Source organism: Propithecus coquereli, unplaced genomic scaffold, assembly GCF_000956105.1.
Source record: "Propithecus coquereli isolate 6110/MARCELLA unplaced genomic scaffold, Pcoq_1.0 Scaffold482, whole genome shotgun sequence".
NCBI classification, from domain to species: Eukaryota; Metazoa; Chordata; class Mammalia; order Primates; family Indriidae; genus Propithecus; species Propithecus coquereli.
This window is the reverse complement of record NW_012150641.1, coordinates 1,511,162-1,577,058: the sequence shown is the minus strand read 5'-3', so window position 1 is coordinate 1,577,058 and position 65,897 is coordinate 1,511,162. Positions and strand designations below refer to the sequence as shown.

The following is a 65,897-nucleotide window of genomic DNA, read 5'->3' as shown; positions in this document are numbered from 1 at the left end:
TCCAATAAAAAAAAAAATGAGCAAATGATATGAAGAGATAATTCACACACACACAAAAAGAAATATAAAAAGCCTTCAAATACATGAAAAGAAGTTCAATATTCCTCATAAGAGAAATGCAAGCTAAAACTGTAGTGAGACACCATTTTTTTCTACTTAATATATTGGTAAAATCCTCAAATCCCAAAGTTGGGCAGCACGCTCTGTTGGTGCAGTTCTGGGGAAACAGACACGCTTTGCATTTCCCCTTTGATGCAGCCTGAGGGACACACATCTAAGACATGCACACGAGATATCGATCCACTCATAAAAATGAAATGACATGGCACAAGGACATTCATTGAGACTCTGTCACAGCAAAAGAGTGGAAACAAACCAAGTGTCTAGTAATGGGAGACTGGTTGGATAAATTATGGTCCTGCCACATGATGGACTAAATATAAGCTGTAAGAAAGAAGGAGGAAGATTTGTATGTACTGAATAGAGAGTTTCTGATTTATTATTGCTAAGTGAAGAAAGCACTTTCAGAACAGTGTAAAGTATACGCTCCCTCGTAGGGAAGAAAGGAGGATCAGAACACCTGTTTGCACATGTTACCTCTGGTGAACAGAGGGAGGGAAAGATGAAGGAGGCGAGGGCGGGAGTGAGGTTTTCTGGGTTTCTCTGTGATGTCTTGTTCTACAGTTGTGACTCTTAATCCTGTAAATTTATTATATCCATTTTTTAAAAATTCCCAGGTGTCCCGACCCGCGGGGTAGTCAACGCGGACCCTGGAGGAGGGAGTGGGAATTGGGAGAGGCAGGAGACACAAGAAATGGAGACAAGACAGGAGTCTGATCAAGTCTCATTTATTGGCAGGAAGGCAGAGGCTTAAATAAGGCAGAAAGAGTAACAGTAAAGGGGCGGTGCTTTCCGAGGCTCTGGCTTTCCAGCCAGAGGATTTCCATATAAGGAAACCCTCAGGGGCTTTCAAGGGCTACATAGTTATAATGGGTAAATAGAAACTTATAAGCTCTTTCGCGGGCTTTTGCAAATGCGTGGGCTTGGTAAGCAGCTGCCGGGCCTCATGGCTCCGGACACCCAGGACTTAAAGATGCTCTGCAGAGCAGGGTGGCATGGAGCTCGTCATCCGTCCTTTGGGCAGAAATGCACAAGGACTTAGGGGTCCATGGCTGGAACAGTAGAACTCGGCAATATTAGGGAAGGAAGTGACTTTGAAAATCATCTAGTTCTGTATTTTTAATTTTTTCATAGGTAAGGGAGACTAAAACCAGAGTGGAGAATTAATTCTCTTGCTCAAGGATTCACAGTGAATAATGTGAAAATAATCCCTGGAGCCCAGACCCCTTGATTTCTGAGGAAAGCAGCTCTTCAACAGTAAGTCTTCATCACTGAAAGGTGAAACAAATCACCTGACGAAAATGGATTGCCTTTCGTGATTATAACCATTCAGAACCCGTGTACTCTCCTGACAATTCATCATCCCATAGCTGTGTGGGTTACAGCTGAGGTCCCTAACGTCCCCCCTAGCCCTCGCCCACCACAAGCCGCAGTCTGGTACCAGTCCATGGCCTGTTAGGAGCTGGCAGCACAGCAGGAGGTGAGTGGCCAGGAAGCAAAGCTACATCCGTATTTACAGTCACTGTCTCCTATCACTCCCAGATGGGACCATCTAGTTGCAGGGAAACAAGCTCAGGGCTCCCACTGATTCTGCGTTATGGTGAGTTGTATGATTATTTCATTATATATTACAATGTAATAATAATAATAATAGAAATAAAGTGCACAATAAATGTAGTGCATTTGAATCATCCCAAAACCATCCCCCCTCCCCCATCTGCGGACAAATTGTCTTCCATGAAACCGGTCCCTGGTGCCAAAAAGGTTGCGGACCAGACCGCTGGGTTACAGCATCTGCATGGGATTTAGCTCCAGCACCTTGGTTATTTAGGACTGGTGGGGCCAGAGGGTGGCTGTTACTGAATGGCCATTCACTGAGGTGACAGAACACGGAACTGCTTCTTCCAGTCACAGCAAGCCTGGGAAGGCCTATGGAGCCGGAGGCGACAGTTCATCCCCTCACAGGGACAGGGGCAGAGTGCTCTCCTCGGGGAAGTGGGGAAAGAAGTAGGCTGGCCAGATAACCAAAAGCTACACATTTTAAATAATTTAAACCACTTTTTATAGAAATATATTTTTTTTTGAGACAGGGTTTTGTTATGTTGCCCAGCCTGGTCTCGAACTCCTGGGCTCAAGCGATCCTCCCACCTCAGCCTCCCCAGTAGCTGGCTTTACAGGCATGTGCACCACATGCCCAGCTGGAAATATTTCTAAAACCCTCCTTTTCCTTAAAAAGCAGAGCGCACTGAACATAATTTAACTTTCCCAATGACTCAGTGCCATCATTGGAAAAATAAATCACCCTGGATCTCCGCACTGGGTGGTCCCCAAGGACTCCTGCAGTGTGAAAGTGAGGTCCTGCCCCTCATGCTAGTGGACTGCTCTTCTTCCTGAGATCTTGCATTTGCATTTTATAGTCTGTCTGGCCTTTTGCTTAGCTGCCAACTGCTTGGCTGGCAGTGCCTGAGTCTCACCAAGGATTTGGAGGTGAGAAAGCCCTTCCTCTGCGCAAAACCCTGGGGTCTTTCTGAGCCTCATCCTCCACAATCCTCTCCAGGATCCCCTCCAGCAGGTTCGTTGCCCTCTGGCTTTGCTGCCCTCACAGCAGGCTCAGGGCAAATGTAAGCCCCGTGGGTCTGCGCTCCTCTCCTCCTCTCCTCCCCCACTGCCTGTCCCCTGCCTCTGCACCTGTCTCTCCCAAACCCTTATGCTGTGGCCTCTGGAATCCTGTCCAAGGTAAACAAACTTCCTCACATGGATTTTTAAAAATTAATTCTATATTTAGCCAAGTAATGCATTCACATAGTTAAAATCATCTACTGTATTAAAAGGTTCATGATGAAAACAGCAGCTGGGGATGATCATACCCTCCCTCTTCTCCAGGTCTGTCTTGCAGAGGGAATTCTCTTTTAGTTGCTGCTTCTGGTATTTGTTTTCTTAATTTTTTTTAAATTTCAGAATATTACAGGGGTACAAACACTTTGGTTACTTATATTGCCTTTGCACCGCCCAAGTCAGAGCTACGACCATGCCCATCCCCCAGACAGCCTGTGCTGCACCCATTAGGTGTGAATTTACCCATCCCCTCCTCCACCCCTCCCACTTACCCGACACTTGATGAATGTTACTTCCATACGTGCACATAAGTGTTGATCGGTTAGTGGCAATTTAATGGTGAGTACACGTGGTGCTTGTTTTTCCATTCTGTGATATTTCACTTCAAAGAATGGGTCCAGCTCCATCCAGGATAATACAAGAGGTGCTAGTTCACCATTGTTTTTTAATGGCTGAGTAGTACTCCATGACATACATATACCATGTTTTATTAATCCACTAAATAATATGCAGGTACTGCTATTTTTTTTGATTTCTCAATTTTAGAAATTATCTATGGACTTCCTAATAGGGCACATGACAAGTCATTTCTTTTATACACACACACATGTGAGCACATGTACACAGACACACAAACACACACACACACACACACACACACACACACAGATTTCCTTCTCTTTCTCCAAGTTTAGTTTTATCTAATTTTCAATGGGTACACTGTGCATTTCTCCAGTGATGGATTCACTGAAGGCCCTGACTTCACCATAATTCTATATATCAATGTAGCAAAACTGCATTTATACCCCATGAATATATACTAATAAAGATAAATTTAAAAAACAAAGAAAGAAAAAAGAGAATATAGAACAGATTATAAAAGATCACCAGAAAATTATAACTGCAAAACAGATAAAAGCTATAACCTACTTTTCCAAAACAAATCAACATGAACCGTTTCTAAATGTTTTAAAAAATTATTTTTGAAACAGCATTAATGAAAGCGTGCACAACATACCTAAAATAATTGATGCATAGTGACCAATGGCCAAGACATATTCTAGTAAAATAACTGGAAAGAAAAATATCTTTTGGGCATCCAGGCAAAAAGATCAAGTCACATATAAAAGAAAAAAAATCAGACTGTCATTAGGCATTGTCACAGCAATACTTTATACTCTGGAGAGGTAAATGGGTAATGTATTCAAGAAACTCAAGGAGGCCGGGCGTGGTGGCTCACACCTCTAATCTCAGCACTCTGGGAGGCTGAGGCAGGAAGATCACTTGAGCCCAGGAGTTTGAGGTTGCAGTGAGCTACGAAGATGCCACTGCACTCTAGACCAGGCAACAGAGCAAGACCCTGTCTCAAAGAAAAAAAATAAGAAGAAGAAGAAACTCAGGCAGGGCGCGGTAGCTCACGCCTGTAATCCTAGCACTGTGGGAGGCCAAGGCGGGGGGATTGCTTGAGATCAGGAGTTCAAGACCAGCCTGAGCAAGAGTGAGACCCCATCTCTACTATAAATAGAAAAAAATTAGCCAAACAACTGAAAATAGAAAAAATCAGCCGGGCACGATGGCACGTGCCTGTAGTCCCAGCTACTTGGGAGGCTGAGGCAGAAGGATTGCTTGAACCCAGGAGTTTGAGGTTGCTGTGAGCTAGGCTGATGCCACGGCACTCTAGCCAGGGCGACAGAGTGAGACTCTGTCTCAAAAAATAAAATAAAAGAAAATAAAAGAAAAGAAGAAGAAACTCAAGGAAATAAAATATGTACTAAAGATTTTTATACCCAGCCAAACTATAATAATCTGCAAGTATTATATAATGTGCACAAACTGCTTTCAACATTCAAGAGTTTAGGGAATATGTTCACAATGTCAGGTTCACATTAAAAAAAAGAGTTTAGGGAATATTGTTCCCTTTCTCAAGAATGTACTAGAGAATGAGTTTCAGATATCCAAAATGTTTAGAGGGGAAAAGAGTGGGAGAAGGTGGAGGTGAAACAGTCATTCTTCCACTAAGAGAGTATAAGCCTGAAACTAAAAGTGGATGACATCATTGAACTGTTGGACTAGCCCGATCTGCCTACCTCTGAAATTTGTGTTATGTTAGAACAATCAAATTCTATTTGATTTTTAAAAATTGATATTGTAGAAGGGTACTTAATGACATAGAAAACTGTTCATGATATATTAATTAAGTAAAAAGAGCAAATTATAAAACAATATGCTCTCATTTTCTTTTCTCTTTTCTTTTTCTTTTTTTTTTTAAACAAGGTCTCACTCTGTCATCTGGGCTAGACTGCAGTGGCATCATCATAGCTCACTGCAACTTCAAATTCCTGGGCTTAAGAGATCCTCCGGCCTCAGCCTCCCAAGTAGCTGGGACTACAGGCGCACACCACCACACCCAGCTAATTTTTCCATTTTTAGTACAGACAGGCTCTCGCTCTGACTCAGGCTGGTCTAGAACTCCTGAGCTCAAGAGATCCTCCTGCCTGGGCCTCCCAAAGTGCTAGGATTACAGGTGTGAGCCACCGTGCCCAGCCCAGTATGATCTCACTTTCTAAGGAGAATAAATGTATAAGTATAAATAAAAAATAATTTTCAGATAAGTCAATATTCCATGTTTACATCACTTCCATTACTGTGGTTATCTATTCAGTATGCAAGTGTTCCATGCTTGTGTTTCCTTTGTTTTTCTTCATTTTGATTTTCTAAGAGTTAGTAATTGCCTTGTATTTTCCTTTGCTTAGTTTTCTATGTACCTATCACTAATTCTTTCCTACCTCCTCCTACAACTTCTCAATATAATTTCCCACATGATAAAGCACAGGAGATAATAAATTGTCTTCCAGTCAGGCGAGGGCAAGGTGGCACATGCCTGTGGTCCCTGCTACACAGTAGGATCCCTTGAGCCCAGGAGTGTGAGGCTAGCCTGGGCAACGTAACAAGACCTTGTCTCTAAGAGCAACAACAAGAAAATGTTTTCTGGAGACCTACCTTCTGCAACCCTCTGTCACCATGCTCCAGTCTGGAAATTTTTGTTTTCTAGGTCTACTGTATGCTAATTTTAAGATTTCCTTTCATCATTATTGCAGCAATTCTCGTATTCTGTGGATTGGATTATCTGTTTCTTAAATTCCACATCTTGTTCTTTCTTGCTTTAATCTCTCGTTTTGGCAGAGCACATGCTCCACTATCTATCTGGGAAACAGTATTTGTAGATGATTTTTTAAAATCACTTTATTAAAGTAAATAAAATGTATCCATTTTAAGTGTATATTTTGATGGGTTTTGATAAATTCAGGCCCCCGATTAATAACCACCACAATAAAGATATGGAACTTTTCCATCACTCCAAAAAATTTGTGCTCCACCCCTGTCAATCTTCACCCCTGCCCCATCCCCAGCTCCAGGCAACCTTTCTGTTTTCTGTTACTGGGGATTAGATTAGATTAGTCTTTTCCAGAGTTTTATGTAAATGAAATCACACAGTTTATAATCTTTTGTGTCTGGCTTCTTTCACTCAGCGTAATATTTTTGAGACTCGTCCATGTTGTTATGTGTATCCATAGTTCATTCATTTTTGTCAGGATAATCAAGGTATGCCATTGGATAAATCTTAACACATATACATGCCCATGAAACTATCACCGTTGCTCAGTATAATTATTGTGAGATTCATTAATGTCATTACATGTATCAATAGGTCATTTCTTTTTATTGCTGAAGTACCTTGCTGTATAGATATGCCACCGTTTATTTATCCATTCTTGCGTTGATGGACATTGGATTGTTTCCAGTTTGGGCTATTACAAATAAAACTGCTGTGAACATTCTTTGTATGGATGAAGCTACTATGTCCTTTCAAGTCTTTGTATGGACGTATATTTTCTTTTCTCTTGGGTAAATACATGGTAAATACGTGGGAGGTATATGTTTAACTTTTGAAGAAATTGCCAAACTGTTTTCCAAAGTGATTTGGGCCATTTTATTTTCTTATATGCAATGCATGAGAGTTTCAATTGCTCCACATCCTCTCCAACACTTGGTTTTGTCAGACTTTTAAATTTTAGCCATTCTGATACTGTAGTGTCATCTCTGTGTGTTTTCAATTTGCATTTCCCTGATGACTAATGATGTTGAATATTTTGTTCATGTGCTTTTGGCCATTCATATCTTCTTCTGTGATGAGTCTGTTCAAATTTTTTGCCATTTATTTATCTGGGCTGTTTGCCTTCTTATTATTGAGTTGTAAGAGTTCTTTACATATTTTAAATACAAGTCTTTTCTCAAATGTATGTACTAAAAAGTATTGTCTCCCTTTCTCTGGCCTGCTTTTTCATTTTCTTAATGGTATCTTTTGAAGAGCAGAAGTTTTTCATTTCAATAAAGTACATTTTGCCAGGTTCTTTTTATGGCTCATGCTTTCTTGTGTTATTCTATTTAGGAATACTTTGTCTACCTCTGTAGTGAAGACACAGTCTAACAATGGAATTTGTGATGGGGCTTTTGGAGGAGGTAGTGGTGTTAGTTCTGCCCCTGAAGGAACTGGAGACCTAATGTATCAGCCTGATCTCCAGAAGGTCTGGACACTAAAGGTCAGCCATGTGGGCAGGATGTCACTGAGCCCAAGAATAACTCTGGGCACCAAGGCTTGGGTGAGCCTCCCTGGTCAGCAGTACACCATGTGTATCATCACAAAGTTAACATTGTCCATGACTCCACAGGGAGAGGACAATAGAAGCTCTACATTTGCACCCATCCTGGACTCTGCCCCATACATTTCTTCCCTTGGCTAATTTTAATCTCCATCCTTTCCCTGTAATAAGCCATAATCATGAGTATAACTGCTTCCAGTGAGCTCTGTAGGTCCTTTTAGTGAAGTATTGAAACTGAGAATGATTTGGGGAATCCCCCGCACTTGCTAGTGATGTCAGAAGTGAGGGCAGTCCTGTGTGTGGACTATTTCCTGTAACTGCACAGCTGGCTGAAACTCTTGCAATTGGCATCAAAAGTGGCATTGACGCTAAGTCACTGAAATGTATAGTTTGGGAAAAGGAAAAATGAAAGGGTGGGAGTTGATGAACTTTTGATTCCTGAATGGCCACCCAGTCACCCCTGGTATGAAACTGCAGCTCCACTGTGATCAGTTACTAGAGGTGAAAGTTACAAATGGAATTTAGAAATGATGGCTCTAACTCCCACGTAGTTGGCTGGCTGGATGCACATGGAAGTGCAAAATAACAAGAAACAAGCTAAATATATAATCTCTTGGTTACTGTTGTCTGTGATAGCTAAAATGAAAGGAGAGTGTTAGAGTGCCTCTTAGTGGGCCAAGGTTGGTTTCCAGCCAGTCCAAGTTACAGCTGCTACCCTCAGGGCTGCTACAGATGGCAAAAATTATGCTGAAACAACAGATATCATGGAAAGACTGATTTGTAAGAGAATGGAGAAAGAGAAAAGGGAGAGTCAAAGGACTTATCCCATCAAAGAGGAAATCTTTAAATAGTTATTAAGAAATGGGATGGGCCGCGCGCGGTGGCTCACGCCTGTAATCCTAGCTCTCTGGGAGGCCGAGGCGGGCGGATTGTTTGAGCTCAGGAGTCCAAAACCAGCCTGAGCAAGAGCAAGACCCCGTCTCTACTAAACTTAGAAAGAAATTAATTGGACAACTAAAAATATATAGAAAAAATTAGCCGGGCATGGTGGTGCATGCCTGTAGTCCCAGCTACTCGGGAGGCTGAGGCAGGAGGATCGCTTGAGCCCAGGAGTTTGAGGTTGCTGTGAGCTAGGATGACACCACGGCACTCTAGCCCGGGCAAAAAAAAAAAAAAAAAAAAAAAAAAAAGAAATGAGATGAATAAAGCAGACATTGATGGAGTCATAACAAAGGTCTTAATACAATACTATCGCAGGTTAGGTGGACCAATGGGAGTTCCTGCTGGTCCCCCAACTTTGAGGGGCCCTTAACAAATCTACTTTATTTGACCTAGTTTTGATGAATTTAGAAAGCCAAATGGTAAAGATGACAATGAGAAACCTGACCTCAAATTGCCTAAGAGGATATCCCACAATCTAATCTAGATAAGAACTTTCTACCAGGCCCTGTAATCCTAGCTCTCTGGGAGGCTGAGGCATGAGGATCACTTGAGCCCAGGAGTTGGAGGTGGCACGGAGCTCTGATGACACCACCGTACACTAGCCAGGGCCACAAAGCAAGACTCCGAAAATAAAAAAAAGAACTTTTGAAAGAGCCTCAGTCCCTTAGCCCAACCCTGGCTGAGAACCCAAGGTCATGTGCATGTGAGTGGGTAAATAGGTCAGGTGATGGAGAAGAGACATTTCTGGGACTCCTCACCATGGAAACCCATGTACCGTGATTCCAAAACCTGTTGGTGAGTCCTAACACAGGCTATTGTTAGATTAGGAGGATATGGGAATGCAGCAGTTGATGGGATTAAGGTGAAAGTTTGTATGAAAATCGTGATGTTTGAACAGACTTTATGTGAAGTGGTTTTTGTCTCCTTTACCTGGATGTATTACGGGGATGGATATGGTGCCTGACTGGGGAATGCTTCCCCTACCTAGTATTGTAAAACAGAAGGCATGTAAATCTGCCCTCTGCTAAGTGGTGTGACCTATAAAATGCCCCAAGCCCACACAGGTTGTTAATTTGAAACAGGATAGAATACCTGGTGGACAGAAAGAGACCACTTAAATTATTGCTGCGTTAGAAGCTGGAGTGTTGGTGTGGATAGATAGTTTGTATAAGAGCCCTGTGAGGAGCGCAGACTTGGGCTGTAGCAAAAGCACTACCCGACAAAGACCACTGGGATTTTGAACCAGAAAATTCCCATTTGACAGACAATTACTAGCTTCCTATTGAACATTAATCGAAATTGGCACTATGACTGAAGGACATAAGATAATCTTGAAACCTGAAATGCCCATAATGTCTTGGGCAATGTTGGAGAGATGCTGCCAAGGGGAGGAAGGTGCCAGAAGAGTTTCGTAACAAACAGATGTGGTTCATACCACAACATGCTACCAGGGGACTGCGAGAAGGGACTCATGAACAGGTAGTCTTTTTTCCCCTGGGGCCCACTTTGAAACCACCTGGGATGCTGCTGGATGGGTGGCCATTTGGGCCACTTAGGCATGTCCTATGAACGAACAGCTCTCTACTGACCAACAAAGAGCTTCTTATCTACGGATAGCAGTTCCAAGGTGAGCAGATGGCATCCTGTTTGGAGGACCACCACCCTGCTTCCAAAGGTAAAAACAAATCAGCTCAGTGGGCTGAATTGCATGCTCTTTGACCCCCTGTTTAGGCTTTTACCAATTCATGGGTGGTGGCTAATGGCCAGGCTGTGGGGTCAGGCAGAAGGACGGTGGAAACTGGACTATTAAAGGGATCCCCATACAGAGCATGGCCCCGTGGAAATCACTGTGGGCATTTAAGGGGTGTATTAAAGTAGGACATGCCAATGCTTAACAGAAGAACTGGAAGGGGATAGGAATCTGCACGTGGGTATCCTGGGGTGCTCGGTTGAGGTGGCCACCTGGGCCCATGAAATGAGTGGACACGGGGAGCTGCAGCAGTGCAGGGATGGGATAGACACATTCCTCCTGCACCCTCTCAGGCACAAAGTGCCAACAAGAACTGTTCTGTCTACCAACAGGAGAGGCGGGGACTGCAGGTAACTATGAGGGAGGTCCCATGGGGAAGGCCTCGCCCAGAGCTGGCAGGCTGGACGGACGCCAGTAGTCCTGGAAGGCCACAAATGGGTCCTGGAAGGAATAGACACTCATTCTGGACTAGGCTTTGCACACCCAGCGGTAGATGCAAGTGCTCAAAACACTAAAGGATTGAAACAGAAAATATTGCCCCAATTTGGACTTCGAGTCATATTTCTTCAGACCAAGGAACACATTTTTATCCTCAGAGTAATGGTTTGACAGGAATGGGAACAGACAATTGAAACATTTCTTGTCCCAAATGGGAGGAGATAGAGGCACGGAAGGCTGGCTTACGCACCTTCACGAGCATGTGCTCACACTCAGCATGAGGGGGCTGAGGGAGGGTCCCCAGTAGATAGATTACTCCACTTCTCTGGGGAATCTGGCGAAAGGGGGGTGTGGGACGCTGCTGGCACAATTATCCAATTCTTTCCCACATCACTTTACTTTCTTTTTTCCTACCTGATGCAGTGACCTGGGCCAGGGCTACAATTGTGGGTGCCAGAGCAGGGACGGTTCCAAAGCAAGAACCTGTAACTACGCTTTCAAGCCTTTATGTCAGAATTCCTAAGGGCTGATGGGGTGGACTGTGTCTTCATCCATCTGGCAAAATTGGGGTTAACAGTGAGTACAGCTGTATTGCTAGTGGTGGAGACAGCGCACTAGTTCTGTGCCTGTGTATGAATGGGAGTAGACTGAGGGAGGCACTTGCCAGAACCATATTGCTGATGGCATTCTAGACCAGCACAGTGGCCAGACCTCATGTCTCTTTCAAAGGTGGAAACATTCTGATATAAGTGGAGAGAAGGAACAATGGTAGCCGAATGTAAAGGAAAGAACAAATGGTGCACAATGAGGGATACAAAATATTACATTGATGCCTGGAGAGGGGCTCAGAGCAACAGACGGTATCGTCTCTTACTATACTCAGTTATGCAGGGTACCTGGACGGGCAAAGCCATATGTTGCTGAGATCACTCCAGCTTTCGTCACCTGATAAAGCCAAAGGGAAGCCTGCACACCTGAGTGGCGTTGCTTCCAGGAGACACTTTGGTCATATGCTGTGATTAGTCTAGATGGACCAGACCCATTGTTAATGACTGAGTAGTACTCTAATAATGCACCAGGATCTTTTGAGTATTATTTTTCAGGTTATATCTGTGGCCATACTGAGATATGGTGTTAACACTGACCTTGTAGCTTAGATTCGACTATCTTAGGTACACAGGTCATGTGATAGTACTGATATTGATAATCAGATGTATTGGGAAAATGACTGGCTGAGGAAGAACTGGATTTACCTGAGCATCGACTGATTTTGTATGTTGCTGTGCTCTGAGGAGCCCAAGCCACATGAGACACCACATGGAGAAGTCCAGAGATCCTCAGCTGACAGTCCCAGCTGAACTACCACCTTGGATGCCCCAGCCAGCCTCACGTGACACAGGAGACCTGCCCAGGTGAATCCAGTGGATGTGTAGAGTCATGAACTACAAATGGTTGTTGCTTCAAGTCCCTAAAAATTGGGGTATTTTATTTCCTAGCAATAAATAGACAAAACAGCTGGTATTTCCGTCCCTGAGGCTGCCGGGATTCTGCTGGGCTTTGATGTCCACCCCCGCCCGCCAGCGCTCGCTGCTCGGCGGCCGCGTCTGCCATCCCTCTCCGTCGCCTCCCCTTCCAGAACGCTGACTTCCCTTGTCTGTGCTCGAATCCTCCCCCGTTCTTCTTGTCCTTGTGGGTTTATGCCTTTTTAAAATCTCTTTAGTGTAATTTTAGTGGGGTTTGGGAGGGAGCAGAAATAAATAGATGTGTTTAATCTGTCCTGTTTAATTCAGCTTCTCCTGCCTTCTTAACATACTCACAGAATTTCCCCTCAGCCTCCTTCCTTACTCAAGATCTGGCGCTGCTCAAGGCTCCTCCCAGACTGCTCTCACCCCAGCACTGGGAGGTTTGGGGGTGAGTCTTCCTCACTCCCAGTGCTTCTCTGAGGGGCATGCTCCTCATCTCTTCCACCGTCCCATCGCTGGTGAACGCCACCCCCCACTGAGCAGCGGGCACAGCGCTTCCTCATCAGTCCTCAGTCTTCTGTTCTGCTGACTCCAACGTCCCTGTGATCAATCCCGCCATCGCTCTGGCCTCTCAGCTTTCTGACCTCCTTTTGTCTCGTGGCCTTCTCCTCCACCTTCTTCAGCCATGACCTCAAAGGACCAAACCCCATCTTTGTCACCGCCCGGAGCTGCCTCGCCTCTGAAGTCACTAGTGTAGACTGCCTGCTCATCACAATGGCCAAGAGGCCTCTCCTCCTGTCCGAAGCCGATGGCGAAGTCTGTGCTCTGTACCCCGTGACCTGCCCCCACCTCCACACTATCTCACCCCACCTGCCTGTGTCTCACCTCTCCTCTGCACGCTTTCTGAGGACTTCCCAGCACCCATTCACCCAGCTTCCAGGAGCAGAGCTGATTCTGTCTGTAGACCGCCCTCCCCTCTCAGTTTGAGTCATCTGGATTAAACTGGCTCCACCCTCAGCCCCATGTGACTTGCCAATCCATCACGTTGCCCGGTCACTGAGATGGGCTGAGAGGTGGACACCTGACCAAAGTCAGGCCATGTCAAGAGACTCAATTCTCAAAAAAATTTTTAAGCCATTAGGTCAGTGAGGTCTTTGCTCGTTTGATTTCAGCCTGGGAGGATGGGGGGGCAGAGCTGCTGCAGCCACTTTGCCACTAGGAGGGGAGGACCTTTTAGACAACAAAGCCAATCACAGAAAGCAAAGCCTAAGTGAGGCCTGGGATGTCTCTGCCTGCATCCAGCTGTGCCTGAAGGCAGCCCTATGCCTCTAGTTTTCAGTTACAAGAAGGCATTCAGACTCTCTGCCTTAGCCTGGTTGGTCTGGTGGCCCTACTGAATCTGCTATCAGGAGAATCACGTTTAAAAACGGCACAGGAAAGACAAAGACACATTTCTCTGAAGAAAGTATTCAGATGTAGTCTACAGCTCCCCCTGGTGGAAAACATTGTTTTTCAGAGTCTTGATAATAGGCCTTAATTGTGATCCACCCACCCGGTGTCCCAACAGTCTGTATATATCTAGGTCAATTTAGAACATCTTTCCTAATTCAAAAACTATGTAATTTCCGCCATTTATAATCCTGATCACAGCCCAATTCGATAATACTTTGTAATTCAGAACGATAATCCCCAAGGAAACATGTCCCAAAATCGTGCAGTGGAATGTGCTAGACCATTAGGAATCAGTTTTTATAACTATCAAAAAAGTGAAAAATAAAAAGGACAAAGGAGAAGAGAAACAGAAAACTGTGATTCGGTAGAATGTTAAAATCCAGTCAAATATAACAACTTCAAGAAGGATTGTACCCCACACTCGCCTCTCTTTTCTCCCCAAACCCCATGGAAATTATCGGAGAAAACTATCTGTACAAGTTAAAAAATGATCCGTTCCAGCAAACCAAAAAACTAGAGAGAATTCCAACAACAGAACTGAAAATTTGAGGAAATCTGTTGTTTTCTGTGAGAGCGAAGTGTGCTGAGCTGAGCGCTCACCCCAAAGGAGGGGCTCCCAGGGAGAAGGTGGAAAGGTCTCCCCGGCAGAGCACAGCACAGCCCGAGCTTTGCGCAGTGGGCCCCAGGCAGCAGGGTCTCCGAGCACGTAGCAAGTCAGCGGGGGCTTGCTAAGGCCGGTGCAGAAGTGGTGGGGAAGGCAGAGAGGAAACTCGGGCAGCGCCCCAACAGCTGCCACCCCAACCCAGCCCCTGCCGCAGCTGCCTGGGTCCCGCTGCACACGGACCACTCTGCGGCCCACCAGCTGAGGCCAGAGGACTGGAGGCCTGGGAGAGGGTGGCCGGGCGGCGCCTTGGCCTCCACAGAGCAGTGGGCGGGGTAGCCCAGATGCCCTTGGTTCCCAGCTGCCCTTCGCCTTATCCTTGGGGCGGCTGGTCCAGCTGGTCCGGTCCCTGCAGAGAAATGTGCCTGTTGCCTCATCTGCGCCCAGGCAGCGCGAGAGGCGTGCGGAGGTGACGCTGGGGAGAGGGGAGGGGAGGAAGCGGAAGATGATTCCTGCAAACGCCGAGGAAGCCCATGCAGCCCTCCACCTGCACTCCCAAGTGTTACCTGTCATCGGAGATTCACCCCGAAGTAGGGACGGTCAGCGTCCCGAAAAAGGTGGCTAACGAAGGACAATCCGCTAAGAATGGCCCCCAGTGGAGTGAAGGAAACCCCAATGTACTTAAAATAGTCAAACTAATATCCTCAATAATATTAATGGCAGAATCTTGCGTTCATAATAAACAACTTGGAGGACAAAATATGGTATATCCATACAGTGGATTTTTTCTTTTCTTTTTTCTTTTTTTTTTTTTGAGATAAAGTCTCACTCTGTCTGCCCAGGAGTATTAGTGCAGTGGTGTCATCATAGCTCACTGCAACCTCAAACTCTTGGGCTGAAGAGATTCTCCTGCCTCAGCCTCCCGAGTAGTTGGGACTACAGGCACACAGCACGACACCCATAACGCCTGGCTAATTTTTCTTTTCTCTTTTTTTTACAGAGATCTGGTCTCGCTCTTGCTCTGGCTGATCTCGAACTCCTGGCCTCAAGTGATCCTCTGCCTTGGCCTCCCAGAGGGCTAAGATTACAGCCGTGAGCCACTGCACCTGGCTACAGTGGATTAGTATTCAGCCATAAAAAGGAATGAAATTTTGACACATGTTACAACTTGGATGGACCCTGAAAAACATCCTAAGTGAAATGAGCCAGATACAGAAGGACAAATACTGGATGATTTCACTATATGAGGTTCCTAGAGTAGGCAAATTCATGGAGCTAGAAAGTAGGATAGAGGTTACCAGGGGCTGGAGGGTTGGGATTGTTGTTTAATGGGTACAGTTTCTGTTGGAGATGATAAAAAACACCTTTTGGGTATTGATAGTCGTGATGGTTACACAAAATTGTGGCTGTTCTTATTGCCACTGAACTGTACACTGACAGATGGCTAAAATGGCTTATGTATATTTTACCAAAATAGAAAATATCTCCCCAAAGCAATCTATTATAGAAAAAGGAAAATCAGAGAACAAGAAAAAGTTCTTAGAAGTTCAGAACATAATGGTAAAAATGAAAAACTCAATAAAAGCAGAGAATAATGGAATGGACACTGCTTTTAAAACACTGTTATTTGGGGCCAGGCGCGGTGGCTCACGCCTGTAATCCTAGCACTCTGGGAGGCTGAGGAGGGAGGATTGCTTGAGGTCAGGAGTTCAAGACCAGCCTGAGCAAGATCGAGACCCCGTCTCTACTATAAATAGAAAGAAATTAGCCAAACAACTAAAAACAGAAAAAATTAGCCGGGCGCAGTGGCACAGTGGCGCATGCCTGTAGTCCCAGCTACTTGGGAGGCTGTGAGCTAGGCTGACGCCACGGCACTCCAGCCTGGGCAACAGAGTGAGACTCTGTCTCAAAAAAAAAAAAAAAAAAAAAATTAAAACATTGTTATTTGGAAGGCCAGCCAGAGAACTCTTAGAAAATTTTTCAGGGCTCTATTTGGATTTATAATTCTTTCCATTCTTAGTAGATCCAATTTCCAAGTAAGTCCTTGGTTCCAATATGAAAAATCAGGCATTAACTCAAAAGTATAGCGTTTATTCCACAGCGTAAAGAAAACAACCCTCGCATCTCGCCTCGAGGCTGAGGGGCGAGGGTTGGGATCCCGAAGAGGAAAGGCGTGAGGTGCAGGGGGAGCGCCGGGGCTGTGGTTTGAATGTCCCTTCCAAGCTCACGCTGAAACTTCATCTCCACTGAGGCACATTGAGAGGCGAGGCCTTTAAGAGGAGATTGAGTCATGAGGCTCTGCCCTCGGGAATGGATTCACCCCTTCATGGATTAATGGGCTAATGGGTTAACGGGCTAATGGATTAATGGGTTATCATGGATGTGGGATTGTGGTTTTATAAGAAGAGAAGAAATCTTTCCTGAAGTGACAGGTCAAAAGAAAAAAAATAAAGAGGAAGGGAGACCTGCTCCCTGTCACGTGATGCCCTGCGCCACCTCAGGACCCTGCAGAGAGCCCCCACCAGCAAGAAGTCCCTCACCGGATGCAGCTCCTTGACTGTGGACTTATGCATGCGCCTTCGTAACTGTAAGAATGAATTCCTTTCAGGTATTCTGTTATAAGCAACAGAGAACCGGCTAAGACAGCCAGCTAAGAAGAAGAGTTTAACTCTGCCTGTTAAGGGAGCAAAGTCCAGCTCTTCAGGCCCTGCAGGGTATGGACAGGGGGAAAAGAAAGATCTGTCAGAGAGGTCAGGCACGCATGGTCCTGTTTTCCCTTCTCGGTTTAGAATTAAGGAGTTCCTGGTATGGTGGAACCATCCAGATGGGTATCGGGGAACTCTTGTGGGTAGGTTAGGGGATGCTTTAAACCAGGAGAAGCCCATCAGGTCGTCGCATCCTGGTGCGATTCGGGCAACAGCACAGAAGAGGCAGAGGGAGGCGGGAGTGAGAAGAGCCTCGTCGCGTAGCAGTGTGATGCAGGGCACCCAGGGCTCCCGGCTTGGCACGGTGAGGGGAGGCCAGTCTGCGGAGAGGGCCTCAGCCAGCTACAGCCTGGGGATGAAGAGAGGGGTCGTCAGTGGCCAGCAGCAGTGGTCACCATGGCAGGCCAAGGCATGGGTCTAGAGACCAGACTAGCCACCCTGTGTCAGGGACCAGCTGAGGACAGCACAGGGACAACCAGCCCTCTCCAATTATGCCCAGATGCCACCTTGGGAAAGGCAATGAGAAGGGGAAGGACAGCCCAGTTGAGAAGATGAACTTGGAAATGACTGTATATTTACTCCACAGAGAGTGTCTAATGTGGAGGAGACAGAGATTTCACTATCAAGTTAATGCATTTTCTCCTGCTGCGAGCACGAGAAAGGGAGGAAGAACAGATCACTTACAGACATTAAGAGTCTCCATCGCCTGCGCATCTGAGTAAGTTGTTAAATTTACAACCCTATTACATAAACATGAATCAGAATTCAGAACACAATAAATAGTAAAACAAGAAACAATGGTGAGAAAGGAAATCAGCAAAACATGTGGTTAAGTCTTAATCGTTGTCCCTAAATGTTTGAAAAACTTAATGCAACTGATATGAACGGATCAAAAAAATATAAAAGACAATATTAAAAAATAAAAGACATAATATATTTTAAGTTCTAGAACTAAAATTCTAGAATCTAGACTCTTCCAACTAACCTGGTATTGTTTGTAAATTATACCTCAATAATTTTGATTTAAAAAGAAAAAACACAAAGTGTATGCTCTCTCTCTCTCTCTCTCTCTGTCTCTCTTCACAGACTCAGGGTCTCTCTATGTGGTATCTCTGCTTAAGCTGTCTAGTTTGAGCTTCGTCACAATATGGCAGCCTCAGGGCAGTCAGACTGCTTGCATGGTGGCTTTTATGACCTAGCCTGAGAAGTCACATAGTATGACTTTTGCCATAATCACAGCCCGTCTGAATTCAAAGGAAGGGGACATAGATAGTCTCTCTCTCTCTTTCTTTTTTACTTTTTTTTTTGAGACAGGGTCTCACTCTGTCAGCCAGGCTAGAGTGCAGCCGTGTCATCATAGCTCGCAGCAACCCCAAACTCCTGGCCTCAAACGATCCTCCTGCCTCAGCCTCCCAAGTAGCTGGGACTACAGGCACTCACCACCACAGCCAGCTAATTTTTCTATTTTTTGTAGAGACAGGGTCTTGCTGTTGCTCAGGCTGGTCTTGAACTCCTGGTCTCAAGCAATCCTCCTGCCTAGGCCTCCCAGAGCGCTAGGATTACAGGCGCCAGCCACCGTGCCTAGCCAGATATTACTTCTCAATGAAGAGTGTCAAAGTCGCATTGCGCAACAGGTGTGTGACATGAGTGATATTGTTGTGGCCATCTTTAGAAAGTAAAATCTGCCACAGCCCACCCTCTAGCCACAATTCACTCCCACATGAAAATAGAAGTCTCATCCCATTACGGCATCAACTAGAAGTCTAGGATTTCAGCATCCAAATTGGGTCCAGATGCAGAGGAGCATCCATGTATGTTACTCACCAATTTTCCACAGCACTCAGAGTACCTGTCCTGAATTAAAAATGAGATCAGCCATGTCTGTGGAGCAGGCGAGAGTTGCCCTTGGAACGTAGCATCATAACATTCTACGAGGACTCCCTGAATACAGTGCACCTGCCAGATACTGTGTTAGACTATGGAGAACCCGGATGAATAAGAAAGACCCAGAATCTGCCAACACCGACTTTTGGTATAGCCCTTCCTCTGGGCTGTCACTGAGTGAACTGATTCCACTACTTGGATGTCATCCCCAACTGTAGAACCTCTTTAGTTTCATTTAACTTTCAAATCTCATAGCTACATTCCATGCTGCATTCAGATTTTTGAACATCGGCTGATAAATATTTGGAGAGATCACGCTGTGGCCCTGTCAACCAACCTCACTTTCTATTTTGGCTGCATCCTCATCTGTATAGCAATGCTTGTTTTTACCATTTTTGGAATATTTATCTTACTTGATATGAGACTACGGATAACATAAATCTCATGCGCTTCATATAATGGAGACAAGACAAACATCTTTACTTACAACAGGATGTTCATTGGATTTAAGCTGGGAGACCTGATAGTCTGCACATTCAGTTGTTAAGAAAAGGAACAAAATACACAAAATCCTGGAAATGCATCATTGGAGATTGAGTCCAAAATGTACTATATTATTGGGGACTTGATATCAAATATGTTTGATGATATATTTACACTCTTTAGGAAGAGAACCTTCCTCCTAGCCTGTAACTCCAACTTTCTCACATTAGCCCCAAGTCAACTCTTTCAGGTGAGCCATATGGCACAAACAAAAGCAAAGAAAGACCCGAGTGTTAGTTTCCCATGTCTGCTGCAACAAGTTACCACACACTTAATGGCTTAAAACATGCATGTATATTCTCTTACAGTTCTGAAGTCAGAAGTCCGAAATCAGTTTCACTGGGCCCAAATCAAGATGTTGGCAGGGCCGTGCTCTCTCTGGAAGCTCTGGAGGAGAATCCATTTCCTATCCTTTTCCAGCTTCTAGAGCTGCATTCCTGCACCCATTGGATGGAGCATCTTGCTCTGTGTTGCATTGCCTCCTGTGTCAAATCTCCCTCAGCCTCCCTCTTACATGGACACTTGCAAGCACATTTAGGGCCCATCCAGATAATCCGGGATAATCTCCCATGTCAAGATCCTTACCTTTATATACATTCAAATGGAGAAATAATAGTTTAATAAAATGAAGTAAATCTATATATAAGAACATGGAAAATGCCCAAGATATATAATAAAGTAAAAAATGGAAACTAACAATCAATAACCAGTTAGAAGATATACTAGAAGAAAACAACCTACAAGAGCAATATAAGGCTGGGTGTGGTGGCTCACACCTGTAATCCTAGCACTCTGGGAAGCCAAGGAGTTTGAAGCTACAGTTTGCTATGATGACACCACTGCACTCTAACCCAGGCAACAGAGGGAGACTCTGTGTTAAAAAAAAAAAGATCAGTATGAAAGATAAAATGCCTTTTAATAAACTTAACAAGAAATGTACCAAACCTATTTAAAGAAAAGTTTAAAATAATATAGAATACAAAAGTAGGTTTGAACAAATAGAAACATATGCCATGTTCTTGCATAGAAAGACTCAATATCATAAAATGTAAATTTTCCATAAATTAATTTACAAATTTAACACAAGAACAAAGAAAGTATCAATGATTTTTTTAAACTAGGAAAATTGATTATAAAGGTCATATAAAAAATTAATACATAAGAATAGCCAGGAAATTTTGGAAAGGAGGAGCAATGAGACAGAGAGCAAACAGTAGTTCTATAAGTTAATGAAAAATATTGCAATACATCAGTAATGAAAACAGTATGGTACTGGTTCATATTAGACAAACTGACCAGTGGAGCAGAAGAGGAAGTCCAGAAATACATGCAGATACATTCGGGAATGTCCTTTATGATGAATATGAGGAAGAAATGAATTATTCAATGAATGGTAGCTGGACAACTGGGAGTCAGCCAGAAGAAAATAAACTTGTTTTTTTGTTTTTTAATATTTTTTAAGGCTAGTCAAGTGAAGCAGTGGGAGTGGAGAAGGAACAAAGTCATCTCTAACTGGTTGTGACCAGTTAGCTGTAAACACCATTGCACTGGGACCAGCCAGAAGAAAATAAACTTGCATCCATACTCCACACCTCACATCAGGATAAATTCCAAAAGTGTCACAAATTTAAATTAAAAAAGTGAAACTACAAATCCTTGAAGGAAACATCAAAGAATTTGTTTATAACCTCAGCTTTTCAAATAATGACTTAAAATCCAAAAGGCATTTAAAAGTAAAAAAGACCACATTTAAAAACATGCCTGGCAAAAACACACCCACACTATAAGCAAAAAATAGACACAGAAACCGGGGATTTTTTTTTTTGCAACACATATCACAAGTGAGTATTCTCCTAACATATAAAGAGATCTAAAAAATTAGAAGAAAAATACCAATAAACTAACAGGAAAATTAGCAAAAGATATAAATAGATGGTTCTCATAAAATGATATGCAGAAGGATTATAAACATGAAAATAGATTCAGCCTCAATCATAAGAGAAATGCAAATTTAAACTATACCAGAATACCCCCCAAAATATTAGATATTAGATTGGAAAATTTAAAAACACATTCTGACATTCTTCTTATTAGCCCATGGAACTTTCTCCAAAATTGATCACATACTAGGCCACAAATCAGACCTAAACAAATTCAGAAAAATAGAAATTATACCGTGTACTTTCTAGGACCATAGTGGTATAAAATTAGAGTTCAATTCCAACAGAAATACTTGCCACCTCAAAAAGTCATGGAAATTAAACAATCTATTGTCGACTATTGGATCAAGGAGGAAATACAGAGGGAAATCAAGAACTTCTTTGAACTAAATGATAACGGAGAAACAAGTTATCAAAATCTGTGGGATACAGCAAAAGCATACCTGAGAGGAAAACTAATAGCAATAAATGCTCACATCCAAAAAACAGAAAGTTGAGAAATTGACAACCTAATAAATAGAATCAAGGAATTGGAAAAGGAAGTGCAAACCAATCCCAATCCTAGTAGAAGAAAAGAAATAACTAAGATCAAAGCAGAACTAAACAAAATTGAGAACAAGATCAACATATACGGAAGATCAACAAAACCAAAAGCTGGTTTTTTTGAAAAGATAAACAAAATTGACACCCCTCTTGCTAGATTGACTAGAATCCAAAGGGAAAGGTCTCTAATAAACTCAATCAAAAATGAAAAAGGAGAGGTCACAACAGACACCACGGAAATATAAAACATTATTTTTGATTACTATAAAAACCTGTATGTCCAAAAACTACATAACGAGGAGGAAATGGACAAATTCCCAGAAACATACAACCTCCCTAAGTTCTCCCAAGAGGTAACAGAATATCTGAATAAACCAATCTCAAGCTCAGAAATTGGGGCAGCAATTAAAAACCTCCCAAAACGTAAAAATTCCGGACCAGATGGCTACACTTCAGAGTTTCACTAAACATTCAAAGAAGAACTCATACCTATACTACAGAAATTATTCCACAATATTGAGAAAGATGGTATCCTTCCTAACTCATTCTACGAAGCCAATATCACCTTGTTACCAAAGCCAGGAAAGGGCACAACAAAAAAAGAAAACTTCAGACCAATACCCCTTGTGAATATAGATGCAAAAATCCTCAACAAAATTTTAGCAAATAGAATTCAGCAGCACATCAAAAAAATAATTCACCATGACCAGGTGACAAAGCTGGTTTAACATACACAAATCTATAAGTGCAATTCGCCACATAAATAAAAGCAAGAATAAAGACCATATGATTCTCTCAATAGATGCAGAAAAAGCATTTGACAAAGTCCAACACACCTTTCTGATAAAAACTCTCATCAAAATAGGCATAGACGACTCATTCCTTAAAATTATCAAGTCCATTTATGACAAACCCACTGCCAATATCATATTGAATGGGGAAAAATTGAAACCATTCCCACTTAGAACCGGAACTGGACAAGGCTGCCCTCTATCTCCACTTCTATTCAACGTAGTGCTCGAAATCCTTGCCACAGCAATTAGGCAAGAGAGGGATATTAAGGGTGTCCAAATTGGGACAGATGAGATCAAACTCTCGCTCTTTGCTGATGATATGATATTATATCTAGAAAACTCCCAGGAATCATCCAAGAGACTCCTAGAATTGATAAATGAATTCAGCAAAGTCTCAGGATACAAAATCAATACACACAAATCTAAGGCATTCATACACGCCAATAACAGTCAAGCCAAAATTCAAATAAAAAACGCAATACCTTTTACAATAGCCTCAAAGAAAACTGAATATCTAGGAATATATTTAACGAAAGACGTGAGAGACTTAAACAGGGAGAACTATGAAACACTAAAAAAAGAAATTGTAGAAGACGTAAACAGATGGAAAAACCTACCTTGCTCATGGATTGGTAGAATCAATATCGTTAAAATGTCCATACTACCTAAAGTAATCTACAGAATTAATGCAATCCCTATCAAAATCCCATCATCATTCTTTACAGATTTGGAAAAAATAATTCTACGCTTTGTATGGAACCAGAAAAGACCTCGTATAGCCAAAGCAATTTTAAGTTAAAAAGAACAAACTGGGAGGTATCAGTCTATCAGACTTCAAGCTGTACTTCCAGGCTATACTAACTAAAACAGCATGGTACTGGCACAAGAACAGAGACAGTGACCTCTGGAACAGGACTGAGAATCCAGAGATGAAATCATCCACATATGGTAATCTAATCTTTGACAAAGCTGACAAAAATATACACTGGGGCAAAGAATCTCTTTTCAATAAATGGTTCTGGGAAAACTGGACAGCTACATGTAGAAGAATGAAACTGGATCCCCACCTCTCACCTCTCACAAAAATCAATTCAAGATGGATAACAGACTTAAACCTAAGGCATGAAACCTTAAGAATTCTAAAAGAAAATGTTGGGAAGACCCTTTCAGATATCAGCCTAGGCAAGGAATTCTTGAAGACGACCCCCAAAGCAATCACCACAGCAACAAAAATAAATAAATGGGATCTGATCAAATTAAAAAGCTTTTGTCCAGCCAAGGAAACTGTCATTAGAGTGAATGGACAGCCTACAGAATGGGATAAAATATTTTCTCTCTACACATCTGATAAAGGGCTGATAACCAGAATCTATCTAGAACTTAAAAAAATCAACAAGAAAAAATCAAACAACCCCATCAACAAATGGGCAAAGGAAATGAACAGAAACTTTTCAAAAGAAGACAGAATAATGGCCAAAAACATATAAAAAAATGCTCAACATCTCTAATCATTAGAGAAATGCAAATCAAAACCACAATGAGATATCACCTAACCCCAGTGAGATTGGCCTCTATCAAAAAATCCCGAAATAACAAATGCTGGCAAGGATGTGGAGAGACAGGAACACTCTTACACTGCTGGTGGGACTGCAAATTAGTGCAACCTCTGTGGAAAAGAATTTGGAGATACCTCAAAGAGCTAAAAATAGAAATACCATTCGATCCAGCAATAGCACTATTAGGCACCTACAGAAAAGACCAAAAGACATTCTATAATAAAGTCACCTGCACCCAAATATTTATGGCAGCACAATTCACTATTGTAAGGATGTGGAAACAACCCAAATACCCCTCAATTCATAAGTGGATTATTAAAATTTGGTATATGTATACAATGGAATATTACTCAATTATAAGAAACGACAGTGATCTAGCACCTCTTACATTTTCCTGGATTGAACTTGAGCCCATTATCCGAAGTGAGGTACCACAAGATCGGAAGAACGGACTCCACTTGTACTCATCATCGAATTGGTACTAACTGATGAACACTAGGGTGCTCACATGGCAGTAATACTCTCCAGGGATTAGGGGGATGGGCGAGGGGTAACCCGCAACTAAAGGACACGGGGAGCGTTGTAGAGGGGAAGGGCATGCTTTTAACCCTCGCTTGGGTGAAGCAAAGACATAAAATGTAACCACAATGTTTGTACCCTCATAATACCCTGAAATAAAAAAAATAGAGAGAAAATCCCTCATTTTCTGTTTATCTGATGTTTCCTTGTGATTAGGCTGATATAATGCTGGAATACTGCAGAGATGTAGTATTGTGCAGTATTGCATAGAAGCAGTATTTGTGTCCTTCTCAGGATATCATGTCCGGAGGCACATGATGTCTATCTGCCTCTCACTGGTTAATTTTGATAACCTGGTCGAACTGTTACCCTATTTCTCCATTCTATAATTACCATTTTTAATATTTTTTTTTGCTCCCTTCTAACTCATGGCAATCTGTTCGGAGACACTTTAATACCTGCTTCTCATCATATCTTGTTTCTCATCAAAATTTCCCCCTAGCTTTAGCATCCATTTATGATTCTTACCTCATCCAATTTTTGTCATCATGGTTGAAAAATGATTCATTTAAAACTTTTTAAGGCCGGACCTGTAATCCTAGCACTCTGGAACGCCGAGGCGGGAAGATTGCTTGAACCCAGGAGTTTGCTATTTAATTTTTTTGCTTTTTTTTTTTTTTTTTTGAGACAGTGTCTCACTCTGTTGCCCGGGCTAGAGTGCTGTGGTGTCAGCTTGGCTCACAGCAACCTCAAACTCCTGGGCTCAAGCGATCCTTCTGCCTCAGCCTCCCGGGTAGCTGGGACTACAGGCATGTGCCTCCATGCCCTGCTAATTTTTTCTATTTTTAGTTGTTTGGCTAATTTCTTTCTATTTGTAGTAGAGACGGGGTCTCACTCTTGCTCAGGCTGGTCTCGAACTCCTGAGCTCAAGCAATCCTCCCTCCTTGGCCTCCCAGAGTGCTAGGATTACAGGCGTGAGCCACCGCACCCGGCCAAAAAAGTTTTTAAGTTTTGTTTTCACACGTGGGTCTTCAACCTGAGATTGATTTTGTATATGGTGTGAGATAGAGATTGAATTCTATTTTTGCCCTGTATGACTAATCAGCTCCATTTGTCTGAGCTCATTCTTTCCCCATTGGTAAGAAATGTCCACTTCATACATCAAATTTCCATTTTTGCTATTCTTGTTTCAGTACTCTTTATTCTGTTCCATTGGTCTATTTGTTTATCCCTGTGCCAGTACTACAGGGTCTTAATTGCTATAGCTTTATAATAAATTTTTAAATCTGGTAGGACAAGTCTCCATCATATTCTTCTCTAAAATTGCCACCGATTCTTGCCAACCAGGCAACTATATTTATTGTCACAGATAATTTCACAACTGTCAGAAAGACTAAGCAATTTCTCAAGGTAACAAACCAGCAAGGAGGACTTTGAACCCAAGTCTGTCTGAGGCCAAAGCTCTTTCCATTACTTCCTGGGGTTCTGCCTTCCCAATATCAAAGGGATGGTTTTCTAGACATGGAAAATTGGAGGTCAGGGAATCCAGTGTAGTGAAAGAGAGAAGAGAGAGAGGTGAGAGAGGAAAGGCAGGTGTCAGATTGGTTTGGGTTTTGTCTCTGGGATATAGACTTTGCCAGCCAAAGGATGGAGCTTGAACTTGGCTGGCAGAATTGGCAACAGACGATTATAAGGAATGGGACTGAGAGAATCCCTCCTCCAGGACTGATAATTCATAGGTGTCCATGGGCACATCTTGTCACTTTTACCCTGCATAGGGCAGCGTGGCAGCAGCCCGAAGAGGGGACCCGCGGCTGCTTTCACGCTGGGTGTTGTGGTGCTGGTGGTGGTGGGAGAGTTGGGAGGCATGGTGGGAAAAGGATCTGGCTGGCTGCGGGACAGGTGCCACCCCAGAAAGGCGCAGTAGGGGCTCCCATCCTCCACTAGCGCACCCCTCCCTTCCTAATTAAGGGGCCCTAATCAGCTTGGGGAGATTAAGGGATCTGGCCAGCTGTTCCCACACCCCTGCCCTGGCCTGGGCTGGCAGGGGAGAACTGTGGGCGGGCGTCGGAAGGGGGATCGACCCGGTGACCCCTCACCCGGGCCCTGGGCCCGAGCCCCAGACTTTCCGGTGAGTGTCAAAGGCCCCTCTGCACGGACTCCTGTCCGTCTAGGCCGTGGGCGTGTCCCCACTGATCCCCATGGCTCCGACGAGGGGGGAGGGGCAGGCAAGGTGGGACCGGGAAGCAGGGAAGAAGGAAGGGGGCTCCAGGCCGCGTCCTTGGCCCCCATCTAGTCATCCAAGCCTGCGGAGGGGGCTGTTAATCGCGGGTTAATCGGGCTTTGAGAAACTGAGGGTTGCGGGGAGAACCCTAAGGGAGTACCGAGGGTCTCAATCTCTCATCCTGCCGGTCTATGTTCACAGAAGCCGGCAATGACCGCCTGTGCCCTCCTAGGCTGTGGGCTTCGGGACCCCAGGCTCTGCTCCCCCACGCTGTGGGCTCGGGCCCTGGCCGGCCTGCGGTGTCCGCTCCGGCTCCTGCTCCTGCTGCTTGTCCTGCCGCCCTCCGCCCTCTGCGCAGTATTCACGGTGGGGGTGCTGGGCCCCTGGGCCTGCGACCCCATCTTCGCTCGGGCCCGCGCGGACCTGGCCGCCCGCCTGGCCGCCGCCCGCCTGAACCACGACTCTGCCCTGGCGGGCGGGCCCCGCTTCGAGGTCACGCTGCTGCAGGAGCCGTGCCGGACGCCGGGCTCGCTGGGGGCGGTGTCCTCCGCGCTCGCCCGCGTCTCGGGCCTTGTGGGTCCAGTGAACCCTGCAGCCTGCCGGCCAGCCGAGCTACTGGCCCAGGAGGCCGGGGTCGCGCTGGTGCCCTGGGGCTGCCCCGGGACGCAGGCGGCGGGCACCACAGCCCCGGCCACGACCCCTGCGGCGGATGCCCTCTACGCGCTCCTTCGAGCATTCCGCTGGGCGCGCCTGGCCCTGGTCACCGCTCCTCAGGACCTGTGGGTGGAGGCAGGACGCGCATTGTCCACGGCACTCAGGGCCCGGGGCCTGCCTGTCGCCCTGGTGACCTCCATGGAACCTCCAGACCTGTCTGGAGCCCGGGAGGCCCTGAGGAGGGTCCGGGACGGCCCCAGGGTCAGAGGTAGGCTCCCCTGCAGAGTGCCGGGAGGTCGGCGGGTCCTGCGGGCAGAGGGGCAGCGCCACCAGCCAAGCCTCTGTGCCCGCAGTCGTGATCATGGTGATGCACTCGGTGCTGCTGGGCGGCGAGGAGCAGCGCTGCCTTCTGGAGGCCGCAGAGGAGCTGGGCATGGCTGATGGCTCCCTGGTCTTCCTGCCATTCGACACGCTCCACTACGCCTTGTCCCCAGGCCCAGAGGCCTTGGCCGCACTCGCCAACAACTCCCAGCTTCGCAGGGCCCACGATGCCGTGCTCACTCTTACGCGCCACTGCCCCGCGGCAGGCAGCGTGCTGGATAGCCTGCGCACGGCCCAAGAGCGCCAAGAGCTGCCCCCTGATCTCAATCTGCAGCAGGTAGATGGACCAGGAAGGAGGGAGGAGCGGAGAAGCGCAGGGGAAGAGGGCAGGGGACAGCCAAAGTGGGAAGAGGAGGAGGGTCAAGGGGAGAGAACTATTAGCCGCTCTGGCTGTTCTGGAGTTTCCGGAGTAGTGTAGAACTCTGGTATTGCTTGGGGCATCTTAGTGTATTGGGATTGTCTCCAGAGAGTAGGCAATGACACCTCTCAAGCCCAGCTCCAAGTAGTAAAACTCTAATGAACTCTAAACTGCAACATCGTTTGCAGTCTACCTCAGAGCAAGCCCATTCTCAGCACCGTAACATACAGTCTGTAACAAACAGCTGGTGTTCTAAGGAGAGCAGGAAGTAGGGCAGACGCCTATCCAACCTTCATGCCCAGTTCAGAGGTATTTCCTTTGGGACCTCATCTGGTAGTCTTAACTTTTTGAGAGCCTTGATATCTTGCAACAAGCAGAAAGGTCCCTGGGTGGATCCAGGGGCTCCCTAATTAGATCCATAGTTTATTCCCAACATCCAGCTAATATCTGGGATTCCCTGAGTCCCCAGAACCCCAGTTCAGACCATCTAGCTCCACCTCAGTCACAAAATGGGGCTGAAACCACTAAGCAGGGAATTTAGATGCCAGTGGACTGTAATTAACCACCACAAAGACCTAAATCCAAGGTGACTACCTGGGGGAGGGCTGTGAGTTGAAGGGGTTGAAATATTCCCCACCAATTCCCCTAGCCTTCTCCAAGAGGACTGGGAGTAGTCAATGAAGGGGGGAAGGGGGACAGAGAGAGAGAGAGAAGATGGGAATAGTCACTAAGAAGAAAATAAGAGTGAGGAACAGAGAAGAGAGAGAGGGAGGGTCAGTCAGTGGGGAAAGTGGAGGGGAAAGCTCTTTAGTTCTCAGCAAGTAGCACAGCTGTCCATCCAGCTGCCAAAGTGGGGCCCGTGGGAGTCACCTTTGATTCCTGTAACTCTTTGCCCCCACATCCAGACAGCAAGCCCTGTCACTTTTACTTCCTAAGTGTAAAACCCACCCACTTTCTCCATCCTCACTGTCACTGCACTGGTTCAGGCCACAGCACTTCCAGCCCAAATCCCAAAACAGTCTCCCAAATGGTTCTTGCTTCATTCTCCCCTGCCTCAGGCCTTTCCCCACCCAGTCAGATCAAGCTTCAGAAATCTGAGAGATCTGGCCGGGTGTGGTGGTTCATGCCTGTAATCCTAGCACTCTGAGAGGCCGAGGCGGGCAGACTGTTTGAGCTCAGGAGTTCAAGACCAGCCTGAGCAAGAGCGAGACCCCTGTCTCTACTAAAAAAATTGAAAGAAATTATCTGGACAACTAAAAATATATAGAAAAAATTAGCCGGGCATGGTGGCGCATGCTTGTAGTCCCAGCTACTCAGGAGGCTGAAGCAGTAGGATCGCTTGAGTCCAGGAGTTTGAGGTTGCTGTGAGCTAGGCTGACGCCACGGCACTCACTCTAGCCAGGGCAACAGAGTAAGACTCTGTCTCAAAAACAAAAAAGAAATCTGAGAGATCTGACCATGTCACACCCTGTTCAAATCCTCCCCGTGGCTTCTGTTGCCCTGGATGGATGCAGGGCTCCCCACGTGGTTTACCAGGTTCCATGTCTTCCTCTCTCTTCCATGAACTTCAGCCAGACCAGCTACTCTGGGTTCCCTAACTGTGTCCTCTTTTGCCCCTGAGATGCTGGGTATGCTATTTCCTCTCTCCTGCCCCTCCCCTCCCCTGGATGATTCTGTCCCCCAAGAGACAGCCACTTCTTCTGGAAGCTCCTCCTTCTCTCCCGGACTCTCATTCCTGTCTCCGAAGCTCCTTCAGTTTCCTCCTTCACTCACTGCACTGCTTTAACATCTCTGCTGGCCCCCCGACTGGAAGAAAGCTTCCTTGAGACAGGGACTGTCCTGTACACTGATGTATATCTAGTGCTTTACACAATGCCTGGCGCTCTGAGAGATGGGAGCTGGGAATAAAAGAGAGGTCTGATAAGATCAGGTGATGATCTTGGGGAAAGAAAAGAAGGAAAAATAGGAAATAGAAGCCAACCAAAAGATGGGAAAGAAGGCTTTTTGGTGAATGGTGAGGGAAGAGTAAATTATATGCAGGGCAACCAACAGGAAGGGGAAGAGCTGTAGGTGAGGAGAGTTAGAATCAACAATTGGTGGGAGAAGAGCCTGAGTCCTGAAAAGAGAGCCAGTGAGTGGGGACAGCAGGTGAGATAGCGAGTGGGAGGAGGAAGGGACCCCCCAAAGGGGCGAGTGTCCTGAGAACCACCAACTAGGAGGTGGGAACAGTCCATACACTCAGGGCTTGAAGTGAAAGAACAGGCAGAGCCAGTGAGTTCTGTCTGCTTATGAGCCGTGACCCCAAGCCCTGAGTCCCTACTTTCCTTCTCCAGGTCTCCCCACTTTTTGGCACCATCTATGACGCAGTCTTCTTGTTGATGAGGGGCATGGCGGGAGCGCAGGCAGCCGCAGGTGGCGGCTGGGTGTCTGGAGCAGCCGTGGCCAGCCAAGTCCGGGATGCCCAGGTCCCTGGCTTCTGCGGGGCCCTAGGTGGAGCTGAGGAGCCATCATTTGTGCTGCTGGACACGGACGCGGTGGGGGACCAGCTGTTTGCCACATACATGTTGAACCCCGTCCAGGGCGCTCTCCGCTCCGCTGGGACTCCGGTGCACTTCCCTCATGGGGGACCAGGGCCCGGACCCGACCCCTTGTGCTGGTTCGATCCAGATGTCATCTGCAATGGAGGTGAGGACTAGCACTCCAGCCTCCACTGGGACAGTCACCATGGACCGGCCATGAAGTGGTGAAAGAGAGTGAACTCCCATCCCAAAATTCTTCTTGCCCTTCTAGATCCTCTTCCAACTGCTGGTTTGTGCAGGACTCTTCCCTTGCCAAGCCTCAAAGCCCTCTTGGAACCTTCTGACATTTCCAGACTCTCCCCTTTGAGGACTTTTCCCCTAGAGCCTGCCCAGACTCCCATCCCCCTTTCCTGGAGCCTCCAGTATTTGGTGTGACTGCATGCCTCTCTAGAAAAGGGGCCTCCTCTGGCCACAGTCCTTACTGTCCCTCCTCTCCCTGTCTCTTCAGGAGTGGAGCCGGGCCTCGTCTTTCTTGGCTTCCTGCTAGTGGTTGGGATGGGACTGTCCGGGGCCTTCCTGGCCCATTACGTGAGGTGAGTAGGCACAAAAGGTAAGTAGGCAGGTGACCTTGGCGCTCCACCTGCCAGAAGTGAACTTGTGCAGCAAAGACAGCAGCCTGGGCTCACTCCAGAGGAGAGGGGAGGACTTATCTAGGGGTGGGGGTGGGTAAACCTGGCTGGGCTGCCAGAGTCCCCGGGGATGGATGCCCTCTAGGACCCCTCCCCTGAGCTAACATTATCCCTCCACCCTCATCCCCTGCTGGCCTCTTCTCATGGACCTTCGCCCCCTTCGCCTCCTTCCCCCACCAGGCACCGGCTACTTCACATTCAAATGGTCTCAGGCCCCAACAAGATCATCCTGACTACAGATGACATCACCTTCCTCCACCCACAGGGGATCAGCTCTCGAAAGGTGCGGGAGGCAGGGAGCCAGGGACCAGCTGTCCTCTCCCTGTATATTTGGTCCCTTCCCTGGGACAGCCCTCATCCCAGCCCCCACCTGGGAGATCTGGTTTCTGAGCTCGGTCTCAGGTCTGAGCTCTAGGGCTCAGTCCTTTATGTGTGCAATAAGGGTGACAGCCTCTGTCCTGATTGCTTTCCTGGAGTGGTGTGAAGTTCCAGTGTTTTGTAAACTGTACAGTGTTGTGCACTTGGGGGGTGATGTTCTTATCACCTTCCGTAGATGAAATTCCTTCCCCTCCTCTCTTTAATCCCCAAAGCTCAACCTGACCTCAAACTAGGACTCTGACCCCAGAGTGTATTCTGACCTTGCATTGACCTCTACCCCAGGTAGTCCAGGGGAGCCGATCGAGTCTGGCTGCCCGCAGTGTGTCAGACATTCGCAGTGTCCCCAGCCAGCCCTCAGACAGCTCCAACATTGGCATCTATGAGGTGAGCCTGGCCCTCAGCTAGGGGGCTCTACTCTAGGAGGGGTAAGGCGAGGGATGCTCAGGCCCTGGGCAGAGAGGAGGCGACTCTCAAGGGAGGGATGCAGTCATGTCACACCCTGAAGGCTCCAGGAAAGGGGATGGGATCTAGGGAAAGGTCATGGATTCCTCAAAGGGAAGCATCTGGAAATCCTCCCTGCCCCAGGATTTTCTCTTAGCCATTATCCAGGACAGGGGTCCTCAAAGTCCAATCACAGTGACCCGGAGGCTGGAGGCTGGAGCTGCTGGGGAGCATCCTGGGACCACTGAGGCCACCTTCTTGCCCTGTTGGTGTCCCTGGCCCTGCCCCCTCAGCATTTCCAGCCAACTCAGATCACACTCAGAACCAGCAAGTCCTGGAGGGGAAAAAGAAAGTCACAAAAAGGTGGTAGGACATTAACTATGGGGCCAGTAAATCTGCATGTGATGGGATGGATGGGAGATGGGGAGAACAGATCAGAGAGAGCTGAGAGGGAGCTCGTGGAATTCAGAGCTCCTGAGCTTCAGGTCATGGAGAGAACGCAGAGGCTCCTATTATGTCACCCATGGGTCGTCACAACTGTTGCTCAGAGGGGACATTATTGTCATTTTGGGCAAGTGGTTCTTCATTGTATGGGACTACCTTGTGCCTTGAAGAATGTTTAGTGTCTCTAGTCTGGTCCTAGCCACTAAATGCAGCCCCCAGTTTTTATGACAATTAAAAATATCCCCATATTTATTTCCAAACCCCTACAATTCCCTTCTAGTCCAAATTCCTTACCAACAGACAGGGCTTCCTACAAAATTAGCAAAGTCCAGAACAAAATAAAAATGAGAGGCTCCTTGTTCATTCAAGATGACATCATTGAACCAAGCTCAAGCCCTTTGAGCATGGGGCCCTGTGTGACTGCACAGGCCACATGCCCAGGAGCCAGCCCTGCCAACAGCTGGGAACAATGAGGCCCAGCACCAGGAGGGGAGCTACCAATAGGTCACAGTTTACAATAAAGCCTGGTCTACCCGGATTCTTGACTCCCAGCACAGTGTGCTCTCAAGGCAATGATGGCGATGAGGGTTGTGATGTCAATGACATTCATGGTTGTAATAATTCACTTAATAGGACTGTTGGTGGGCACATCTGGGATGGCGAGGACTGTCATACAGGCCTTCTGCATCTCTCTCAGCTGGGGAGGGCTCTCAGCCAGTTGGCTGTGAAGTAGATGAGCAGACATCAAACCCTTTGCTCCGATGCGCTTTTCACGTGAAAGATGTGTTCTGGGACAGTGGGCCAGTGGCAATGTGGAGGTTCTAAGGCTCCTTGCGCTATGGGGTTTTAAGAGACTGTATTCCCTACCCCCATCCTCTCTGCTGCAGGGAGACAGGGTTTGGCTGAAGAAATTCCCAGGGGATCAGCACCTAGCTATCCGCCCAGCAACCAAGATGGCCTTCTCCAAGGTGAGAGTTGGGGCTGTGATGGGGTGTGGGGTTGGCCATGGGCTCCTCCCTTCCTGCCTTCCCTTTTCAATTGGGTACATAGGTAGGTATCAGTTGAGTGTCTCCTCCCCTCTAGAGTAGGTTTCCCATTAGTCTCTCTCCTATCACTAGTTCTTTCCTTTGATGTTCTTATCACAATTTTGATTGTATGTCCATCTGCGTGCTCGCTTATTTCTGATCTGCCTCCTTCACGGGACTGTAAGCCGAGTGAGGGCTTCCCGATGTCCCTCGTCATATCCCTAGCACCCAACAGAGTATCTGGAACATTAGAGAGACCCAGTGAATGTTTGTTGAGCAAATGATAGACAATAAAAAACGAGTTTTTAGTTTTGTCAGGCCACACGTGCAGAATGGCCCTAGCTACATATATTGATGCATAGTAAATAAAGTGGAAAGTTGGCAAGGAGCCTATAAACTGGCTTATTCTAGTCCTTCCAACCATAATGTCCCCCTCTTCCCCCAACACCATGCAGCCTTGGCCTGGCCTTCTTCTCTGATGCCTCCACAGGAGGTCTTGGTCACAGAAGCAAAATGATCATACTGCCTGTATGGGTCAACAGACTAGATCACCATCTAACACCAGGAATTTAAAATGAAAAGAAGCCTTTTATTGGGCATGTGGACCAAACGAAAGCTAGAAAAGAGCACCAGTCAGCCGAAGAGCCCCCATTTTTCCAGCATGCCCTGATTGCAGGGCACTCCATCCTGCTGGGTTGGCATGGCTTTTTGATGGCTCCTCTGACATCATGGCTTCACTGCTCAGTCCTGTGTTCCCTAACTTGGAGAGGGTGGAAGTCTCAGATTTGTCTGACACAATGAGGTAACACCAAGCAAAGCAGCCCCAGGCATGAGCCATTTCTGGTGTCCTTTGAAAGCAGCACAGCTTCTCCCTGGTTCTCCCGCAAAGACTGTTACATCAGAAGGAGAGTGTGGACCATTTTTATTCCACTTTCTGAGTTTGGATACTCAAAAATAGATCTTGAATAATGGCCCCCTCCCCACATTGCTCCCAGGGCACAAAATGCCTCTCAACTTTCCCCCTCTCAGCTTCAGGAGCTCCGGCATGAGAACGTGGCCCTCTACTTGGGGCTCTTCCTGGCTGGGGGAGCAGATGGCCCTGCAACCCCTGGGGAAAGCATCCTGGCTGTGGTCTCAGAGCACTGTGCACGGGGCTCCCTCCATGACCTCCTTGCTCAGAGAGACATAAAGCTGGACTGGATGTTCAAGTCCTCTCTCCTGCTGGACCTCATCAAGGTATGGGGGGGCGGGGTGTACTGGGGGCAGGTAGGAGGGGACAGGGAGGAAGGGACAGGGAAATTGTGCGGGCTGAGGCTGCCTCTTACCCCACCCGTTCCAAGGGAATGAGGTATCTGCATCACCGAGGGGTAGCTCACGGGCGGCTTAAGTCACGGAACTGCATAGTGGACGGGAGGTTCGTGCTCAAGGTCACAGATCACTGCCACGCGCGACTGCTGGAAGCGCAGAGGGTGTTACCAGAGTTTCCCAGCGCGGAGGGTAGGAGTCCCCCGCTGCCTCCCACTCACAAGAGCATACCCCCCCATCTCCATTACTTCAAGGGCCCCTCCCTCCCTTCCTCCTTTCCTTCTTCCCTCCCTCTGCCCTTGCACTCTCTCCATCCTACATCCTCTGGACACGATTCCTGCTATGGAAAAGATCTTGAGACCTCTGAACGACGCGGAGGGTGGGCTCTGTCACTGGGGAGACGCGGGCTTGCTAGGGGGCGGGACTTGTGCCTGAGCTGCGGGTGCTGCGGGGTCTGCTCTAAGCGGAACTTTGCCTAAGGGCGGGGCTTGTGCCCAAAAGGCGGAGTCTTCCCTGGGCACCGCCTCATCTGAGGGGCGGGGCCTATTTGTGGGCGAGGCTTTGTCTGAGATGGCTTTGGGTTTCAGGTGGTCTCTCCTAGGCATAGTTGCAGAGCTTAGGCTGCGGGGTTGGTGAGTGCCGGGTGCGAGCCTGGGCTTTCTGGTGAGGGTGAGAGTCTTTCCCCAGCGCCCCCACGGTCCTCCATGCGCCCATGCCCCCTTCCCCATCCCCAGACCAGCTGTGGACAGCCCCCGAGCTGCTTAGGGACCCGGCCCTGGAGCGCCGGGGGACGCTGGCCGGCGACATCTTCAGTTTGGGCATCATCATGCAGGAGGTCGTGTGCCGCAGCACCCCCTACGCCATGCTGGAACTGACTCCCGAGGGTAAGGCTTTCTTTCCCTCCATGGAGTTCTGGTCAGAGAGGCACCCTGCAGTTAGGACAGAACCAGGCCAGACCCACCCTTGCGCTTTTCTCTAAAGGAAAGCCCAGTAATGAGACTTAATTATGTGCCAGCTCCCTAAAAGCCGGGGCTTGAAGGGTCAGGGCAGTGGAAAGCCAAGCATGAGGATGGGGCCTGTGGCTCTTCAGGTCCCAGATCGCAACGGTTTCCTCCGTTCTGATCCTCGACCCAACCCGCTCCCCCAACCGACGGAGGAGGCTCCTCTCTGGTTCTCAGGGATCCCAGGAAGGCAGCAGGGAGAATGGGGATGGGGTAGGAGGGCAGTCCAATCTGATTCAAATCTGCATCATTTATCTATAGGACTCTGAGCAAGCTACTTAATCACCCACCCTCACTTTTCCTATGTGCAATAAATGTCAGTTTCTTTGTCTGTGTCACCTCTCACTGACCCGAGGATTCAGGGTCCTCCTGTTCCTCCTAGCAACCCCTTTCACAATATACTTCCCCACCCAATGAAGCTCTGATTTAAGGGAACTCCTGCCAGCTCCCCCCAATCTTGGGCTTCCGCAATCAGGCCAGGGCAGAGGTAGCTTCTGTTCTGGCACACCCACCACTCACCGTCCCCTTGTGCCTCCAGAAGTGGTGCAGAGGGTGCAGAGCCCCCCTCCACTGTGTCGGCCCTTGGTGTCCATGGACCAGGCGCCCATGGAGTGTATCCAGCTGATGAAACAGTGCTGGGCAGAGCAGCCGGAACTTCGGCCCACCATGGACCGCACCTTTGACCTGGTTAGGGGCTGGGATTGGGCCGGGGCTAGGCTGGCCACTGGGATCCCAGATTTTTGTCAGCAACCTAGGAAAGCCGCAGGCAGGCAGGCGGGCTGGCAGGACCTCTGACCTTCCGGGCTGTCTCCTAAGAGCAGCCTGAAGACTTGGGAGTTTGGTAGGGCAGAATTAGAATGGGGGTAAAGTAGGACTGTGGAGGCCATTGAAGTGGGAGACAGGTCTGGGAGGGAGAAACCGTCAATTCAATTCAAATAACGTTGGGAACCAAGTACGTACTTGGCCTACTGTGACAGAAAGACCCTTGGCCTGAGTCCACAGGCCTGACTGGCTCTAGTGCCCTGTCAGTTACCAGCTGAGAACAGCTGACCTCTGGGAATCTTGTTTCCCATGTGCCTCTTCATAATGTCTGAAAACACAGTGCCCAGCACTTCGGGGGTGCTTGATGAATAGAAGATGAATGGCTGGGGGGAGTGTCAGGGTCAGGAATATACAGCCCCATAAGAGGGCCCATGACAGGGGCATGGCAGCTCAGGTCTTCAGCAGTTTCACCAGCTTCCTCCTACTAGTTCAAGAGCATCAACAAGGGCCGGAAGACGAACATCATCGACTCCATGCTGCGGATGCTGGAGCAGTACTCCAGTAACCTGGAGGACCTGATCCGGGAGCGCACGGAGGAGCTGGAGCAGGAAAAGCAGAAGACAGACCGGCTGCTCACACAGATGCTGCCTCCGTGGGTGCCAACGGGAAGAGGGACGGGTTGGGAGGGCAGTGGAGCCCAATCGGACGGGGGTGGCCCCCAGGTGACCTCACTGCCTGCCATCCCTAGGTCTGTGGCTGAGGCCCTCAAGATGGGGACACCTGTGGAGCCTGAATACTTTGAGGAGGTGACACTGTACTTCAGTGACATCGTGGGCTTCACCACCATCTCAGCCATGAGCGAGCCCATCGAGGTGGTGGACCTGCTCAACGACCTCTACACCCTCTTCGATGCCATCATTGGTTCCCACGATGTCTACAAGGTGAAGTGTGGAGGGGACAAGTCCTCCTGACCTTCAATTCAGCTTCACTTGCCCCCAGCCCTTCCTGCTCGGCCCCCAGCCTGCCTGCCCAGTCCTCTTTCCCAGCCCTCCTGTCCCTTTTCTCTTCACTTCCCAGCTCAGTCCCCAACTCACAGCCTGGCTCCCAGGATCTCTGCACTAATCCCAGTTAGGCCTCCTGGCAAGGGACAGTCGCTTCGTGTACTGGGGGGAAAAGAGCTCAGTCATGAATTCCCACCACTCCTTCCCCTAGGTAGAGACAATTGGGGACGCCTATATGGTGGCCTCAGGACTGCCTCAGAGGAATGGGCAGCGGCACGCGGCAGAGATCGCCAACATGTCGCTGGACATTCTCAGTGCCGTGGGCTCTTTCCGCATGCGCCATATGCCGGAGGTGCCCGTGCGCATCCGCATCGGCCTGCACTCTGGTAACTCCCCAGCCTTCCGGGGCTCCAGCCCATCTCCCTCTTTAGGGCCTGGCTCCAGATTTCCTACACAGGCAAACTCGTGGAGTGGGGGGAGGGAGGGAGCTTTCCTTGAAGAGGATACGCTTGAGAGTGTTTATTTGGGGAGCTGGTGGAGATTATGGGGTGCAAACGTCCCCCAAGGCCCTGTGCGGCCCCACCCGCCTGCCAACCCTGCGCATCTCGCATCGCCACAGGCCCCTGCGTGGCGGGCGTGGTGGGCCTCACCATGCCGCGGTACTGCCTATTTGGAGACACGGTCAACACCGCCTCGCGCATGGAGTCCACCGGGCTGCGTGAGTGTGGCTGGCTGGAGGGTTTGCGGGGCTGGGGCGGGCGTCATGGGGGAAACGGCCCGGGAGCGGGACTTCGGAGGTGAGTCCGGAGCTCACGGCGTCCCCCAACGCCCCAGCTTACCGCATCCACGTGAACTTGAGCACCGTGAAGATTCTTGGCGCTCTGAACCAGGGCTACCAGATGGAGCTTCGGGGCCGCACGGAGCTGAAGGTGAGGCCCCGCCCCGCCCCCGCCCCGGGGACCCTGAGGCCCCGCCCCCGCCCCGCTCGCCCTTCTGGACCCCGTGTCTCCCAGTTCCATTTAGACCTCGAGGTCGCCCGTCACCCCACAGTCCGCCTAAGTCCTCCCCTCCCCCGTGTCTCCCCAGGGCAAGGGCGCGGAGGACACGTACTGGCTGGTGGGCAGACGCGGCTTCAACAAGCCCATCCCCAAACCGCCTGACCTGCAGCCGGGGTGAGCGGCTGGCCTCGCGGCCGGGGCGAGGGAAGGAGGCCCGGCACGGGCCGGGCGAACCACTTCGCCCCCTCTCCCTGTCTCCTGCTCTGTGCCTGACCCCAGCACGAAGCGGCGATGACTTTGGCACCACCCTCCCACCCCCTAGCCCCCTTTGCTGAGGACACCGCCCCCTGCCCACAGGAGCAGCAACCACGGCATCAGCCTGCAGGAGATCCCACCCGAGCGGCGCCGGAAGCTGGAGAAGGCTAGGCCAGGCCAGTTCTCGGAGAAGTGAGGCCCAGCGCCCACCTCCGCCGCCCCCGACAGGTGAGGTGCTGCTCCTCAGCTCCCACGTCCAGCTGCCGTATCCCCTCAGACTCGGGGGCCACACATCTCTGGGGGATGCTTCCTAGGGGACAGGGAGGCCTAGCACCACCTGCAGAACGTCCCACCCAAGGCAGGTGTCCCGATCCTTTTCTAATTTAGTCCAGGCTGGTTGCTAAACCCAGGGATTGCCCCTGGGAGGGGAGCGCCCCCTGCGGGGATTCTGGTTCAGTAGGTCCGGAGGGGTCCAGAAATCCAGGTTTAGGAAACCCTGTAATCAAGACCTTCTGTGGCTCTTCCCCTGGTCCCACCCCCACTCCAGCACACAGACCAGGCCTCCCCCAAGCCTCACAGGCTGTGCACTGCGCAGGAGACAGAACTTTAGGGGGCAGCAGTCGCCAGAGGACAGTGTGAATGTTGCCACTGGAGTTCTGTTAGAGCAGAAGTGCTGCCCACTAACCTCCTTTGAGAAACTCTGGTCCACGACCCTCTCCTTCCTGGGTGATCCCTTTCCTCGACTTCTGCCTAAGAAACACCTCTTTTCCTCAGGATTATTGTGGAAGATCCTTTTCCTGAAAGTTGCTGCTATAGGTGACCGAAAGTCTGGCTAATGCTGGTGGTCTCCATCCAGCTTTGCCTCAAAGGATTCTGGGCCTTTACAAGAGCTGGTTGCAAACCAGCCATGTGACCTTGGGAGTCTCATGAGCTCTCCAGTCTTGGATTCCCCTCAATGGTGCAATACGGGTTGGCCTAAGTGGTTTCCTTGGCCCCTGTGGCCCTGACAGCTGGGTTTTAGAATGGCTGGCCTTGGGATATCAGACACTGTGACATGTGGCCCCAGCCCCAGCCCCAGCCCCAGGGACCCTGAGCCCATGATGATGTTGAGTTGGGGGATTCTCCACTTTCCAGGGTCTCTCAGTGCCCCAGGAAGGAGGATCTGGGATTGGATGCCCCAAGGCCAGAGGAGATGGAGTCCTTGTGTTTGTTCCACCAGGGCAGGGGTTGTCACAAGGCCTGAGGGGGCCGGGGCTTCTGTTTTGCCTCAAGCCTCATTCCTGTCTCCACCCCCCACCAGTCAGAAACTGGCTCCTTCTGTGGGCATAACCAGGTAACTTGCCCAAGTGCAGAGAAAAGCTTGCTTCAAGGCTTTGGGGAAAGGAAAGTAAACTTCACCAAACCTTTACTAACCAGAACACCCAAAGAATAGTAGTTTTCTCTGTTTAACTAGGCGCCACTGAGCAGGCAGTTAGACAGAAAATTCTTTGTGCTTAGATCTTTGCAACAAGTGTCAACTCCCTGTCCTGGCAAGTCCCCAGCTGAAGTTTCCTTTGTGAAACTCTGATGTTCCAGAACCTGGGCCTTGGTATGTTTGCCTCTTGGTGTCCTTCACCATTGCTGTAAGACCCTGGAAGAAGTTAACAGCAGATGCCACCACCCAGGCTGCCACAGTAGGTAGTGAGTGTCCAGTCCCTGGAGGTGTGCAAGCAGAACTGAAGATGTCATTGACTGTGGATTTGACAGTCAGGGGGAGTTCCTAGATGGAAGGGTGAACTAAATCCTCATTACTAAGTGTGTCTGGTGGCCCAGCAATATCGGCATTACTTGGGAGCTTGTTGGACATGCAGACTCTCAGGCCCCACCTCAGACCTACTGAATCGGAATCTGCATTTTAACAAGTTCCCTCAAAATATATGCACATTAGAGTTTCTGAATCATAGAACTAAATGATCCTAGGATCTCTTAAATCTTAGAATCACTAAGATTTCTTAAAAGCCAACCTATGAACTAGCCATCAAACTTGTTTTGTTTGGCCTATGGGATGTTTTGTTTTGAGCTAACATTTAAAAATCAAAAGATATCACATTTTAAAAAATATGTAGCAGATTTCCCTCTTCTCTTGAAATCAAAAGCCTTGCATGGGGCTTGCATCACCACTCAGCAATGTTTTGCTGGAGCTAAAGAGTGACAGTCCCCTCTATCCGGGGCATCACACTTCAGAGCTCATGGTCTCCACCACTCCCCAAGGACTCCAAGACACCAGGGTTTTCTGAACATCCCTTACGTACCTGCCTGGCGCCTGTAGATGTTGAGCTTAGGACTCCTGGAGTAGAGATGTTAGGATTATAAGGGCTCCTGGAGGTTGCTTTGCCATTTTTTTCTTTTTTAACTGATTTATGAATTCTGCAAGCTTAGTGGTCTTTCCCCTGCTTCCTAAAGGTAAAGAAAGAATGTAAAAGAGATCTAAAATCCAGCACTTACAAGTTCTGGTTACCTAAGGTGGTGTTGCTATAGTGAATAATTTAGTGCAATTTAAAAAACATTTTTAATCATGTTCAAATATGATGAATTAAAGATTAAAAAACAAAAAACTGATATGCACACATACAAAAAAAATTTGAAAAGTTATTTACATTCTTAAACATCTTTAAGATTTTCTCTGTACTTAGGTCCCAGGGATTGAAGGGCAGATTCTGCAGGGATTGCCGGCCTTGGATGTGACAGTGCAAATGTAGCTCTCAATCTCCTACCTCTTCCCTCCCTACGCCACCCCACCTCCCTTCCTCTTCCCTGCCTGTGGGGGGCCTGGAGTAGTTAATGGTGTGTGATTCTGGGAATCTCAGGGAGGAGTCCGGAAGCAGGTGCAGAAAGATTAGCTCGGGCAGGCTTGGGCAGGGCATCCCCCAGAAGAGGAAGAAGATGAGCCAGGGCCAAACCCAGCCCGGGGTAGAGGTGAAGTGGGCAGGGCTGAGCAGGTCCCTTCCTGCCTTTGACTCGGCCTCATCCCCAGGCTGGCTGCCTCAATCTCAAATGACCAAATGTGATGAGGGAAGAGCCTGATGAGGGACAGCCCTGTCCTCCTCCCCAGCTAGGTGAACTCAGGGACCCCCCACCCCACCCCAGAGCGCACAGAGCCAGTGAGAGAAGAGAAGGGGAAAGATTAAGTCGGTCTCCTCTCTGCCCTTCAGCCTCCTCCTTTCTCTGTCCCTGTCTGCCTCTCTGCTCTAACGTCCTCTCTCCCTGTCCCTGGTGTCCTCTTTCCACCCAGCAGTTTCTCTGCAGTTGCCCCTATTTCCGTGGAGTCTTTTTTCCTGGGCCCAGTCAGTTATCCAGTCTTAGAGCCCTGTCTCAAGTCCTCCCCACCTGCCCGCCCTGTTGTTCCTGGGACCCATGCAGGTCCCATGAGAGCACCTGGCTTGGTCATTAGGCGCTCCCCACCTTCAGATGTGTTTACACTACCTCTGCCAGCTGGCCTGCACCAGGAGACCCCCCCTTGGGGCTGTCCTCACCTGTGGGATGGCTCTGTAGCTGGGACCAGTGATGGCCAAAGCAGGGACCTCCCACAGCTGCCGCTTTGATCCCACAGCAGGGACTCCACAGCATATCCTGGGGCTCACCTGGCGCCTTTTCTTTGTGCTGCTCCTCATCCCCATCTGCAGTGGACCCCGGGCACCCCTCTTTGGGGAGGCGGGGTGAGCTGTTCCTTGGCAGGGGTTTGGGACACTGCATGGTTGGGCTGTTTTCAGCGGGCTCTCCTGGACCTTGCGCTGTGGATACCAGGCCGTGTGCCCTGGTGTTTGGGTCCTGGGAGGGTGGGGGCTGAAATAAAGGTGTGCTTTCTTCCATGTCATAGTGTGTGTTCCTTTGGGCTGGAGGAGTAGCCTGAACACCTGCATCCCGGGTATGCTCAAACCTGGCATTGCCAGGGAGAGTTTCAGATGCGGAAACCCTAGAGATGACCTGGGCCGGGCAGGTGAATGGGAGTCTCCAGTCCCCAGGAACTCCTCTGTTCAGGGGGTCTGCTGTGAGGGGACTACACAGGGAAGCCTCAGGCTTCTCTGGCTTCTGGAAAAGACTATAGTTTTTGATGCTTTGGAAGTGGGTGATGTGGCTGCATCCCTTGGTCATACACAGGAGAGAAGAAGGAAGAGAAGGACACAGCTTGTCTATGGCTGTGACGCATGGAAGCCAGAGCCCGAGGTGGAAGGAAGAGGCCCTTGGATGGAGAGGCTACAGTCCACTGGCCTCTGGGAAGGACCTCACCAACAGCCCACACTCCACCTCTGACCCCTCCAGAGCCTGCCACTGCGGCATTACAGCAGGCTCAGCCCAAAGCCACCCATAAATGTTCCTGGAGCCCAGTGTTCCCATGCCAGGCCCAATGTTCTTGACATGAGGACTCGGGATGGACATCAGTTGTGCATCCATCCTGCTGGCCGGCGGGCAGCCATCTGTGCCCTCTTCTCAGTCCCTGTGGAACTGGGTAGAACTTATCCCCGACTTCCCTCTCTAGTCCAGCCCAATCATTCCGTTCCTCTGGCTACAGGGATCACTCCAAGGACAGACAGTGAGCTGGGCCAGGCAAACGAAGCTCGGCACAGACATTGCTCAAAGCCATAGGAAAAAGTTATCTTTTCTCTGGGGTTGCTGAGAGTATGGGACATGAGCAGTCTTGCCACCACCAAGACAAAGGGAGCAGAACTGGCAGATGAAGAAAGTCCTGAGAGCCACTGTTTGAGCTTGGACGCCTTGCTGGGCCTACACCCAGGTGCACCTGTTTAAACAGCGTGGTCCAGCACGTTGTTTGCTTTGCTCATGCCAGACCCAATTAGGTTTTCTGTTCTTTGAGGCCAAAAATGTCCTGAAGATGCTGCCCTAAAGGATTATGAGATGCAGTGGAGGTTAGACTGGCTTAACAGGAAAGAAAAGAGGCAAGCCCTGGCGTGGGAGGACAAAGGGGAGTGAAGGATGAACGGCAAGGAGCAGACATCACCAGGTCCTCATTCCACCAAGAGTCAGTGGTGCCCTTTCCCTGCGGAATGACTGTTCCATTTATAGGAAACTTGACCTGGGGAAAGATTGGGACCTGGGGTGAGAAAACGTTTCCTTGTCAGGACTCTTGCCCTGGCTTGTCATCTACAACTTGGAAAAACAGTTCAGGTCCTGCTTTGCAGGGAATGATGCAAATGAGAGTGTGGTGCAATCTGCCAGGCTCAGGACGGTGCTGGTGTTGACACCCAGGAATGAAGTGACTAGACTGTGGCGGGAGGTTGGGGTGGGGACAGATGGTTCTCCCTGTTCTGGGAGCCGAGAAGGGAATTAGAGGGACTGAGGAGAAGTGTAGCTGTAATGCTCGGGAATCCTTGTTCCTGCAGAGCGGGTTGATTTGTCAGTCTGGAGACTTACTCGAAACTAAAGACATTTTGTCACCACCACCAGGAACATTCTACCTCACCACCTGCCCCCTGAGCCTGAATCTCTCTGGCCCTGGACCCAGAGAAGGGTATGCTATCCAAGCAGCTATCCTTTCTGCTCACGAGAAACACTGACCCCACCATTTCAAAAGCACATCCCCAGACACTGTCTCTAGTCCTCACACAACCCATTTTACCCACAGGAGAACAAGCCCAGGGAAGAAATGGCTTGCCTGGGGCTGCATGTCCAGCAAATGTTGGGATGAGGAAGCAGATCCCGGAGTTCAGACTCCGGGCCTCAGGTTGCCTCTCAGGGATGTGCCGGGGACGTGTCACCTATGGCAGCCCTGGTTCACAGTACCGGTTCACAGCCCCTTGACTCTTTTCTACCAATAGCACAATTTAACCCCAAGTCAATGTCTGAGTAATCCAATTATTGAAGGGTTTGACATGGTAGGATCTGAACATGAACATATCTACATTTCTCCAATCACTGCCTTCAAAAGTACAGCCCAGTTGTAAACTCCGGTCTCCTACCTGCTTGAAATGTCCGCTTCACCAGCCAGGTGTGGTGGCTCACACCTGTAATCCCAACACTTTGAGGGGCAGAGGCAGGGGGATTGCTTGAGCCCAGGAGTCCTAGATCAGCCTGAGCAACATAGCAAGACCCCATCTCTACAAAAAAAGAAGAAAAATCAGCTGGGCATAGTGGTGGATTCCTGTAGTCGGTGGGCTGAGGAGAGAGGATCACTTGAGCCCAGGAGTTTGAGATTGCAGTCAGCTGTGATCCTGCCACTGCACTCCAGCCTGGGGGACCCTGCCTCTAAAACAATTTTTAAAAGGCTGGCAGGGATTGAGTGGGAGCGCGTGTCTGCGCCTTCACTCCTCCTTCACGCTGGCTCTGTGGTCACGAGAGGAGGGATTTGGGCGGGGGGAAGGGGGACATCATCTGATCCCTGGATCCCTGCCCCCTCACTTGAGGGACACGGTGGAGGCTGGGCTGCTCATCTGTTGGGGAGTTCCCACGCTCTGGCTTTGGCTCAGCCACTGCTGTCCCCATGGGGCTGTCCCTGCCCAGATAGGTGTGTGCAGAGGTGGGTTCCCCACAAAGGGGGAGAAGTTGAAACTTCACGATCTCTCACCTGCACAAGGTCCCCACCTAATTTTGTATTATTTTTCTTAAAGAGGGTTTTTAAAGTTTATTAAGCTTCAGGTCCCCACAGCATCTGGATCCAGCCCTGGGAGTGGTTCCCTAGGGTCAGGGTTCCGCTTCACCCCAACCTTCTTCATCATGGAGGACCCCTGAAAAGCAGCAGCTGAGTCTCTCCTCTGCCCAGCAGTGGCAGGCCACCCCATGTCCTCTCTGCATACAGGCCTCCTTCCATGTCCCACGGCTACCCAGGAAGCCTGGGCGGGCATCCAGCTTCAGCTGCCCTCTGACCTTGGTCCTCCTTCGAGAGGAGCCGTGGGGACTGTCCTCTCTTCACCCTCTCAGGGGTGCTGGGCTGGGGCTACCACTGTCTCCTTCCCAGGCAGTCTGCACTGTCCCCCTCCTGTGTTCCAGCCTAGCTCCACCTGCCAGAGGGAGCTGCCCATCTCCTGCTCTCCAAGGCACGTCCAACCCCCCAAATGATTCTTCCTGACAGTCGCCACTTGGCGTTTGCTGGGGAGAAGGGTAGCCCTCAGCCCGGGTGCTGCCTTCCACCAACTCCTCCCCTCTCTCTCCCCTCCACCAATCCTCTAGTGGAAGTGGGAGGGCAGCTTTTGGCAGCACTAGTCCCACAAATGCTCAGAAACCCTTCGGATGAGGGTGCACGTTGGAGTAGCTGGGCGCATTGTCGATTTCTCTGCATAGCATGCAGAGAACTTAGTACGTAATGGCTTCGGCTGTGGGCCCTGGTTCTCATTCCATAGCCACAGGAGAAGTCTCACTCAACACCTTATGACAGCAGAATTAATATTGCATTTTACGAATGGGTTACCCAAGTAGCATGGGTTGTTACCACATGCCATTTTTTTTTTTTTTTTGAGACAGAGTCTCACTCTGTAGCCCTGGCTAGAGTGCCGTGGCATCAGCCTAGCTCACAGCAACCTCAAACTCCTGGGCTCGAGCGATCCTCCTGCCTCAGCCTCCCAAGTAGCTGGGACTACAGGCGTGCGCCACCATGCTCGGCTAATTTTTTCTACATATTTTTAGTTGTCCAGATAATTTCTTTCTATTTTTTTTTAGTAGAGACAGGGTCTCACTCTTGCTCAGGCTGGTCTCAAACTCCTGAGCTCAAACAATCCGCCCGCCTCGGCCTCCCAGAGTGCTAGGATTACAGGCGTGAGCCACGGCACCCGGCCACATGCCATTTTTTAATGTTAACTAAAATTAACTTATATGTCATAACAGGAAACCCTCATGATTTTTCATTATGACAGAACATTGGTCCATTTGATTGAAATGTTCTCATGATTGCAAGTTCAGCAGTAGGCTTTCCCTTCTACTCCACCGCCTCACCCAAACCACCACGCCAAGCAATACTTGCCCACAGCCACCCGCATATGGCCTCACCTTTATCACCGGACAGCTCAGCATCTCCCAGGCCTCTCTTGGCTCTGATCGCCCACTCCCAAGCTGTGGCCTCCATCAGACCATCCCTGTGACTGCCACCAACATGTTGTCTGATTGGGGGCCACATGGATTCTCTGCAACCTTCACCAGGCCCTGAAAGGGGGATGAGGAGGGACCAGTACTGAGCACTTTATCCTCAACACCGCCACCACATAATAGAAGCCTTCTTGGTCCTTGCAGGACAGACCCAGATGAGGTCTCTGTTGTGGTGGATTCCCTGGGACCTGGAGTCTGAGTGCGGGGTGATGTCTGTGCACACTGAGCTGGGACTGAGTGATCTCAGATTGCTCTGCACCAGCCCTGGTCCCAGAAACTGGTCCTTCCAGAGTTAGTGCCTTCTGGAGAAGGCCCAAGGACATGCCTTGTGACGACAGTTTTACAAGATGTTCCTTCAGGAGCCAGAAAGGAAGCAGACTAGGTGGAGGTGTTGTGCTTGTTTTTGAGGGAGAGATGTGGGCCCATCCACGTGCTGAGAGGCAGACACTGGAAAGAGTGACTAGGGAACAAGGTTCTGGTATCCAGTGGGGACAGATCCAGGCACAGGGGGAGAGATCACCTTGGATGGGAGGAAGGGAAGCCCTTCTAAGAGGATTAGCTTGGGGATGGCAGCAGGGACTTTGTGTGCTAGGTAGCTGCAGATTCCGGAACTTCCCATCAGAAGTTTCTGTTTTCTCAGTACAGCGGACGGTAAGGTCATCTTCTGGGCATGGCAGGGCAGGGGGAGAAGGAGGAAGATTGTTTTATTGAGTGCTTGCTGTGTGCTAGAAACTGTACTAAGCGCTTTACCTGAGAAATCTCATTTAATCCCCTCAACGACCTCATGAGTCAGGTGCAGTCGGCCCTTCGTGTCTGTGGGATCCGCATCTGAGGATTCGACCACAGCAGATTGAAAATATTCAGGGGGAAAAAAACACAAAAAACCAATATAACAAAAAATATAAATAAAAACCCAACATAGTAGAACAGCTATTTATATAGCATTTGCATTGTGTTAGGTGTTACAAGTAATCCAGAGATGATGTGAAGTGCATGGGAGGATGTACGTATGTTATATGCAAATACTACACCGTTTTATATCAGGGACTTGAGCAGGGAGGATTTTGGTATCCATGGGGGTCCTGGAACCAATCCCCCAGGAATAGTGAGGGACAAGGGTACTATTATGTCTTCACTTCACAGATGATAACATTGAGGCTCAGAAAGGTCATGTGACATTCCTAAGGTCACAACAGTTACTAAATGAATATCAGAACTATAATTTTCCTAAGATCTTAAACTCTACACTATTAATAAAGAGGCAGGCTGGGCATGGTGACTCACACCTGTAATCCCAGCACTTTGGGAGGCAGAGGTGAGAGGATCACTTGAGCCCAGGAGTTCAAATCAGCCTGAGCAGCATAGCGAGACCCTGGTCTCTACAAAAAACATTTTTAAGAAGCCAGAAGTGGTCATGCACACCTGTAGTCTCAGCTACTCAGAAGGCTGAGGCAGGAGGATCACTTGAGCCCAGTAGTTGCAGGCTGCAGTGAGCTACAATTGTGTCATTACACTCCAGCCTGGGTGACAGAGTCAGACTCTGTCTCTCAAAAAAGTAATAATAAATAAATCAATCAAGAGGCAAAAACCAATGGGACCAAGGGCCTGAGGAAATGGAAGTAGCTGTGGACAACAGTAGGCAAACCTTTCCCTCAGAGTCTGGAGGAGGAGGAGAGGCGGAGTTCACAAGTTTTTAGTGGGAAGAAAAGGCTGCCAAAGACCTTCCTTTCCTCTGTCCTCAGTGTCTCAGAGGCAAGGATGGCCAGGCCAGGTATCTGCCATTCGTAAGATGAATGGGCGGAGTCAGGTGAGGATTTGAGATGGCTTTGGAGAAGGTTGGGGGTCAGAGGGGGAAGTGAGGAGGAAAGGAGGTCTCTGTGGAATTTCAGATCTCCTAGATCCGCAGCCTCCCAAGGCCCAGAATCCCTGGGCATGGAGACCCTGAGGAAAGGGCCAGTCTGGTGTCAGGTAACTTCCAACCTCATGGACACGGCAGCAGTGCCAGAGGGCACCAAGAAACCAAATAGCACATGGACAGGAGGAGACATCACAGGACTGCGGGACAGGGGTGGTGGGTGCTCAGAGAATGTGGCAGGGGCCAGAGGCCTGGGGCCTCCCAGCAGTGCCGGGACCTGTTCAGCCGTTGCTGGAGACAAGAGCCCATTGCTCCCCACCAGGGAAGGCCCCCAACACTTGCCAAAATGACCGAGGTTCTTGAATGATTTGGATTTGCCTGTTGGGAAAATGTGTTCAGAATTACCAGGCAGCTCAGAGAAACCAGCAGTTCACCCGGGACTGGTTCGCACTTTCTCTAGCGTGGCTCAGCAGCCCTGGTGCAGGGGTGGGGAAGGGTGTGGGGCTCCACCATCGGGGCAAGGCAGGGTGGCAGGAGAATGTAGGGATTAGGGAGAACATAGTGAACTGCCTTAGACACTCACTGCTTTAAAACCCACCCTCCTGCAAGATGCCTTCCTTGAATCATATGGGGCATGTTTATTGTTTGGGTTTTCTATTGCCCAGAAATGGTCTGCCCACCACTTCCGGGAAATCCACAGTACCCCACAGCTCATCAGCACCACCAACATGGCCACGGCGGGCAGCCAGCCTGGCATCTTGTATGACCCTAGCATTGGACACAGGTAATTGGGCCAGGGTTGGGTCCCTGTCCCAAACTGGGTCAGTGAGAGCCCTTTCCTGGGGAACTTGGAATTGGAATGAAACACTCCGAAACCTGTTTGTCTGCTCTCTCAGAGAATACATAAACGTGATCTATTGTGGCAGCCATTCTCTGCCATGTAAACCGGAAACAGAAAGACCTGGCGGTTGGCAGGGGGACGTACAAAACAGATATGCAGAGCAGAGAGATGGAGAGAACTTCCCATGAGCTTACAATGGCCCCTCTGTGTCCCTGGCCTTGTGTCCTTACAATAAATTCTCCTTTTCGCTCAAGTTCTCTCTGGTGAGTACCTGTTACTTACAAATGCAAGAGTCTAATTAGCCCAATTTGCCCATTAGCTAGGGTACTACAGTCCTTTCTGTCTTCTCTCAGGGATACACCACTGTCCTGGGCCGTATCTTACCTTGAAGATGACACTAGGGTTTTTTTTTTCTTTCTTTCTTTCTTTTGAACAAAAGGAAAGTTTATTTCTCTTTGTACAAGTATCTTCAGGTCTTTCCGGTTTTACAGTTGACACTCATACATATAATTCTAAATGAGTAAGAAAGGGGTCCATTTTTACAGGGTGAAGAGGTCAAGATGAAAGCGTTTTTCCTTTTGATACATGGGTTTAAAGCTGTGGTATTTGCTATGAGGTATTAAAGCTCTAACTGAAACTATGGTTCTCCATTCTATGGGAGAAATTCATTTTCTTTTGTTTCCAGCAGAGCTTTCAGCCCCTCGGCCTCCATCACAGCCCTAACCAGCTGCACATGAGACCTGGAACGCACATCCATACAGTGGCCCGGTCCTCGCCAGGTGTGTTTAAAGAGGCTGCATTTAGGACCCTATAATAAAGGAATCCTTTATCAAAGAACATGCCCAAACCAGGTGCCACAATCCCACAGACTACTGATGCACACTTTATTGCCAGTGACAGTGACATTCATGGAGGGCAGAGCAGCAGCAGCATAATTTACTACCAGCAGCAACAGCAGCCACATTCTTGTCCTCTACCAACAGGAGCGAAGAGCCGGCACACTCCTCCTGGCTACTTCTCTCTCAAGCAGGTAGGACAGCAGCACTCACTGAGGACAACCAGAGAGGCTGGGCGGGCCATCAAGGAGGAAGAGGATGACATTAGGTTTCATATTCTATGGCAATTCCAATCAGTTGGTTGTCCCTGTCTGGAGTGCTATGATGACAAAGATTCTGAGGCCACTTCTGGGTTCAAGAGGAATTACTCATGGATTGATTAACAATGTCTGCTGTGGGCACGGAATTGGAAGGGGCTGAATGCTCACCATGCGTATTTGCTGACCTCGTAACATGCACGACAGCCAGCTCAGTGCCTCCCTTGTAGCACACTCATAAGACATACTTGTTGAATGAATACATGACAAGAATGATTGTCTAAGAGACCTCTCTGGTGGGATGAGTAACACTGAGGCAGAAAGAGGAAGATGGGAGGAGGAGCGGGACAGGAGACAGAGGTATGTGATACTCTCAGTTCAGAAATCAAATACACAGGTGTGGTGGCAGGTGGGATTCAAAGAGCACTTTCCGGCTGGGCGCGGTGGCTCACGCCTGTAATCCTAGCACTCTGGGAGGCCGAGGCGGGCGGATTGTTTGAGCTCAGGAGTTCGAGACCAGCCTGAGCAAGAGCGAGACCCCGTCTCTACTATAAATAGAAAGAAATTAATTGGACAACTAAAAATATATAGAAAAAATTAGCCGGGCATGGTGGCGCATGCCTGTAGTCCCAGCTACTCGGGAGGCTGAGGCAGAAGGATTGCTTGAGCCCAGGAGTTTGAGGTTGCTGTGAGCTATGATGACGCCACGGCACTCTAGCCCGGGCAACATAGTGAGACTCTGTCTCAAAAAAAAAAAAAAAAGAGAGAGAGAGCACTTTCCTCACCTCCATCTGACTAATACTTGCTCATCTACAAAACTCAGCATGAGTGTCCTTCCTTGTAGGAAGCTTTCTGTGACATGCTCCACTTCCTTGTCTGCCTGAGAGGGACCCCTGTACTAATCAGGATTCTTCTGATTCAAAGGAATTCAATTTTCTTTTAAAGGAAATATTTGGTTCATGTAATGAAAAAAAAGACCAAGTGTAGCCTTGCTTCAGGCGTGGCTGCGTCCAGGTGCTCACCTGTGGTATCTCTCTATACTACTCAGCTATGCTTCCTCTGTGCTGTCTTCATTCTCAGGTGGGCTCTCCTGAAATGGTGACAGAAATAGCCAATGACAGTCTCAAGGCTTGCTTCTATCATCTTAGCAACTTCTAAGAAATGAAAGGCTTTTAAAAGATAATTTTAACAACAGCAAAAAAAAAATCTCAAGGCTGATTCTTAGGGGCCCGGACAAGGCCACTTATTCATCCCTGAATCAATACTCAAACTCTGCCCCAAACTGTTTGGGCAAAACTGGATCACGTGCCCACTCCAGGAGCCAGAGGTTGAAGTCAGCTCCACTGTAACCACGTGGGCTGGGAATGAGGAAGCGGTTCTTCTCTACAGGAAAACAGGGATATTGTTGCCAGAATAAGGGGGATGGGTGCTGTCATCCACACACCTTCCTTTATGCTCGCTTGGACTGTGGTACTTTCCATCAAATCAGGAGCTGCTGGAGAGCAAGGACTTTGTCTTGCTTATCCTTCTGTCCCCAGCAGCCAGCACAGGACCTAACCCAGGAGAGTTCCCAGACCCTCTCAGCTGATGAATGACCTTGTCCATGTTTCACTGACAAAGTGAATTAACCAGGAAGGAGCTCTCACATCATCCCTCCCCCACAGCCTATAGACCTTTCTGTGACTGTACCCATCTGCCCCAGCCTCCTGTCTGTGATGATGGAAGATGCTCCCTGTGCTGCTGGAGTGTCCCTGCTCTGCTGTGAGAGTGGTTTGTGGACTAGCCTTTGTCTCCCTCCTCCTGGCACCAACCCTCACATTTCCTTTAGGAAACCTCCCATTCCCATTCTCAGTCATGTGATTTCAGTGGGACTGACCCCATCCCCAATTCCAAGCATACACCGTGGTCGGCTTAGCCACGCAGTGTACTCCATGCTCCTGGCCACGTTGTTCAGTTCAGGGATCATAGTGTAACCCACATAGATCAATGAAAAACGACAAGAGTAGAAGACATTTGCCAGGGTTTTGGAAAAGAGAAATGTCAACACTCTTCCATAGGTGCTGTCAGAAAAAAACCTCCATTTTTTCTCCTGGTTAGTGTGGCGTGGGGATGTGAAGTCTGGAACCGCCTCCAGAACAGCAGCGCTGGGTAGGACCGTGGATGGAGCCAACTCTGCAGAAGGCAGAGAGAAGAGACAGAAAAACATCAGGCCCTCGGCCATCTTGGGGACAGCTGTAACCACAAGGTTGGGGAAGCAGAGGATAGAATTGTCACACTCAGCCTAGACCAAACATCATTAAGCACCTGGGGCTGGCCACCTTCCTGCCCTGAACCAAATCTTGGTTGATAAGGAAAGTAGAAGGCAGAATGGCTATTAGGATGGGTAATTGTGTCTGTCACACACCCTGATACTTCAGGTACGAAAGGCAACTGTGTTGCAAAAGTCAGTTCCAGTTAGAATTTTCTGTTGCTTGAACTTGTTGAGTCCAACTTGTCCCTAGTGTCCCCACCCTCTGGGTACTGCCCTTTTCACCTTCTCAGGTTTTCAATTCTGAAATGGACTCTTCTCCTTCCTATGTCAACTTCCCTCCCTCATTTCCAAGAACACAAAAACACGCTTCAGGTGGTTCTCAATGGTGGCTGCACATTGACATCATCCGGGAAGCTTATTTTTTATCTTATTTTTTTTTACTGTGTCCCAGGCTTCTTTATTTAAGAAAGTGATGAGTGATGTGAGGATGAAAATCAAGAACATCATTGAACTTCACCTTCCTTCCAGCCAGCTCCCTCAAAACTCCCTGCCCCCACCCTTTGTGTTTCCAGTTCCTTCTTCAGTGATTGGAGAACTTAATCCCAAAACCCTGGTATGACCTCCAGGTTCTCCACCCCTAGCTTCTCCCCTTTCCCTGTCTCCCATTCCTAGAAGGGCAGGTGCCTCAGTTTGAATGCATGGGACAGCCCAGCGGTGACAGAGACCGAGCCAAAGGCTTCCCCCTTGGGGAAAGGGACCGAGGAGTAGTGGTGAAGTGAGGGCTCCCATAGCCTGGGGCACCGATATGGGGGCCTGGGGCCAGAGGAAAGGACACTGGGCCCCCCAAGAAAGGAGACCCAGCAGCCTCAAACTCCTACCGTTGTGAATAGTCACTGCTTGATCCCTTGTCCTTCTGGCGCCGGTTACAGACCCACACTGGGACCACAGCCTTTTCCAGCCCAGGCCACCAGGCCACGTGGCTGACCTGCCGCAGTGTGGGTTTCCGGCGCTGCAGGAACAAGCTCTCCAGGTTGCCTCTCACTCGGTTCTTGACACTCATTCTTTCTCTTGCGGCCTGCGCCAGGGTCTCTGCTTTGCGCGTCTCCTGAAGAGTCTCGTTGTTGTCAGCTTCCTCCCCGCACGGCTGCAGCAGGGGCCGCAGCTTACACTGTTCTCAAGACTGAGCTGCGGAGCTCAAAACGGCAGGTGGCTGTTTGGCTGAACATCTTCCCAAAGAGACCCCCAGGGTGAGCCCCACCGGCCTGGGCATAACCCAGGGGGTCCTCTTCTGCTCCAGGAGCTCGGCAAACTGCTCGAGTTCTCTCTGCAGAGCTTTGATGTCCTGGGACTCCTCAGGGTTTTGCTCCAGCTTCTCCTTCTCCAGCTTCACCACACAGAGGTGCAGAGCTTGGGAGGAGGCGCCTTGGAGCTGCTCTCCACTCCGGCTCCTGCCTCGCCCCTGGGCTAAGCCTCCGGGGCACGAGCCCCACTCCAACCTGAGGTGCACATTTCAGCATCCCTCCACAGAACTCGTACCTCGGGGGGGATGCGGGGATCCCCCACACCTCAGAGCCTGGCCCAACACCCGCCCTCTTCCTGGCCCTCTGGGAGGGCCTTGAAAGCTTAGCCAGGGTCAAGGGTCAACCCATCCCTGCTCAGCCCTCCCGGCCCATCGCCTCCACTGCCTGGCGCCTGGCAGAGGTGAGAAGCAAAATCCGAAGCCAGGTGTCCCTCCAAGTGGTAGGAAGGCGCCCCAAGCTGGGGGCCTGGTGAAGTGAGCCATCTGGGAAGCTTTGACAAATACTAATACCTGGATCCAATACCCAGAGTGTGGGGAAGAACCGGCCATTGCGTTTTCAAATGCCCCTAGCAGTTCGAATGTGAAGCCAGGATTGAGAATTACTGTAAGAATTCTTACTGTCAGAAGAACGGCTCATCACGAAAGAAACCTTCCTAGATCCCAGAGCCCCTGTTGTTGCCCCAGTTCTCTGCTCCCCTTCACAGCACAACTTATCAAAAGAATATTCCACCCTGACTGCTTCCACTCCCTTACCTTCTGTTCACTATTTCTTTATATAGTTTTGCAAGTCTTAAAAAAAAACAAATAAGATGGATGCAAAAAAATAAAATAAAAATGAATGAAAACATTTTACAAGGGCCCACCTCTTTTTGCATTTTATCTTATGATTTTCCACAAAATTCAGATAAGAGAACTTAACTTTTACCTCCTTCAAGGTACTCCCAGCTTCAATAGAAGTGTGTAGAAAACAGTAAAAAGTGTTAGAATGGGACTGTGGATGGAACCAGTGGGGGATTAGAAATGGAGAAATATGACAGGTTGGTCTTCTAAGTTATTCTGGGTAAAACTGGAAGATTTAACGCAAACAGTGACTTCTGCTCCCCACCCCCAGCCCCATTCAAATGGCAGTAAAGGGATTTTTTTAAAAACGGTGTTGTGGTAGATTAAACATGTCCTCCCATCAAGAGGTTGAGTCCGTTTCCCCTCCCACATGGACTCTGAGCTGGTCTGTGGCTTGCTTTGACCAACGGAATGCATCAAAAGTGACACTGTGCCAGCTCCTGGCCTAGGCTGTAAGAGGCCTCTTGGGATCCCGGCATCATGCAGTGAAGCTCAGGTAGGATTTTTGAATGACAAGAGGCCACAATGAGAAAGACCCAGGCAGCCCCCAGCCACTCCAGACATGTGAGTGGAACCATTCTTGGATGTTCCAGGGCCAGCCTATCTCCTAGGTGAATGTAACTGTGTGAGGGACCCCAGCTGACATTATATGGAGCCCTGCCCAAAGCATAAGATCATCAGCAAATACACAGTTCTTGGTGTTTTAAGTCACTATAATTTGGAGCAGTTTATTCTGTAGCAACCGATAACTGAAATAAACATATACCACAAATGTCACAAACGAACAAAAATCCAAAATGCCCTATCACTAATATCCTCAGAGAAAGACGAGAAAATATTGCAACCGTGAACTATGAATAGGATACTATTCAAAATGTATGTGCAGGACAAAAAATGCTGTTGAAATTAAAAATATGGTAGGAAAAATAAAAATAACTCAATAGAAAAATCAGAAGTGAAAGTTAAGGAAATCTACTACAAAATAGAGCAAAAGGCAAAGTGACGAAAAATGAGAATGAAAATAAAATGGAAAACCAATGGGATGAAGAATAGAAAATGGGAGAACCAGACTGGGAGATCCAACATCTGAACCACAGGAGTTCAAAAAAGAGACAACAGATAAAATGAAGAGAAGGAAATAATCAATGAAATAATTCAAGACATCTTCCCAATACTGAGGGACACGAGTGTCAAGATTGAAAGGGACTCAGGAGTTCGAAACCGGCCTGAGCAAGAGCGAGACCCCATCTCTACTAAAAATAGAAAGACATTAATCGGACAACTAAAAATATATAGAAAAAATAAGCCGGGCATGGTGGCGCATGCCTGTAGTCCCAGCTACTTGGGAGGCTGAGGCAGGAGGATTGTTTGAGCCCAGGAGTTTGAGGTTGCTGTGAGCTAGGCTGACGCCATGGCACTCACTCTAGCCCGGGCAACACAGTGAGACTCTGTCTCAAAAAAAAAAAAAAAAAAAGATTGAAAGGGACCCCTGAGAGCACTGCACAGTTAATAAAGCAGACCGAACGATGGCACATCACTGTGAAATTATGAAAGCTGAGGGCAAAAAGAGGATCCTGTATCAGGTCATTGGAAAAGATTCAGGAATCCAAATGGCTTTAGGCTTCTTTATAGCAGCACTGCTTCCAGTGGAGCAGTGCTTTCAGAATCCTAAACAAAAATGATTTTCGAACTGTTGTTCAAGTGTCTAGATAGAAACTAGGCATTTCCAGACATGCAAGATCTTTAAAACTTCTCCTTCCTCCTACCTACCCTCTCTTACATAACCACGGAAGGACATGCTCATGAAGTAAGCCAAGAAAGAACAAAAAAGGTCCAAGAAACCAAAGCTCCAGAACAGCAGAGACCTAAAAGGAATGTGAAAGGATGACAATGAAGCCAGAGCCCAGGATGACAGCTAAGTAACAAGCTACGTAACAGTGCGGACTCGAGAAGACCCGGAAGAGACTCCTGCAGGAAGACAGAGCCGATTGAGAATTGGATGTTTCTGAACATACTGAGAAGGGATCTGGACAAGTGGTGAAGTTTTTGGTTAAATTAATGAAAAATATATAGAAAACTAGACTCATAATAATAAATGTATAATTATTATCTAGAGAGACAACAAAAGGTTTTGTAGGGAAGGAAAAAAATAATTACGATATACTATAAAGTTCTCCTATGAATAGCATGTTCATAACCCAAATCATGTAAACACCGAGTGTCAGTTTGCTTACAGTTTGAATGAAACTATATTAGAAGGACGGGAGATGAGAAAGGTTTGCCAATGGGGAGCAAGACTAGGAAAGAGAATGAAATCCTGTCTTCCACAGTGGGAAAGCAATATTTGCCTAAAGCTGAACAGCATTAAATAAACAATACATGCGTGCTATTTTGAAATGTCACAGTTTAGATTAGCAACTAAAAGAGTGAAAGTTATTGTCTTTGATGAGAGGGAAATGGCAGAAATGGAGCAGGTAGCAGCTGTTGTTGGTGAGTGATTTGTAGAACTATTTGACTCCTTAGATCACATGCATCTATAGATTTGATCAGAATTTTAGAATTTAAAAGAAAGAAAAAAAGAAGGCAGAAATTCTAGAAGGAAGGAAGAAAAAAGAAAGGTAGGCAAGAGACAAATCATTCAGGGGTTCAAATCAGGGGTGCACATGATTTGATTGGCATTTTTAAACATCAAGGCTGGGCTCCGTGAATCATGCCTATAATCCTAGAGCTTTGGGAGGTTTAGGCAGGAGGATCGATCGCTTGAGGCCAGGAGTTCAAGACCAGCCCAAGCAACATAGTGAGACACCATCTCTACAAAAAATAGAAAAATTAGCCGGGCATGGTGGCACACGCCTGTAGTCCTAGCTGCTTGGGAGGCTGAGGTGGGAGGATCACTTGAGCCCAGGAGTTTGAGGTTGCAGTGAGCCATGATGATGCCACTGCACTCTGGCTGGGGAAACAGAGCAAGACCCTGTCTGAAAAAAAAAAAAAAATCAAGTCCCTTCCCCAGTCAGGGCTCTGATTTCTTCATCTATATCTTGATGGTTTGGAGGACAGCTCCCATTCAATCTATCTGAGATCACCATGGGCTGCAGGGCTGCAGGTCAGAATGTTATCAAATATTTAAATACTCAAGAGGAGTGGTTGTAAAGATGAATCACTGTACTGTGCCCAGTATATTCCCCAGCAAAGCTTCCAGAGAGTCTGCCTCACTGGTGTTAGGTAGGGCTGCAGAACTGGCTTTTTTTTTTTAAGACAGAGTCTTGCTCTGTCACCTGGGCTAGAGTGTGGTGGCGTCAGCAACCTCAAACTCCTGGACTCAAGCAATCCTCCTGTCTCAGCCTCCTGAGTAGCTACAGGTGTGTGCCACCACACCCGGCTAATTTTTTCTATTTTTAGTAGAGATGGTGTCTCATTCTTGCTCAGGGTGGTCTCGAACTCCTGAGTTCAAATGATCCTACTGCCTCAGCCTCCCAGAGTGCTAGGATTACAGGTGTGAGCCACCGCACCCGGCCAAGCAACTGGCATTTTTAACAAGCATCCAAGTAGGTCTGATGCCAGTGGTCTGCTTGCCACACCTTGAGGAATCCTGCTCTAGGACAAACCCTTGGAGGTGCGGGGTCACAGGTTTGATTAACATAGAATCACAAATCAATTCTCTTTCTCAGGGAGAAATTGTCAGTTTGGTGTTGATATGTTTCTGGCACCCCTGTAATACTTGATAACCTTCCTCTGCAACAAGGAGCAGGCTGCAGGCAACAGAAACTATCTAAAATTGAACCAAACACTGGTTTTCATTACATTCACTTTATTGTTACCTTCTATTATGGGAAGTGAAATTGATTTTCAATTTACAGTAGTGATACAAAGTTTCCTTTAAAATAGATTCATTTAAATGTATAAAAGTGAAAATAAAGAGAAAAATAGTAGGGAAAGAGAAGCCAAGGTTGTATTTTGGGATGGGGAAGCAATAAAGCATGTCTATCTTTTCCTAGACTCACTGCTTTTGGACACATGGATTTGTGTAATATTCGTTTGTATTATGAAAGTGACCTATAAATAGAACATATTTAACATGTTTGGAAATGTGCATATAATTCACATCATAAATCTAAAATTTGACCTGGCAATGGATAATAATTAAGAATGGATGGGCCGGGCGTGGTGGCTCACGCCTGTTATCCTAGCATTCTGGGAGGCTGAGGCAGGTGGATCGCTCAAGGTCAGGAGTTTGAGACCAGCCTGAGCAAGAGCGAGACCCCATCTCTACTAAAAATAGAAAGAAATTATTTGGACAACTAAAAATATATAAAAAATATTAGCCGGGCATGGTGGTGCATGCCTGTAGTCCCAGCTACTTGGGAGGCTGAGGCAGTAGGATCGCTTGAGCCTAGGAGTTTGAGGTTGCTGTGAGCTAGGCTGACGCCACGGCACTCTAGCCCAGACAACAGAGTGAGACTCTGTCTCAAAAAAAAAAAAAAAAGAATGGATGGTTTGGGCAAAGGACATTAACAGCCATTGCTCCAAAGATGATATACAAATGGCCAACAAGCACGTGAAAAGATGCTCAACACTAGCAACCATTAGGGAAATGCAGATCCAGACTACAATGAGATACCACTTCGTGCCCGCTAGAATGGCTATTATCAAATAAACAAAAAAATAACAAGTGTAGGTGAGGATATGGACAAATTAGAATGCTCCTGTATTGCTGGGTAGGAATGTAAACTGGTGCAGCCATTGTGGAAGACAGTATGGCGGTTCCTCAAAAAATGAAGCATACAGTTGTCATATGATCTAGCAATTCTACCGCTAGATATATACCTCAAAGAATTGAAATTAGGGACCGGACAGATATTTGTACACCTATGTTCATAGCAGCATTATTCACAATAGCCAAAAGGTGGAAGCAACTCCAAAGGTCCCGTGACAGATGAGTATATATGCAAAATGTGGTATATCCACACAATGGAATATTATTAGCCTTAAAAAGGAAGGAAATTCAGACACATGCTACAACATTAATGAACCTTGAAAATATTAAGCTAAGTGAAATGAACCAAACACAAAAGAACAAATATTGTATGATTTCACTAGTATGGTCAAATTCATAGGGACAGAAAGTAGAATGGGTTACCAGGCACTGGGAAAGGGGAAATGAGTGGTTACTGCTTAATGGGCACAGAATCTCAGTTTGGGATGATAAAAAAGTTCTTCAGGTGGATGGTAGTGATGGTTGCATGATAATGAGAATGTATTTAATGCCATTGAATTGTACACTTGAAAATGGTCAAGATGGTCAATTTTATGTTATGTAGCTCTACCACAATTTAAAAAAAAAATTGAATGGTTTACAAAATCCAAACTTTTTACCCAGAAACAATATTTTCAATAGCCATATGCTCTCCTCTCTCTGAGGATATAAATGACAGCTTCTTTAAAGTTTTCTTCTGTTCCCTGCATTGTCTGTTTCCATCAAGTTTGTTTGTTTGATCTTTGTCCTTTCGGTAGAAGCCTTCCTTGAAGATCCAGGCATCCCTGAAGATGCCATCCACACATCTTTAAGAACGAGGTGCTAGGCGAGGTGGCTCATGCTGGTAATCCTAGCACTCTGGGAAGCAGAGGCGGGAGGATTGCTTGAGGTTAGGAGTTTGAGACTGCAGTGAGCTACGATGATGCCACTGCACTCTACCTGGGGTGACAGAACAAGACTCTGACTCAAAAAAAAAAAAAGTGGGACAAGAAAAAGCTGAATGGAAACCATGTGAGCAGGGCTTGCAAATGGTGGGCTTAGTTTGGCAGGGCCACTTCACTGGGGGATCCCCAAATGACACTTGGGCTGGTAAGTCCCTCTAGAGAGAAATTCCTAAGTTTTGCATGGGGGTGGGGTGGTACACATGCGGCTGCCATCATATCTGGAGCCATACAAGGGGGGCAGTTGGGACGCCCACTGTTCCAATTTTTAGTATATGTGCTGCCGAAGTGAGCACATCCCACTGTTCAATATGCACTTTCACCCGATCCTCCTGTTTTAAGTGTGGTGTCCATCCTCAGTTCTAGCTAGTGTCCCCAGGTCTAGACTCCCTCTAGTTCAATTTCTCTAGAAAATAAATCCCACGCTATCTGTGAGGCTGGGGAGGGATCCTCTCCCGCTGGTTGTGCGAGGTGCAGAAGTGTACGGAGGTGGAGGGATGCCTAACTGCACCAAACAAAAACTTTCGTCAGATGGCATCCTGTTTTCAGTGCCAACAGTGCCGCACTCTCAGAAGTGTCTGTCTCCCAATTCCTGTGACTTTTGGGTGTTTTGAGGTGGGAATTGACCTACTTCTGGGCTTTCAGCTTTCTCCTGTCTTGTTAAATCAGTTGCTGTCATCTCCATACACATTTTCTTGTCCTTGTAGGTTTATGCTTTAAGACTGGTATTTTAGTGAGGCTTCAGGAGGACAGAGGGGAAGGCGTCCGTGCATGTTTAGCTGGAATTCTGTCCCCAGGCATTCTCCAATCCACTGCAATCTGGTTTCCACCCGCCTATCGCACCACTGAAACTGTTCTGGGCAGGTCGCCAGAGCAACAGTGGCATCCTGCTGCGTGCGGTTACACAGAAGTGAGTTGGTCATGCTCATCAGTTGGCAGCACAAACTCAAAGATCTCCTTATTGGTGGATTCAGTGATTTCTCTGTCTCCCTCTTGTCCAGCCTCTTAGCAACAGGTAACACAAGTGGCCAATGTCTTCTTGGCTTTCATGAAACACCCTCTCCTGGTTCTCCTGCCTCACTGACTGATCTTTACTGCTTCTATCTCCTTTGCATGACTTCCAAATATCACAGGACCTCAGGACACAGCTTGCTCCCTCTTCTCTTGTCCACCTACAGCATGTTCTCACTTAGTGATTGCCACCACCCTGTGGCCTAGACACATCTGTGTGCTGGTGGCTCCCAGGTGCACACCCTCCATCTCTGAGCTCTATGCCTACATGTAGTTTCTCCACCTGGATGTCAAATGGGCACCTCAAACTTAGCATTTCCTGACTGGAAAACTCAAATCTGTTATTCCCCTAAATCTAAAATCCATAACCTCCCCTTGACAACTCTCTCTCCCTCCCTCCCTCACTCCTGCCTTTCCCTCCTCTAACAAGATAAGGAAGCTCTCCCTAACTTCAGGGCCTTTGCAGGGACCGTTCCCTCTGCACAAAACTCTCTTCCCCACATGAACCCTTTCTCAAATCTCAGGGCACATGTCACCTGCTCTGAGCCTCTTGGGGCCTTCCTCCCCACCTCTACTTCTCACTCCCTCACATCGGCCTGTTTTATTTCCTTTATAGCACTCGCCATCATCCAGAATTATATTATGTGCTGTTTACTTGTTTATTTTCTCTCACATTTGATTTTTTTAATCTCCACGAGGGCAAAGACTGGGTCTTTCCTGGGCATGTATCCACAGCATCTAACATAGTGCCTGGCACAGAGTTCGTTCTGAAAATTAGTTGAAAGAAATAAAATAGGATAGGCACAGTGGCTCACCCCTGTAATCCTAGCACTCTGGGAGGCAGAGGTGGGAGGATCACTTGAGCTCAGGTGTTTGAGACCAGCCTGAGCAAGAGGCTATTTCTAAAAATAGAAAAAAATTAGCCGGCAACTAAAAAGAGAAGCAAAAAATTAGCAGGGAGTGATGGCTCACACCTGTAGTCCTAGCTACTTAGGAGGCTGAGGCAGGAGGATTGCTTGAGCCCAGGAGTTTGAGGTTGCTGTGAGCTATGATGATGCCACTAGACTCTAGCCTGGGCGACAGAATGACACTCTGAAAAAAAAAAGGAAAGAAGAAAGAAAGAAAGAAAAGAAAGAAAGAAAGAAAGAAAGAAAGAAAGAAAGAAAGAAAGAAAGAAAGAAGGAAAGAAAGGAAAGAAAGAAAGAAAGAGAAAGAAAGAAAGAAGAAAGAAGGAGAAAGAAAATAATGGATGTAGTCCAAGAAGAGTTGTGGAAAAAGGGGAGGTGGTTCTGCATAGGCTTCTAAGGCTTAAAAGGCAAACAAACAAACAAACAAGGAGGGGTGCAAATGTACCCCCAAACCCAGCTGGGTCCCAACTCTGGCTCTCTGGCCTGACACCATCACTCAAAGGTCCTGTTCCCCAAACATCAGGACTCCCAGTCTCTCCCTGTCCCAGTGTTGGCAACACCCCCCACCCCTTCCGCAGCCATCAGTTCCATGTTCCAGTCCCTTGGCCCGCCCCTCCCTGCCCTGAATCAGGGGGCGGCGATAGGGCTCCAACCACCGTCGCGGGCGGGCCAGGGCGGGGCGGGCGTGTCGCGAAGGTGAGCTGCCTGCTCCGCAGTCGGGCCCGGGCCCGCAGTAGACAGCCAGACTCAGGCTGGCAGCATGGCCGAGTTCAGGGTGAGGGTGTCCACTGGGGGGGCCTGCGGGGCTGGTACGTGGGACAAAGTGTCTGTCACCATCGTGGGGACCCGAGGAGAGAGCCCCGCGCTGCCCCTGGACCATTTCGGCAAGGAGTTCACTGCGGGCGCTGTGAGTGCGTGGGGGAGAGCGCAGGGAGGGAGAGGTGTGTGGGGAGGGGGCAGCAGGAGGCACCGGCCACCAGCGTCCTGAACGTCCCCCCCGCCCCGCTCCCACTAGGAGGAGGACTTCGAGGTGACGCTCCCCCAGGACGTGGGCCCGGTGCTGCTGCTGCGCGTGCACAAGGCGCCCCCGGCGCTGCCCCGCCCGCTCGGGCCGCTGGCCCCGGACGCCTGGTTCTGCCGCTGGTTCCAGCTCGCACCGCCGCGGGGCGCCCCGCTCCGCTTCCCCTGCTACCAGTGGCTGGAGGGGGCGGGCAGCCTGGTGCTGCGGGAGGGGGCAGGTGAGGGGCAGCGGCCGGGCTGGGGCTGCACGCGGGGCACGGGAGGCGGCAGGGGTCTGTGTTGGGGGGATGGGCAAGTGGAGTGGAGAGGTGAGCCGGTGTGGCCACCGGGCAGGGGGCAGAGGAAGGGGGCTAGTGGGGCCTTGGGGAGGAGAAGGTGGCAGCCTGATGTGGGAGAAACTGTACTTTTGAGGGGAGGAAATGATAGGGGATGGCAGTAGTGGAGGGGAGAGTGGCTGCGGCCAGAGGTGGGGGGTCTTCTCCCCACCTATTCCCCTCCTCCCACAGCCAAGGTCTCCTGGGCAGACCACCACCCCGTGCTCCAACAACAGCGCCAGGAGGAGCTGCAAGCCCGGCAGGAGATGTACCAGTAAGGAGGGGGCTACTATGGCGGGGAGGGGCCGACCAAGGGAGGAGGAGCAGCTTGGGTGCTGCTGGCCATGGCACAGACTAAAGCTCCTGCCGCCACCTCTCTTAGCAAAGAGTCCTCCTGGGACCAGCTGCATCTGCATCACCCAGGAACTTGTTAGAGATGCAAATTCTCAGACCCCCTCAGACCTACTAAATCAGACATCAAGGGTGGGGAGCAACACTTTTTGTTTTAACAAGTCTTCCAGATGGCTCTGGTGCCCACTAAAGTTGGAAAACTGCTGCTCTAAATGCCTTAACCTTGCTGGTGTCTTCCTTGCCGTGGGACTTTTTCCCACATCATTGTTGTATCTTCTAGGAAATATGGGGAGAATCAGAAATACCGCCACTCGAGCGCCAGGAAACTCGGTCTCCAGGGCGGGCAAGGGGGTGAGGCGGGGGCTCTTTCTCTGCTCTGGGCTCAGCATTGGAGGTCACAGGGGAGAGCTGGGCCTTGGAGGCCACCGTGGCAGAGGGTGGAGGCTGTGAAGGATCTGGGGCCGCCAGAAGGGTTCCCTTGGCACAAAGCTGGGAACTTCACTCAGGCGCAGATTTTCAAAAGATCTCTCTGGGCAGTTTGGCTGCTGTCTAAAGCCTGGGCTGCAGACTTTTGCTCTTGGTCTCTGGGGACACGGCAGCCACAAGCTCATTTGGTTCCTAGTGATTCTACATGTGTCGTGAATTCCACCCCCAGCAAAACCATTACACCAAATCTGCGAGCAACAGCTCCAGGAAAGGGAATAGATATTGAGATCTGCTGTGGCCATCGAGACCCAGGGCCCTGCCAAAAAGAGCTGTGATATCTTAAGCAAGTCATTTAATCTCTTTGATTCTTATTTCTTCTGCAAAAGGAACTAAGAATACCAATCTCATTTGGGTTATTAGAAAGAACGAATGAGAAAATGGTTATGAACGCAGCTGGTCAACTGCACAGCCTCGCACAAATGGGTGCCATTAGTGTTGTCCATGATGTCCCTGCTGCAACTCTCTAGGCCCTCTGTACTTCAAGTGAAGTCTCAGATCCACGACACCAGCAACGCCTGGGGGCTTGTTAGAAACCAGAATCCACATTTTACCAAGATCTCTTGGTACACACATTAAAGTCTCAGAAGCAGGGTTTGGCCACCACCTGGTGGCCGTGTGCTTTAATTGCAAATTGCTCTTTGAAACCCAAAAGCAATTGTTGAATGAACCAAAGAATGAGTGA

General features: G+C 48.5%; 2 protein-coding genes and 1 pseudogene across 5 annotated transcripts in view; 2 read left to right on the top strand and 1 right to left on the bottom strand.

The window, feature by feature from the left end:
• The first annotated feature begins 26,744 nt into the window (after positions 1–26,744).
• Positions 26,745–39,385, top strand: GUCY2D (guanylate cyclase 2D, membrane (retina-specific)). The gene is made up of 19 exons (XM_012655642.1): positions 26,745–26,877; positions 27,172–27,892; positions 27,978–28,282; positions 30,697–31,048; positions 31,391–31,475; positions 31,752–31,854; positions 32,232–32,333; positions 33,722–33,808; positions 34,895–35,095; positions 35,200–35,356; positions 35,899–36,048; positions 36,704–36,852; positions 37,416–37,579; positions 37,676–37,868; positions 38,140–38,314; positions 38,548–38,646; positions 38,763–38,857; positions 39,015–39,100; positions 39,284–39,385. Exons 2-19 carry the CDS (start codon positions 27,181–27,183, stop codon positions 39,375–39,377), a joined length of 3,309 nt encoding a protein of 1,102 aa, XP_012511096.1. The 5' UTR covers positions 26,745–26,877; positions 27,172–27,180; the 3' UTR covers positions 39,378–39,385.
• Positions 39,386–53,976: 14,591 nt separating this feature from the next.
• Positions 53,977–55,228, bottom strand: LOC105819385 (annotated as a pseudogene).
• An 8,498-nt stretch (positions 55,229–63,726) lies between these two features.
• ALOX15B (arachidonate 15-lipoxygenase, type B) overlaps positions 63,727–65,897 on the top strand; it is a 7,999-nt gene continuing 5,828 nt past the window's right edge. For all 4 annotated transcript variants that reach the window (XM_012655610.1, XM_012655611.1, XM_012655609.1 and 1 more), the window contains exons 1-3: positions 63,727–63,951; positions 64,060–64,282; positions 64,571–64,652. In XM_012655610.1, the coding sequence (XP_012511064.1) occupies positions 63,805–63,951; positions 64,060–64,282; positions 64,571–64,652 (452 nt within the window). In that variant the 5' untranslated portion in view covers positions 63,727–63,804. The remainder of the gene's footprint in view (positions 63,952–64,059; positions 64,283–64,570; positions 64,653–65,897) is intronic.

Bases quoted from the DNA above. Each gene is read 5' to 3' on its own strand.
- GUCY2D (XM_012655642.1), top strand. From the start codon at position 27,181: ATGACCGCCTGTGCCCTCCTAGGCTGTGGGCTTCGGGACCCCAGGCTC. The intron at 27,893-27,977 runs GTAGGCTCCCCT...CTGTGCCCGCAG, and splicing joins GGACGGCCCCAGGGTCAGAG to TCGTGATCATGGTGATGCAC. The intron at 31,476-31,751 runs GTGAGTAGGCAC...TTCCCCCACCAG, and splicing joins TTCCTGGCCCATTACGTGAG to GCACCGGCTACTTCACATTC.